Source organism: Populus euphratica, unplaced genomic scaffold (assembly GCF_000495115.2).
Source record: "Populus euphratica unplaced genomic scaffold, PopEup_1.0 scaffold3.1, whole genome shotgun sequence".
In the NCBI taxonomy this organism is placed as follows: Eukaryota; Viridiplantae; Streptophyta; class Magnoliopsida; order Malpighiales; family Salicaceae; genus Populus; species Populus euphratica.
Window position 1 is genome coordinate 4,846,799 of NW_011499847.1, and position 69,404 is coordinate 4,916,202.

At 33.3% G+C, this 69,404-nt stretch overlaps 9 protein-coding genes and 3 long non-coding RNA genes across 24 annotated transcripts in view; 5 read left to right on the top strand and 7 right to left on the bottom strand.

The window, feature by feature from the left end:
- Positions 1-838: 838 nt before the first annotated feature.
- LOC105109315 (phytosulfokines-like) lies at positions 839-1,387 on the bottom strand. The gene is made up of 2 exons (XM_011003972.1): positions 1,203-1,387; positions 839-1,122 (listed from the first exon to the last, which is right to left on the bottom strand). The coding sequence occupies exons 1-2, from the start codon at positions 1,323-1,325 to the stop codon at positions 994-996; spliced, it is 252 nt and encodes an 83-aa protein (XP_011002274.1). The 5' UTR covers positions 1,326-1,387; the 3' UTR covers positions 839-993.
- Positions 1,388-6,332: 4,945 nt separating this feature from the next.
- LOC105109350 (uncharacterized) lies at positions 6,333-7,877 on the top strand. The gene is made up of 2 exons (XR_839239.1): positions 6,333-7,273; positions 7,368-7,877. It is a non-coding gene; the product is annotated as an uncharacterized LOC105109350 (long non-coding RNA).
- LOC105109322 (pre-mRNA-processing protein 40A-like) lies at positions 7,287-21,798 on the bottom strand. 7 transcript variants are annotated; one of them, XM_011004001.1, is made up of 33 exons: positions 21,573-21,798; positions 20,144-20,291; positions 19,914-20,043; positions 19,207-19,268; positions 18,025-18,099; positions 17,583-17,930; positions 17,297-17,494; positions 17,095-17,171; positions 16,790-16,859; positions 14,802-14,854; positions 14,608-14,665; positions 14,148-14,500; positions 14,003-14,069; positions 13,818-13,916; positions 13,662-13,730; positions 13,509-13,586; positions 13,285-13,371; positions 13,138-13,172; positions 12,918-13,023; positions 12,672-12,752; positions 12,496-12,588; positions 12,373-12,426; positions 12,171-12,287; positions 11,895-11,993; positions 11,279-11,326; positions 11,115-11,207; positions 10,440-10,547; positions 10,297-10,361; positions 9,847-9,949; positions 9,357-9,656; positions 9,142-9,256; positions 7,479-7,561; positions 7,287-7,378 (listed from the first exon to the last, which is right to left on the bottom strand). In XM_011004001.1, exons 4-32 carry the CDS (start codon positions 19,237-19,239, stop codon positions 7,482-7,484), a joined length of 3,162 nt encoding a protein of 1,053 aa, XP_011002303.1. In that variant the 5' UTR covers positions 19,240-19,268; positions 19,914-20,043; positions 20,144-20,291; positions 21,573-21,798; the 3' UTR covers positions 7,287-7,378; positions 7,479-7,481. The 7 variants fall into 7 exon arrangements, 6 of the variants coding, with proteins under 6 accessions (XP_011002303.1, XP_011002294.1, XP_011002313.1 ...); XR_839231.1 differs by lacking the exon at positions 7,287-7,378 and adding an exon at positions 8,625-8,784 and having other exon boundaries at positions 7,483-7,561; XM_011003992.1 differs by having other exon boundaries at positions 7,292-7,561.
- LOC105109320 (uncharacterized) lies at positions 20,285-21,384 on the top strand. The gene is made up of 2 exons (XR_839224.1): positions 20,285-20,662; positions 20,693-21,384. It is a non-coding gene; the product is annotated as an uncharacterized LOC105109320 (long non-coding RNA).
- Positions 21,799-26,049: 4,251 nt separating the features above from the next.
- LOC105111391 (putative UPF0481 protein At3g02645) lies at positions 26,050-27,708 on the bottom strand. The gene has a single exon (XM_011006729.1). It carries the CDS (start codon positions 27,706-27,708, stop codon positions 26,050-26,052), a length of 1,659 nt encoding a protein of 552 aa, XP_011005031.1.
- A 3,241-nt stretch (positions 27,709-30,949) lies between these two features.
- On the top strand, positions 30,950-33,473 carry LOC105109358 (tubulin alpha chain-like). The gene is made up of 5 exons (XM_011004054.1): positions 30,950-31,038; positions 31,111-31,235; positions 31,763-31,997; positions 32,083-32,453; positions 32,598-33,473. Exons 2-5 carry the CDS (start codon positions 31,143-31,145, stop codon positions 33,252-33,254), a joined length of 1,356 nt encoding a protein of 451 aa, XP_011002356.1. The 5' UTR covers positions 30,950-31,038; positions 31,111-31,142; the 3' UTR covers positions 33,255-33,473.
- Positions 33,474-36,455: 2,982 nt separating this feature from the next.
- On the bottom strand, positions 36,456-42,977 carry LOC105109365 (amino acid permease 6-like). The gene is made up of 9 exons (XM_011004067.1): positions 42,877-42,977; positions 41,256-41,429; positions 40,883-41,116; positions 40,550-40,643; positions 40,105-40,319; positions 39,822-39,964; positions 39,424-39,651; positions 38,811-39,236; positions 36,456-36,485 (listed from the first exon to the last, which is right to left on the bottom strand). Exons 2-8 carry the CDS (start codon positions 41,335-41,337, stop codon positions 38,811-38,813), a joined length of 1,422 nt encoding a protein of 473 aa, XP_011002369.1. The 5' UTR covers positions 41,338-41,429; positions 42,877-42,977; the 3' UTR covers positions 36,456-36,485.
- Positions 42,978-44,645: 1,668 nt separating this feature from the next.
- On the bottom strand, positions 44,646-47,268 carry LOC105109375 (uncharacterized). Its single transcript, XM_011004079.1, has 4 exons — positions 46,808-47,268; positions 46,435-46,664; positions 45,902-46,009; positions 44,646-44,986 (listed from the first exon to the last, which is right to left on the bottom strand). The coding sequence occupies exons 1-4, from the start codon at positions 47,007-47,009 to the stop codon at positions 44,864-44,866; spliced, it is 663 nt and encodes a 220-aa protein (XP_011002381.1). The 5' UTR covers positions 47,010-47,268; the 3' UTR covers positions 44,646-44,863.
- Positions 47,269-49,547: 2,279 nt separating this feature from the next.
- Positions 49,548-54,309, bottom strand: LOC105109381 (pyruvate kinase isozyme A, chloroplastic-like). Its single transcript, XM_011004092.1, has 7 exons — positions 53,452-54,309; positions 53,068-53,155; positions 52,764-52,948; positions 52,170-52,288; positions 51,580-51,823; positions 50,786-51,020; positions 49,548-50,170 (listed from the first exon to the last, which is right to left on the bottom strand). Exons 1-7 carry the CDS (start codon positions 53,974-53,976, stop codon positions 49,842-49,844), a joined length of 1,725 nt encoding a protein of 574 aa, XP_011002394.1. The 5' UTR covers positions 53,977-54,309; the 3' UTR covers positions 49,548-49,841.
- A 2,950-nt stretch (positions 54,310-57,259) lies between these two features.
- LOC105109390 (uncharacterized) lies at positions 57,260-60,042 on the top strand. 6 transcript variants are annotated; one of them, XR_839246.1, is made up of 4 exons: positions 57,260-57,992; positions 58,110-58,176; positions 58,340-58,396; positions 59,865-59,947. XR_839246.1 is itself a non-coding variant. In XM_011004104.1 (3 exons), the coding sequence occupies exons 1-3, from the start codon at positions 57,314-57,316 to the stop codon at positions 59,904-59,906; spliced, it is 303 nt and encodes a 100-aa protein (XP_011002406.1). In that variant the 5' UTR covers positions 57,260-57,313; the 3' UTR covers positions 59,907-60,042. The 6 variants fall into 6 exon arrangements, 1 of the variants encoding a protein (XP_011002406.1); XR_839248.1 differs by having other exon boundaries at positions 58,114-58,176; XR_839250.1 differs by lacking the exon at positions 58,110-58,176 and having other exon boundaries at positions 59,865-60,042.
- A 7,000-nt stretch (positions 60,043-67,042) lies between these two features.
- The window catches only part of LOC105109413 (inositol-tetrakisphosphate 1-kinase 2-like), a 6,636-nt gene continuing 4,274 nt past the window's right edge, over positions 67,043-69,404 (top strand). For both annotated transcript variants that reach the window (XR_839251.1, XM_011004130.1), the window contains exons 1-2: positions 67,043-67,417; positions 67,559-67,737. Coding sequence is in view for 1 of the 2 variants with exons in the window: in XM_011004130.1 (XP_011002432.1) it covers positions 67,259-67,417; positions 67,559-67,737 (338 nt within the window). In the remaining variant the exon portion in view is untranslated. The remainder of the gene's footprint in view (positions 67,418-67,558; positions 67,738-69,404) is intronic.
- LOC105109427 (uncharacterized) lies at positions 67,266-67,633 on the bottom strand. The gene is made up of 2 exons (XR_839252.1): positions 67,556-67,633; positions 67,266-67,485 (listed from the first exon to the last, which is right to left on the bottom strand). It is a non-coding gene; the product is annotated as an uncharacterized LOC105109427 (long non-coding RNA).

Consider the following 69,404-nt stretch of genomic DNA (forward strand, 5'->3'; position numbering starts at 1 on the left):
AATTATTTTTGATACGAAAAAACAATCTAAAAATATAAAAAATTTATTTTAAATAAAATAATTTAAAATTTAAAACAACATGGTTTTTAACCCTTTTCCAAACCCACTTTAATTCTCCATGTTCAAGTTGTCAATTGAACAAAGATGTCATGCTTACCTTTAAAGGAGCATTCCAATACGTTCTTTATTTGTAGTATATTCTATCAAACTTGTATGGTAACAACTCTAATCGTGAATTAATATATGTTTAATCCAATGATACTCGCAGTTGACCTGTTGAAGTCTCGGGTTTTCATACTTTAATTACTTATAAATCTCAATTTTCTATTATTGATTACCAAGTCTTTGTTTGTAAATTGTACAATATGGTTTCATTAAACCGTGAGGCACATGAAATCCTCTTAATTAATCGTCGAAGTTCTAAATTTTAATATAGGTTTAATTACTCAAGCTTCCTGAGACCAGAGCGGCCCTCACCGGATGACTCACAAGGGAGAAAAGAGGATGGTTTCTCCTAGAAGATACAAGTTAAGCCACGATCAAGATCTTCACAATCGATCAACATGTACCTTCTGATTGCTAGATTACTTGTCTCTTAATCTCCATTGATGGATTCAACCCATGTTGTAAATTTGTAATCAAGCAGCAGTCGTGATTAACATAACAAAACTAGTTGATCACAAAATTCAGGCACCAGCCAGAAACAAAAATTCCAGAAATTAGACCAGTATTGACTGGTAATCAGCTCTGTTGTGTGCACAGAGCAATTGGTTTGGTCTTGCCCTGCAAGAAGTAGCAAGACTGAACAACGTTCAATGGAAACTCAAGAAGCCAGAAGTAAATTAACAACCCACTACAACATCTGCGTCCGTTTTTATTAATACAACATTCAAACCAAGTAAATATACAATATTGACTAGGAGAGATTTGGGGAAATGATACAGGGAAGCCTCCCATTTATAGATGCAATACTAACCAAGAAAACGTAAGATTTCATGGCTTGTGTTTCTGAGTGTATATATAATCAATTTGAGCTGCAAGTGTTCTTCTCGTCAAACACTCGTCTTCTCCAACTCCTTCACAACTCTTCTCCACCTCTACAGTCTCTGCTTCGGCATTATCCTTCAATAAATCAAGAACAAAAAGGATTAAGAAAAAGCGAACAAACCACAAGCAAGTTGATGAAAAACTAACATGTATACCCCGTATAGAGTCTCCATCGGAGTTACATCAGCGAAGGCTGGCTCCGGCCGGGCAGCAGAGGTCAAAGTGAAGGAAAAGAAAAGAATGGCCATGATGCAAACGGTGCTGATCCTGTAAGCCATTCCTCTGCTTCTCCTTTGATTTCTTGCTTTCTATAAAACTCAAAGGAGCATGAAATATGGAGAGGAGATATTTTAGGGATAATTTATAGACGTCATGGAAGGGCAAATATGGAATTATGTTTTTTGAAGATAAATTAGTTATTTCCCAACTGATTTCAAGGGGATAAAAAACCAATTAGAGAAGAATGTACGGATATGAGTTAGATGATTTGGTGATCAGCATCATCGTTGAAAAGTAAATGAGTTCTAGAACCATGGCCAGACTTGCACGTAGTTTCCTTGCAGAAAAAATAATTTTTTTTTTTGACAAGATTATAAATTCTGGAAATCAAGACTTTTTAAGTTCTAGAACCATGATAAATATTTGTTTGGAAAATATTTTTTAAGAAGAACGGCAGAGAATGAGAGGGTTTGCGAGGGAATTGGGGTGTGAAGGAGGCAACTGTTAAGTTTTATAATGGTTGGCCTCATTTTTTCTTTGTTGAATTATGATTTTTAATCTAATTTCAAATCTATCCTTTCTATTAGAAATATAAATAAAAAAATATGAGTTATATTTATAATTAAATACATTTAATCATTATAAAATTAAACCTTACTTTGACTAGATAAAAGAGGGGTTCGTAACCTTGTTAATGTAAAGAAAGCTGTGAGTTTGAGGTTAACACACATTTAAATCTTAAGATCAGATGTAAACAAAACTAAAATTGTAAGAATATGTAGTTTTATTTAGTTAAAATCTGATAAAACATGACAGGATCAGTTTAAATACCTTAAATATTCATATTGGTAAATAATTGAAAAACAACTAATTAGAAAAAAATTAATAAAGCTAAAATCTAAAATTTTAATAATATAATTCACTAAAATGCAGATTAGATAACAGATAATTTAGTCGTCAGATAAACCTCATTAAAACGTTTGACCCTTGAGGAAGCTACCTGGAATTTACGTTGGCTTTGTGAATGGTAACTAAACTGCTTTGTGACCAAACACCAGCCGTACTTATCAGTATTCAGGTGTAGAGAAAAACGGCAACGCTTTCGGTCAAACCAAGGTACTATCAAGATTTTAAGGCACGAAAACCCCCCAGGAAAAAAGAAGAAGAAGAAGCAAGAGCTGGCAATCCTTTTTTTATTATTTATATTGTGTTTAGAATTACAATGGATATTATTTTTTAAAATATTGTTATTTTAAAATATAATAAAAAATTATTTTTAATATTAATATATTAATCAAATAATTTAAAAATATTTTTTAACATGAAAAATTTATTCCAAGACAAAGTCGCTAAATTTACACCATAGATAAAAAAACTGCTTTAATTCCAACAGTTTTGACAAATTTAATATACCATGGTATTTATGAGATTGTATTAGCAAAGCAAGCAATACTGCCAATATTGATATGTACCCAAAAAACTTTATTACAAGAGACTCATGATGAGGTGCATCAAATTGAAGGAACAGACTCATAGTGCAAATGTTATGATGAATTTGGAATGCTCATTCGGCCGTCCAAATGTATTTGCGTTGGTGGGTCAGAAGCATGGTTGTGTTCTAGGCTTCTGAATGATGAAAATTCCCACTAATAATTCCATCACCATTATTAAGATTCAAGAGCAGCTGCAAGCAATGAAAGGGAACAGAGAGAGGACCATTCTGTTTTTCTCGAGTTAATAAATGTTTTCTTGTTGGGGTTGGGTTGCTGAAAGTTGGGAGGGAAAAACATGAATATGGTAATGAAAGAAGCTTCTTTAATTTGGTCAGCTCGACAGATACCATCTTATTCATTCACGAGATTTTTACACAGAGAACAACTGTCTGTGCTCATGTCAATTTGCAGTCGCAAATGCAGCTGGGGAGGGGAGGTGTTCACAAGACTGGTCGTTTAGCTTTTCGTTCCTTCCAAGGGTTCTTGGGGTTTGTATCGTGCACTCTCTTCTGATAAATATCCGTAAAGCAGAACCATACGATACAGGGATTTTATATGATCCAACTAAACTTGTATCCACAAAAGAAGAAGAGAATCTCACCATAGTTAAAATCCTCACGACACGCGCTAGAAAAGTAAGTCATATTTGTAAGGAATAAATCCTAGTTTTGATAGAGCACCAGTCATGATCTTGATCCTATAAAGTTTCAATGACATTCAAACCTAATTATAAAAATTCCAAGAAGGATTATAATTCATGTCACATCACAATATCACTAATTCCAAAATCTAAACATTTTAAAACGCAGGCCGGCCATGAATACCAAGTCATGAAAATCTTGATAAAAAAAAAAGACATGAGAGGGAAGGTTACTCCATGACAAAAATTGGACCTAATCTAGGACTATATATACGACTAACGAGCACTAAATTTTTGCTGGCAAGTTGTCATTTACAATAACTCAAAGTGGGATAGCCCCAGAGTTGATTCTAAGACTCAAATTCTGGTAGACCAGAAAAGATGAATAGGTTGGACCATAAGGCCGTCTCTTTCTTCTTTTCATTTAGGTCCTTCTCCATTTTGTGATCTGACGTTAGAAGCACTGTTAATTTTAGCTACAAATTAACCAACAGTTCTGACCAAGTGGAGGCCAAAAGTTCAGAATGACCAAATAAAAGACCATTACAATATCGAAGACAGCCTTCTCGTGTAAGGCCAGGCCATTGCTTGCTAGCTTTAACTTCAGGAGTGTTATTGGCTTTCTTTAGCGAATTACTGCAGAAGAAACTGCTGAAAATGCTTGAGGTAAAATTGACTTTTAAGGAACAAAACGCTAATTATGCATCAAATCCTGCTATGTTAAACCATTAAAGACAGACATAAGACACCTTTTTTTACTCACCCTTTATTTCACTGTCACCAAAGCTTGGTGTTACGATCAATAGACATATTTAATTCAGGCCCACTAGCAATAAGATTCAAAAGTGGTCTTATGGCAAGTTGCAAATTTGCAATTGCTGGAGCTGACGCCTTTTAAGTTTTGATTCGTGGCTAGAATCACCATCTAAAGTTTCAATATATTAAGGATGGTGCTTTTCTTTCTTCTTCTTTTTTCTTTTACTGAGGGACTCGAGGATAATTTCTTGGAGCCACGTTTTCTTCCCACTAGAGCCTTCAATGATGCTATGACAGGTTTGACAAAAAATCTTCCTTTATCATCCACCAACCACTGAAAGCTACAATCAAAGCATGTATGGCCTTCGGCGGCCACCAAGGAGAGCATTTTGACCTCTTTTATACATACGTTTGACTAATTTGCCACCTTTTTTCTTTTTCTTTCTTTTTTTTAAATCCTTAAAGCATTATTTTCGAGGATGTCAATTTAACCCGAAACTGATTGTTCTCAGCCTATCTGATACAAGTTGAATTTTTATTTTTTTATGACAAAATCAAATTCAGATTATTGAGTAACATTCAAATATAAAAGTTGAGTTTTGGACAGGGTAGTGCTAAGTCAGTGAAGTTTATTTATATAATTTATGATTATACCTTAAAGTCACCTTTCTTGTAGTTCGGATGAGTAGAACCCGACATTTCTCATTGGCATAGCAGCGCTGCAGAAGCATCTCCAACAGCGCAGCAGCTACAGTAGCTCCAACAGCAACAGCAGCAAATTAAGATTTTCGATTGAGTATAAATAATAATTTTAAATTCAGATTCAGGTATGGACGTGGATATAGCAAAACTCATGAATACCCATAGCCGTCGCTCTTTATCTCATCATTATTGCAGTTCTTCTGCTGACTTTCTACTGGGCTATTCATAGATGCATGGATGTTGTCTTGGACACAGGCTTAAGACGTCCAGTTGGATTGCCTAATGCATTGAACAAAATAGCAGATTTCAGGCCTGGCGAAAACCTTCTGTCCATCCGGGCATTTTTTGTTTTGAGTTGTTTTCTCTTCTTTTCTTCTCTCTCTCTCGTTTGTTTTTTCTTTAGGCTCAACTTTGTCCCCGAGTTAAATATGTGTGTTTTTTTCTTATAAGTTTAAATTTAACATGTATAAAAACTCTTGAGGACCATCTTCTCTTTAGCTCAACCAAAAAAATGACTCATCCTCCCTCAAATGACTTTCTTTCCATGGACAAGCTTCAGGGACGAATCCATCCTCCTTTGAACTTGGTCAAGAGAAGAACCCACCTTCCCTTAGTCTAGCCTGTAAGAAGAGTTTAGCCTCCATAACTCAATTACGTTTAACATCTTAGATTTTAATTGTTTTTTAACCTTTTAGATGTATAAATTTTTTTGTGAGGACCCACTATATTTCATCAAATATTAAAACAAATATTTATTCTTCATTAAATACAACTTATTTTTATGTAACACGAGAGTATAACTGAGATGTTGTATGAATGGAACAACAAATAATCTTATACAAGCGTGAAATGAGAAGTGAGTTTTGAATAAGATAGAACTTTTGCAGTTTTGCTTGACTTCCTTCTCAAAAAACGAAAAAAACTATGCATGACATGAGACAATCATTTCCCTGGTTGTCCAGACTCCAGACCTTCTTGCTTAGAGGTACTAAAATGCCCATTAAGGGCCCTACCCACATGATGAATTTATGGTCGACAAAAAACTTGAACATCAGGTGGTCAATTGTCTTTCGTACGAAGATGTGGAATATATACTGTTGTTTTTTTAAAAATTAATTTGAAGTAAAACACTTTGTTTTATCAAAAGCAACTTTTAAACAGTTTTTAGTCAGGAAAAGACGGGACATGTAAGAGTAATTTGGGGTTTAAATGAAGGCTGGTGTGATAATATTAAATTATCTAAAGAATTATTTGCATACATAGACAAATACAAAGAGAAGTTGAACTTTGCCTGAATGTAAGCCAAAATGCCACCATGCAACATGTACACCATCCAATTTGCCTCTGATTCATCAAGTGTTGTTATGGATGTTTCTCTATATAGGACAGAACTTGAGGAGACCATACAGAAGTTTAGATATCATCGTGCAGGCGTATCATATTATAGTCCCACGCAATCTAGCCACAGCTTGCGGACAGCTAAAAGTTAAAACTAGGCAGTCTTGTAATTGACTGATGACGCCAAAATTTCCAGACAATAGAACATGATAAAGAAGAAAGATGTCAAAATTCTGTGTTCCAAATATTTAAATCTACACCCTTTAATCGTTTTTTTTCATATTTTTTATCTTTCAATGTAACATACATGCTCAGTGTCAGTTCCAACTACAAATACGCCTGCTGCCCTTCATACCTCATCACCCCTTCTCTCTGATCACACTTGCAACATCAAAACACACAAGCTTGCAGGACTTGAATGGCTTCTTCTTCATCAAAACAGCTATGGGAGTATCTCCAAGAGCAACAGAAGCCTTTTGTGCTTGACGCTTACCTTTCAGAACGAAAGATCATGTTGAACAAGAAGCAAAAGAGACCACGCAGTTATGATTTGAACAAAATAAGGATTGAGCAGACTAGGAAGATCCTGAAATTGTTGTTGCTTAAGTTCACTCGCACTGGTCAAAACCAGCCAGTTTCAAGCTGCCATAAAGCTCAGATACATGAACGTGTTTCGAAAACAATTGAAAAGCCCCAGCAGTTTGGAGAAACAGAGTGGCCTCCTACAGGGAGCGGTGCAGTTGCAGTTCGTGAATCTTTCAGATGCAATGTTAAAGATTCGCATTTTCATGAAAATCATGCCTCTCTTCGTCCAAAAACTTCTCAACCCTTGACACATAGCAGTTTGAAACAAAAGGTGCATATAAAGATATTATCAAGAAAACATTATCTGAACTTTATTCCCTTCATATAATGTGGTCACGAGAGAATTTTACTTGATGTTTCTTGTTTCATAAAGATTTACTGACAAAAGTTAAGCAGGCTGCTGCAGATACAAATTTTCAGTGGGAAAGCAAGGAAGAGAATGAGCAACTCAGCCCAGTGTCAGTGCTAAATGAACTACCATCAACAGACAAAGGTACAAAGTATCATTTATTTCATTTATGAATAACATGGCAACTTTCTTGATTTATAATTTTAGATTAGTAGTGACCCATTCTTACAATGAACAGTGTGTCGCTTCCTGCTAAAACAAGAAGGAAAAGGTGCATCAGCTTCAAGCACCGTTTTGAGTAGAAATACAGAGGAAGACAACATCCTCTCAGCTTTCTTTTGCGACTTACTAATTAAATCATTGATTGAAAAGCATAGCCTTGCTGGTTTCGCAGAGTTACGGGAGGTTGTTGGGCCTGCTTTTTCTCAGCACCTGAAAAACAATAGGATCTTGCGGCAAAACATGCAGCTACTTCATGATCATGTAAACGAAGCCATGGAAGTACATGGAAGGATGCACAGAAGAAAGCAGCAAGCTCAAGAATTCATAGGTCTACAAGAGCTTGGGAAAATCATCTGCGAGCAAATTTGCTCATGGGGAAAACAAGAAGCAACCGAACAAATAAATATTAATGTATCTAGCACAGTAGAATATGGCTGTTATTTGCAGCAGAGGATAGGGACTGAGATAGGAGACGCGATATTGAATGAAATAATTCAGGAAGTGCTTGATTTATTTTTGCAGTAAACAATCGTGTTAATTACTTGGCAAAACAGAGACCAAAAAATAGCAACAGAACCTCCTGTAAAAAATTACGAGGAAATCAGTGTTGGCTTGCTCAACAGGCAGAGCCTCAGGAGGTCCTATGGCATCATAAACTTTAAATTAGGTTTCACAACATCAATAACAAATGGAAAACTTTTATATATTCTTCCTCATTTGTGTTAACGCGGACTTTTAAGAGTACGGTGACCATTAAGAAAATAAAGCAATACCGGCATGATTGACAAGCAATGTAGAGTGGAAAACAACGTGAAAGTACTTGAGCTACAAAAACAAGTAGTTTATATATCGAGCATGCAGAACCAGGCAGCCAGATAAAGCACAAAATATCATGATCCATGAACGATGAGCAAGCACTAATGATAGAAACAATACACAGATCATAAAGATTCATGGAAATTCATCACTTTCTATTGATGGGCGTGTTATTCAAAGGGTCAACTTTTTGGATTATCAGCCAGACTGCAACATCACAATTTCCATGTAAAAATATGCCCACTGTGGCACCATTAGAGCTGGTTTCATTGTTAGCTTCTTATGGATAATTCTCCAATTTCCATAAACTTCTTTTCTCCTTTCAATTCATCATTTATTTACCACAATCACCTCTATTTTACCTATGGCTGAAGGAGAACGAGTTTGAAAGCAGGAATCGTAGTTCTTACAGCATGATACAATACAGTATCTCATTCATATAAAAGCAGAAAAGTACCAGTTCACCGCAGCAACCACTGGCATCATAAAGTTATTGGTACAAGTTGGCCAATGTGTATTTGACGAGGCCGCACAAATAAACAGAGACTAGTAAACCAGCCTATCATCCAACCAAAGACAGGAACAGTAATCTCACAGGTCAAAAGTGATTGGACTACCTGCAATATCAAACAAATTCCACTTTGGCTATTAACTCTAGTTCATAATTTAATATTGAATTCTTAGGTATATTTTAGATTTTTCATTTTCTTGATTTTGTTTTGCAATGTTATAACAGTGCCCTTGCAATGTGACTTCTCTCAAAATATTATCCATGGATGTGTGGCTGATTAAACGAAAAACCAATGCACATACAGATTACAGAAAGATGTAAGAAATACTACTTAAACTCTATTCTATTAAGGCAATGCTTTAGAAAACAGTTCATGTTGTAATACAGATAAAATATTGAAGAAAATTTGGAAAAAATAAACAATTTGTAGGAAGAGATAACTACCGAGTTTCCCTATCCTCACCAAATTCCCCATCTTCGAGATCCTCATTATCACCAGCTCTACGAGAACCATTACGGTGGTCTTTCTTCAGTCTCTTGTGCCTGCTTTCACTGTCTGACTCAGGGGTGGAACCATGCTGCACCGATGGGCCAAAAACAAAGGAAAGCATGTTCCATTAATGCTGTATTTCACGTGAAGCCAAGTATTACATGCATGAGAATGAAAAAATTGCATACCCTTCTTGATTTTTTGTGGTCATTGCTGCCATGTCTATGGGAGCTCTTGGACCGATCCTTCTCACTTTCATCCAGATCATCCACAGCATTTTGATGCCTCTTCCTCTGTTTCCTGCTGCTATTGTCACTCCCAGATCTTTTCTTATCACTACAAACTTGAGTTTCTGTTGTATCAGAGATTTCAACATCAGCTTCTTCCTTCCTTGTGTGCTCCTTGTCTCTTTCATGTCCCCTCTCCTTTTCGCTTCTATGCTTAGCTTTCCTCCTATCTCTTTCATCTCTCTCTTTTTCCTTTTTTGCCTGCAGAATATCAAAACCAGAAATTTAAGTTTAACTATCCAAGTTTATTTGTTTTGCAAGTACCAGATGGGAAGTGACCACAGCTCACATATGTAATAGTCATGGTTCAAATATTATTTCAAAAATAACAGACAGCACCATGGTTTTGAGTTTTGAACGTTGTTTAAATTCACACGAAACCAGTTCATACCTTTTCCTCCTTTCGTTTCCGCTCATTCTCCTTCTGCTGTTCTTTCAGTTGGGATATATATTCCTCAAACATCTCCCTGCAGAAGGCTTCTTCACCAATGGAACTACAACAAAACATCAAGCAAAATGATATTACAAATGAAGTACAGCTCAGATAACGGATATGGTTATTAATGAAAGTTCCACAAATAAAACAATTACAGGACAAATGATAAAATATAGCATTTAGCATGGAAATCAATTTGTGACTCGTAAAACACAATTAATTTGAAGAGGAAAGAAAACTGCATGTCCTTCAAGCAAATACCAAAAAAAAAAAAGAAAAGAAAGAAAATTGCATTTTCATATAAAAAAGAGATCTTGACATGTTTGGAAGTGTCCAAAACTGTTTGCAGATGCATATATCATAGATCCATTAATAAACACAGTTTCAAATATTGGCAAGTAATACCTGTACTCTTGGCTTCCTTCAAAGATTTCCTTGAAGCTCTCCCACTTTGAAGATGCAGTTATATCCTGCAACAAAGCAGAGACTCAGATGGATGATTGGAAGAAAATGCCCTTAATTATCCATCCAATAAAAGGACATTATACCTTGATAGACTGTAGTAGATTGAGAAAATCATCCGCAAGACGTTTACGCTTCTTGGCTTCTTTCTCCTCCTTTTCCCTTGCTCTTTCCAGCAACTCATCAAATACCATCTGCAGAGAGGTAAAGCACCACATCAGATCACTGTGGCATATATGTTTCAAAAAAAAAAATGCAATCAAGGGAAATAAAATCCTTTGAAAATAAAACCATGTATACAATAGTATAGTTGCCTATTTCCAATTCTAGATACCATTTGCCTTCAAATTAGGGCAGTGCTAGCTTTCGGGCTATTTATGTGCAAGCTCAGGCTTCCAAGATTTGAATTAGGTTATCCACAATCAAGTTAACATTTTTTAGGAAAGGACACTTATTGTTGGTCCAAGAGATCATTTTCAAACAATTGCCAAGCAACGGTGAGTATATTCTAGTGCAATGTGATCATGCAACCCAGAGAAAATTCCAATTACAATCAATTTTTTTTTTTTTCTCTTTAATCTTTTCAATCAGATGCCAAGAATTCCAACTACACATAATAGAAAAAACTCAAAAGGAACATGTAACCCAATGAAATGTGGAGAAAATGACATTGTAAAGACAAGATCGCCAATTAACCTTAAGAATGAAGAACTTGACAATTTAAAGAAGGAAGAATCAACTAAAATTAGAGTTTACAACACCTTTAGGTTCACATCTGATATAGGTGGAGAGTTAACATCCTCGATAATAGCAACCTTCATATCCTGAAGTGTCCAGTTTGATGCCAAAGTAACCTGCAAGTTCAAGCATATTAGACATCTAAGAGAACAGGATACGTGAAAAGAAAACATTTTTCAGATTATACCTTTTTCAACTTTACAACATCCTTTATCCGAGTTTTGTCCTCATGATACTGTAAAAACAAGCAGACACATTGCAAATGTGTAAGTGCCAGAATATCAGGTCAAAGAAAGCACACTTTCAAACCAACAAATGTTAAGAAAATTAAATCAATCTGTAACATTCCCATAAACAAATTATTAATCATGAAGAACAGGTATCTAGACAATCTGGATTTTCACTGCAGAGAAGTTTCTGTTTGTGTCTTGCATTTAAGCCCAAATTCTTTGGGCCCAACTTCATCAAAGGAAAAATATTTCAATATACCATCTTTAATTAATATCAAAAAAATAATTGGCTATTTAAACTAATTAACTACTATTGCAATGACTAGAGTTTGCAGGCAAATGCTGCTCAGAATTTTGAAGGTGTAATTAAATGCCACAAGTTTGTCACAGCTTGTATAAAGGGTAAAAAACTGAAAAACTAATATAGCGGGTATAAAAAGAAAATGCTGAAACATCAAGAATAAAACATGTCCCTACAAACTCTAAAGTTCATAATAGCCTATTTTTCTCAACTCCACATGCTTTTCTTGATGAAAATGTCAATTATCATGAAACTAAACGCAGTATAATTACTTGTTTCTGTAGCTCCTCAGAGACATCTTCAAACAAATCTTTTGGAGTTGAACCTGAGGCATTTGAAGCGACAGCCACATATGCAGGCAAATCTTTAACCTGAATAACAAATTAAAGTAAGAATCTATGAGAAAATGCATTCCATAATATGAGACAACAGCTCTTCTTAACAGAAACCAATTAACAATGCTCAGTCACAAAATCAAAGTTGCTTGTGAGACGGACACACACGCACAAAGATGCTTATCAAAACAAAACCAAGATGGTTTTATTAACCTTTAGGTGATAATCTCGCCAGTTAGTTTTGGCTGTAAGAGTGCCTGAAGCAACATGTTCTTCAAGCAGCTTGCGGAACTCGTCACGATTTTTACGCTCTGCCTTTCTTTGTTCTTCCTATTTTCATCAACAATGGAATAAGAACATAGTTTAAAACAAAACAAAATACATTCGTTTCACAAAGGCTAACTAATAAGGTCACCTTCTGTATCTTCCTTTGCTCCTCTTCTTCCTTCACCAAATCATGTAAATAATCCTGAGACATCATTGTGAAATTAGATCCAAATACTTGTACAAATGTTACTAGCTAAATCAAGATGATTACCTGAAAAATTTCTAAGCGATAAATTTTTTCAAGGCGTGAACATCTTTCATCAGCTTCTAACCGATCCTGTACTTTTCGCCACTGGGTGCTTGCCTACAGAGGGAAAATGATAGGTAAGTGGTAAGTTGCACTGCTTAAGGAAACCTGAAAATGTATCAGCTTTGCCAAAAGATTGCCTTTATAAATTCACACGATTCCAAAAACTGCCTGTATTCCATGATGTTCCTCTTGCGCTCCTCATGTGCCTTTGCTCGTTCCTAGTAAAAATCCCAATTTAAGATTTCAAATAACAACTTCATATATTGCTACCATCAGTTATTAGACTTCATAAAATAAACAAAAATACATTAAAACACACAAGCTAAATTATCTGGATGCATGTTAAGAATAGATGATAAAGCAATGGAGCTAGCAAAGTATACCTTTTCTTCAATTTCCTGCAAGTAGGTTTCAATCAGATCTCTACGGTCTCTTTCCCGTTCAACAGCTTTAAACCGCTCATCATTTTCAAACAGAGTCGCTACTTTACTGAACAATATTTTGAGCATTCAAGTACAAAAAAGAAATTATTAAGAAAACAGCCATTTTACAAGGAACAAGAGGAAATGAATTGCAATGAAAAATTACATCAGAAATACAAACCTCCATCTCATGGATGCTGTCAGCTCTTTGGACCCCTGAAAGGATTTCATGTTAGAACCAAAAGGAAAACCAGACTCTTACAGAAAAATCACACGCGCACTCATATCTTCATACACAGAACAGAAGAATGAAACTCAATAAACTTACTTCTAGCATTTTCTTGAATTCTTCCCGTGCTTTTTTCTGTTTAACCCTCCTTTCCTCGGCTTCCTGTTTTCTCTTCTGACCCAAGAACTGAAACAAAAAGTTAGTGTCATGATAAATGACATTTTGAATACACAGGAAATTCTACAAAGTGCGATTTTTATTTTTTTTGGCAAGAGAGAACAGAGAGGTTAAAACTTAAGAAAACACCAACTGTGAATATTTACCTCATTAAATGCTTGCTTCCGCTCTCCAAGTGTTTTTAATGCACCATATCTTTTATCATTAATTATTACTCTCATGGCCTGATATAACCAGCAGCGAAGTCAGGAACTTCCAAATGCAGGAGACAGAATTACACATACAATGTGTTAAATTACCTGGTCCCAGGTCCACTCAGACCCAACATTTGCAGACTCCAAAAGTGCTTTAAATGCATTTTTTTCCTCCTAGAAAGGGGGAAGGAAAAATGTACAGTCAAAATGTCAATACCAGATAGGCATGCTATGAGAAACTTTAATCTGTAAAATACATACCAGCTTATCAGCATAAAGTAAGGGATCCTGATTAACTGATTTCTCTTCCAATGTAACATTGTTAACCTTTTCATCTATGACAACGTCTTTTTCAGCTTCCTGGAAGGGATAAACCACATCAAATTGCTAGCAAAGCAAGTCCAGTATGTTTCCAGACTGAAAGAAATCCTTATGTTGACAACTACCTGTTTATCTTGGGCAGGAGCATCATCTTTTGAACCAGGTTTATCATGAGCAGAAAAGCTGTCGCTCCTAAAAAATTAAAAAAATAAGTGAACCTAAGATACATGCTACTTTTGTTTCTTATGAAATAGGTAAAGAATACTATACATTGGTGCAGTTATTGTGTTAACTGCTGTAGCATTGATTTCAGCATTTTTTGGAACACCAGCAACAGGACTCTCGGTTGTCTGAACTTCATCTGCATTGGTCGTCATGGAAGAGGACATAACAGGTACGGCTGATGATTCAGAAGCGAACTGAGATTGCGAGTTACCAGCAACAGCAACAGGTTTAACAGGAACTGGACTTGATGGTGCCCCTTGAGCTGTAGAAGACAAAGCATCGGCACTAGATGGTGCCTTACCCATGGATGGAAGAACAGAAGTAGGGGCATGAGAATTAGCAGAGACATTCAACTGTGTTTCCATGATAGATGGCTTTTCTACTTGTGCACGGGCCAACTTGAAGCAAGCATTTTAAAACAATGGTGATATAAACAAGTTTGTCTTTTTAACAAAAAGTTGAAAATATGTTTAACAAAAAGGAAATATGTCAGTTCAGGAGAAACCTTCAATTCTTCTGGGATTTCCCATTTTGACTGCTTGGTAACTTTGTTGTAGTAATATCTAGAGGATTCATAGACAGAACAACACCCAAAACATCACAAATATATTCACTTTGCTAGAAAGAGGGAGAGAAAAGGAATCTTTGAATAAACAAAATGAACAAATAGCTCCAGGGAAAGTAGAATGAATTCCGCACTTTCGTCCATCAGGACTTGTGAATTCCTTCCAGTCAGTTGATGCATCTGCCCTCTATGTTGGCAAAATAAATGAATCAATGAATAAAGAGAAGCATTATCTGATAACAGCAACTTTGCAAAGATAAATAGATGAAGAACTTGAAGAAAACTTTTTTTAAAAAAAAAAACAGCTTAGTCCTAGAGAAAATTTAAATTTGCTTTAATTTAGTCAGAAAACATGAATGACAGAATTTGACAATTCTTATATATAACAACAAAAATTGACAACTTTCAACAAAAGCAAAAAAATAATTCTGAAAGTTAGTGGCTTCTTATGCATCAATTCCAAACAATTGAATAGTTTAACTGGACAAGGACATTGCAACAGATTACGAGATCAACTCCCATTTCCCAACAAAGGGAGAAACAGCATGGAGGATAAGTACTTTCAGTGGTACCCAAGCTTCAAGCTCGCTTTCAATTAGTCATTTTTCAACAAAATGCATTATTTTCACTAAGCTATTTCCAACTTCACCAACATGCTTTTTTTTTTATGAACAATGAACATAAACACAAAAACTAATAAGGAATTAAAAAAACTGGGAACCAACAGTAACATAACACTCCAGAAAGTGTAAAACTCATCGTATAAAGTAGCCATGTGCAAGTAATCCAACAAAAAACAATCAGGATTTCCTTCTTTAGCATTCAATTTCGTGAAATCAAAGTGATACTGAATTTGTTCTGGGGGCTCAGGATATCAGACAGACATTTAAGCCTAGTATGTAGCTCAGGGTATTGGTCAGACATTTAAGGCCTAGTAAGGATGTTTGTTTTGTGGATGGTCATACTAACCAAGTAAAACAACAATTTTACACATAAATCCATAACGAACAGTAAATAACACAAATGACAGGAATTACTAACATTCAAGCTATAAAGTAGGTGGTGCAAGCAGATAGGACCCACATCATATCCTACCCCTCATAGAGTAGCACAGCTTGTACCTGTCAGCAGCTTTAAAGCTACGGGAGTCATAACAAGGTATTTTTTTTAATATTACAAGAAATCAAAAGGGAGTTCATATAGCATTCAACCCTATTGAGAACAGATGTCAACAAGGGACAAATTTCACGATACCTTACTTATCACAAAAGTACCTTGAGAGTATGTAAGTGGTAATTTAATGAGAATTAAATAGTAAATAAGCATCTTAGAATAAATCATAAACACAAAACTTACAATTTTTGCAAAGGATATTTACTGAGCTATACAAAAATGAAAGGTTGAGATATTCATCACACTCTAGCATGTGCTAAACTGATAGCCTGAGTACCAGGCATAGCCAATCAGTACCAGGAAAAGCATTCAAAAAGTAGTCATTTTGCAAGCATAATCCAAACAATCAAAAAGAGAAACTGGGCAAGCAGGCAAGGTGCGAGAGAGAGACATTTACTTGAAAAAACATTTCCAGACAAAAGATTAAGGTAGTATCTTTCCTTTTACTTTCAAACGTTAGACATAATTAAGTTAAGCAAAAGAAGTTCAAAAGGCAAAGTTGAAGATGTAAGAAGAAAAGCAGCACGAGAAGAAAAGTTAATTACAAAGAAGAATTGGCTGGGTGATGGTAAGAATGGTTAAAACACCCCTAGCAATTTGTCAATTCATGGGGCCGTATCTTTCTAGGCCAGTTTACTGATTTTATACAACAAAACAACAGATACAAAAAGTCAAAAGTACATGGTTGCCTGCTTGAGAAAAAAATCCAACCTTAATGGCGAGCTAGCGTGGCAGGTTTCATTTACCAATCTTGTATAAAATGTACCAAGTGATCAGCTTGCAATTGGAGAAGATCCATATAACAAGAAACTGTCATATTAAATCCCAACAAAATTGTACTAAAACGTGGAGGTATGCATATACAAACAGTTCCACAAAATTTTTAAGCCATAAAGCTACATATTGTGAATAATTCAAGAGGCTAACAGCACCAGTAACATGAACTCACCTCAATTGGTGTCATTAACTCGAAAGGCTTCTCCCAACTAGATTGCTTTGTCCTCTTGTTGTAATAAAACCTGGACATCAGGCAAAGAGTAATACATCAAACAAAAATGTAAATACAACATCAATTGAAAATTAAGAAGAACTGATAACAGCAATGCATTATCACAAAAACTGATTCTTAATCAAATGAAGTTGGGGTAGAGTGCTCGCTGCCCACATATAAAAAATAAATAAACACAACCAAAACTAATCTGGCAGTGTTGTATTGTGCACCAACAATCACCTGCCCCACTACGAAATACATACCTCCTTCCATTAGCAGATGCATGTTCTTTCCACTCTGTCAAGGCTTCTTCAGTCGGCCTAGGCTGGATACCAGTTGCCTGAAAATTTATGCAATGCCGAAACCAGAAAAAAGACATATAAAGATATGTTCAGATTGAAAAGGAGAAAAGCTAATGAAGAGAAACAACATAAGAAGACAGGAATACGAGAGGGATCTTCCAACCAGAACACTGGCAGTGGTAATTGAAGACTGTTCACCATTGTGCTGTATAGGCGAAACAAGTGCAGTGTTCTGGTTCGTGGATGGTAATGCTGGCTGTCCTCCAGAGGGAATAGACGGTGCATGCATTTGAGGCATAGGCTGATATTGAGATACAGCATTAAATGTTATGGGTGGTTGACCATGTGAAGATGGTGCAAACTGCAAAAATCAGGTTCTATAAATTAAACAATTGAGATACCAATCAAACTCTTAAAAATCAACTATGGGGGAACTCCCAATATCTTACATTATACGATGAAGATAGAGGCACTCCCAAGCCACCTAAACTAGGCATATAGTTGTTTGGAGTTTGAACACTATGTGGAGGCAGTGGAGATCCAGACATGACATGCCTGTTTGGCTGAGCATTTGGCAATAGAATTGCCTGTGGTGGTGGTGGTGGTGGTGGTGGAGGACCATGGCTTGGCCGGTTAGGTATAGCTGGTAACTGCTGCATTGAATGAGGAAATTGAGGTTGTGGGGGTTGAGGAGGCAATCCCGCATTCATCACAGTGACACCCCGGCCAACAGGCTGAAAGTGTGGAGAACTCGCAGGAATGAATTGTTGTGGCTGCACTGGAACAATGGGTCGGAACTGCAGCAACAATTGATAGAAAAAGATTTCTCCAGATCTATTTGAAGTAATTTGGAATGGTGATCTATAAATTTTAACATGTGAGAAACATTACTTGAACAGGCATTGGTGGTGGTGGAAACAAATTTCGAGGAGGATCCATTGAACCAACCAGAGGAGGCTGAAGAGGCTTTTGAATCAAAAAAGAGCACAATAAGCAAAAGATAGAGAACCTTGAAGAAAAATGAATAATTGATGTAAGGAATAAGGAAATTATCATTTATCTAATATCCACCAACTCTCTTCTTCTGTTTTTTTCCTTTCAGAAAAGAAAATTTTCACTAGATGAGAACAAAATCGCTAACATTTAATTTTCTACCATAACATATAATTGTGTTACACTTCTTTTCATCATAACATAGATTTCTATGGTGTTTTAGCATGCTGATGATAAATGCAGCAAGGAATTTATTGCATGACAAATCGATGATTCTGATGCTAGGTAGGTGGCGGGTTGCTTTCAAGTTACTCGGTCCATTTTATGTGATGATATGTCAAATAAAAAAATTAAGTGCTGTGTCTAAAAACACAAAGTAGCACGGTGGCTCTTGAATACTATCTTCCAAACATAAATACATAAAAACACTTTGTATGGCAGCATTAATCATGACCAAAAAAATATCAAACATTCTCCATCACGAATTTTACAAGAACATATCAACAAAGTGAAGAAAGCCTCCATGCATACCATAAACAAACCCTTAAATTGGCATGACCATTAAACATATCAACCCTAAGATGCCTTCCAAAAAAAAAAAAAACTCCTCTTGTACACTTGCTGGATAATTACAAAGAAAAATTATGGGCATTTACTGCACCTTCTCAAACAAGAGAGTGGTTGCTGTTATGTATATTTTGAAACATGCAAATTTAACCATTACTGTCATTGCAATCATCTGTCTTCAATTTGTATTTTGTCCATCAGCAGGATACTTACATTTCTTTTATCTTTTTTATCTAGATGCAAGATGGATTGATATGCAATGAAAAGGTTGAATTATTGCACAGCATATGTTATTTTCCAAAATAACTTGTTAATTAAGAGCACAATTTTGGTGTCCAAATCATGGGATTGGAAAACCATGGCAACTATGCCACAAAAAAAAATTCAAATAAAAAAAGTCTTATTAAGAAATTCAAGGTCTGTTGCTGTATGAATAACCAGTAGCAAGTAGGCTAGATTTGAGTACACATAAGAAGTGAAATTGCATACAAAGATTTTTTTGTAGAAAATTACCTGTATTCCAGAGAATTGAGGATTATTGGCCATTTATGGATGCAGTGTGCGTCAGACAACAACTAAACCAGCAAAAATTACCAAAACGTTAGGATTTTCCAATATGGTAATAACAGAAACCACAGTATGTTTATTTATCAGAAGCACACATGAAACAATCAAATAAATTCAATTACATTGATGGAAAGACGATGATTTTAAGAAGGCAAAATAATTCTTTTCAAACAAATGAACTAATGCTACATATCAGCAAGCCAAAAAACATCTAGTCGCATAAAGGAAGACAGCAGACACTGAACTTATGATTGTGGCCAACAATGTAGGCAATCAAAAAAATACAAAATAATAGCCCACTCATATAAGTGCTGTCCATTTATGTCAACCATCGTCTGCTTCTGGAAACAATCTTTGGCATATTTTCAGGAAACTAAATATGATGAAATCAAGGGATTGCGGAAAAAAGCCGAGCCTTCCGCTAATATCTTAATAATAGAGTTTTTCCGGTTTCAATGAGCCAAGCACCACATTCCATGATGCCTATTGAAAAAATAAAACTACCAAGGTTCATTTGGATGAAAAAACATTCTCATTTAAACCTTTGAGATGAACTACATCATTAAACTTTGCATCCTTTGCCTTCTATTTCTTCCTAGAGCTTTATTGCTTAAGTTGATATATTAACGTGGAAAGGCTACAAGCAAACGTACATTCAGATCACGGAAGATAGCCTCTACATGCTCACGGAAGACAGCCCATCTAAGTAGGAAATTAAAGGCAGGGAAAGCATCTGTGTGATATCCATGGAATGGCAAGATAATTATCATCCAATGGTTTTGCCTGCAGGATACAGTAGATAAGTTGAGGAGCTCTGATGTGTCGTTTATGACGGACTCTTCTAACTATGTTGGTTCCCTATATGCCTCTGGAAATTATCTACATTGCTGTCTTTCTTTAGGGCACGTGTGGAATTGGCAGCGGTGCATCAGTCAATGACATTCTAAGCTTCACTTTACTGGTATTACATTATTGGGAAATTCATCTTATTTGCACAAAACAACTCACCTCTTGACGGGAGAACCAAAGATCTACACCATTAGATAAAAGGTAAAAAATGTAACATGGAGGCAACTGACATCATAATTAAGAGATTCTTTGAAAGGTAAACAAAAAGTACCACAAATGAAGTTACAACAATAGAAGTAATCAAATCATTGTTAGGAAAAAACATTGTTTCAACTCAAGTTTCCAGCCATCTCATGTGTTTTCAGAAACAAACACACTGTTACTTGACTGATACAAAAACAAATAAAGCAATGCACGAAACCATTATCTGTAACAGGACACACAAACATGTGTAATTAAAAATGAATACTGCTCAGAAGACAATAAAGGCATGAAATTCCAATCCTGAGATTCCTTGGAATTTAAAACAGATACCTAAATGTTGCAAACAGATATATACATACATACATACATACATACATACATATATATAAAACACACTCATGTGAGCATGTAAAATGCAGTAACCAACAGCTATATGCTGCATTCATTAATTGAAGCATTAACAAATTAAACTAATACAGCAACAGTACTTCCAAGAACATGAAAGCAGGCATGTGTAATTAAACCTAAAGAACAACCTCAATACCATCTTAATTTAATCCCGACATTTTTCGAATACGCAAACTTGGGAACTTAAATACCATCGATCAACTGACCAATACCATCTTAAATGACTGCCTCAAATAGCAATGCAATTATCATATTCTTAAAAAAAGGTCACAATTCAATATCTTTGCCCTTGAAATCTCAAACAAAAGCAGCAGATCTTAACATACAAACTCCATTGAGGTGCATCAAAAAGTCTTAACTCCTCAGAACATTCTTTTCTCTCTTTCTCGATTCAAAACTACCATCCCCTTGTTGCCCTTTTCTCGAGTTCTATTGCTGCTTATCAAAATTCATAACCAAAACAGATAAAACAAAAAAATCCACCCAAAAAAATTACTAAACCAGCGCCACAAAATCACAATTAAACAAACTGTGTTTCCATCAAATCTTCCAAAAGATAAATTTAAAACCTCCAAATTTTTTATAAAAAAAGGAAAAAAAAACTCCAAATATTCGATTCACCAACCCTCAACATTCATATACCTAAGAACCCCACAAAAACCCAAAAAAAAAAAAAGTTTCTACTAGAATCACATGAACCCACAACCTGTAACCCCAGTTCTAATTAAACACGTGGTAGTAATACAGCTCCAAAACAACAAAGAATCATAAAGAACCATAGTTTTATTGTTCTTTCAGGAATTCAAGAGTAGCAGTTAATTCGAGTTTAAGCAGTCAGGAGTGAACCATACCAACAAGATAAGGACTAGATTTTGGGGTCGTTAAAATCAAGAAAGGAGATTTTAAGTGCATGTAACGTAAAGGGAAATAAGTTTTGTACTTTCAATTTAAAGAGATGATTCTGTGTTTGTCTGAGTGCGAGAGAGAAGGGTCACGGTGGTTTTGTTTGGGAGGTGAAGAGGTAGAAAGCAGGAAACTAAGGCCCTGTCAGCATTTTTGAAAAAAAATTGAAATTTTTTTAATTTAATACAGGTTACTTTTCAAATAAAAACTCATAAGATAATATTTCTTTGTTTTTTAAAATTTATTTATAATATTGACATATTAAAATAATATAAAAATATTAATAAAGAAACAACCCCCTCCTGCTTAAATACCAAACGGGGGTTAAAACGCACATAAATTCGGGCACAGCCCGTTGTTTATTCACTGGCACAACTGAAACTGGAAAAAAAAAAAAAAAAGGGTGGGATGTCACGCCTGTTTCTAATTATCTTTTGTTTGTTTTGTTTTGGGATAACTTTAAAATTTTAAATTAATTTCCAGCCTCCAACCCTTTTCTCAACTGGATCACGTTCGGTTCCTGACAATCTCTACAGAGGCCCAATTCATCCTTGTGGCAATTTTTTTAAAAAAAATTAAAATTAATTTTTTTATTGTTAAATAGTTTTAATATATTAATACCAAAAATAATTTTTTAATATATTTTTAAGTAAAAAATAAACATTACTACCTATCAAATAATCACTAAACAGGGGTTAGTCACATCTATTCTCGGAATGATTCCTATGTGTCTATGTAATTAAATGCTTGGAGACTAGCTTATCAAAAACATATAGAGAGAATAATTGAGAACAAAGAAATATACGCCTTGTTATGTTTTTGTAGGTTATACCAGCGCGTACACTTGGTTTGGTTAAGGCAGTGAAAAAGAAAATTTGTTCTTCGTATTATAATCTTGGGCTTGTATTTAATCAAGGCAGTGGAAAATAAATTTTTTTTCGTTGATATAATTTGATTCGGACAAGCTACCTTCCTCTTTAACCATAGGCCGTTCTGACCAACACCACTTGAATTTATTTTTTTTTCTAGGTTAAAAACTATGTGGTGTTTTAATTGGCACTCCTTCCACTGTATTTTATATATTTTTTTACTTAACAATATAAAAATATCATCAGGGTTTGGTAAAAAACATTAAAAAAAAAAAAAAACAATCTTCACCGGTATTGTAGTAAAAACACCATTTACAGCCAGATAAGATTATTATATAAAAAAATAACCTTGGATATTTTTTTTAATGATTTTTTTTACCATTTCTTGGCATTCATAACATTTAAAAACTAAATTTGACTAAATATGACAGAAGTAATATCAATCAAACATCCTACCACTCGAGGGTTAAATTCACAAGAATATTAACTTAGAGATCTGAATCACGGTAACAATTTTTTTCCCAAGAAAAGATACAGGTGGTTTTTAAGAGTTTAATACAGGTTATTTTTTAAAATATTTTTTATTTAAAAATATATTAAAATAATAATTTTCATTTTATTTTTTTATATTATTTTAATATTATTACTTCAAAATGATAAAAAAAAACATAAGATATAATAATTTTAAATAAAAAAAAACCAGGTGGTCACCACCATAACTGCCAACTGTGCCATTACCATCATCCAGCTCTGTATCTGCCACTGGTGTTGCTGTCATTTCCTATTTCCTCTTCAATGGTTTTGCATGCAAAATCAACCTTGGCGGAAAAAATTCCCCGGCGAAGAGATCCAAGCTCTCGGTTATTTCTACAGGGCACCAGCTATGCTCCCTTTTGGGCTGTATAGCTGCCTAGTCTTTCCACGGGCCTTGTAGTCTTTCCATGGGCCTTGTGATTAAAAACCCATTGTACTGAGATTTTTGGCTCTTCTCTTCACCTGCCTCCAATAAAATAAATAAATAAAAGTGAACGGTCTTCTCGTGAGAGGGAAAAATATTAGTAACGATGTTCCTACTCAAATGCGCCGTGAATTATTATTTTTAAATTAATATAGATATTTGGACTATATATATTATAATTAATTTTATAAATTTTAAAATTAATGATAATATAAATTTTAAGTGATTATCTATAAATTCAAATTTAAAATTATAAAAAAAATAAATTTTTTAATCCTAAATTTTTCCGACTTAACTACCACCTAAATAATTAATATACTATGAACTGTTGATTAATATACTACGAATTATTAGATGGCTTCCTGCTGGTACAGAGAACAATTCTTTGAATATAGCAAGATGAAAAACTCGATACAAATCACATTTTACCAAATGAAAAGGAAAGAGATAAATAACATCTTGGACTTTAGAATATATATGGCTTTGTGGGAGGAAAATAAAAAAAATCCATTGTATTAAAATTTATATAAAAAAGACAGTTTTATTTTAGTTTTTTTTATTGATTGTTAAAAAAATTAAAAGATTAACATTTTTACAATGAAAAAGCTACAGTAAAAATTCCATTGTATTTTAGCTTCTTTATTAATATTAATTTTAATTAAGAAATGGATGCCCTTTTCCTTTTCCTTTTTTATTTTTTTTACAGAATGGGATATTGCAAGCCTGAAAACTCCCGAGGATATAATCACTAGGGATAGTCATGGACTCATTTTCAAACTTCATAAAACCAAGCGCAGTGAATACACCACTCTTTTTTATTTATATATTTGGAAGACAAACATCTTAAAATCTCATGTAAGAAAAAAGGGTTGAGACGAGCTCATATTTAATTATTATTATTATCATTATCTATCTTGAAATATTATCCTTCATCTCCTCCCATGAATATTCACAACCCTATTTCCCTCTTATTACCTGCAGCCTTCTCTCCGATTACGGAATGACAGTTCAGCAATCGCAAAGTATGTATTGGTGGGAGATTTCTGCAACATATTCATCAATAAAGAGGATAGAATATGTATTTTGATACATCCTTTTATCACACTTGAGAAGAAGCCTTTTGATGGGTGACTAATGTAATGTTTGTTTTTGTAATTAAATCACGTGTTCGAGATTTTTTGATTTTTTTTTTGTTTTTAATTTTTTGTGGTTTTTTTTATTTTAATATATTGTTATAGATTTTAAAAAAATAAAATATATTTTAATATGTTTTCATCAAACCTCCATCATCTTATTCTGCAGACCATGAATCATTTTCCATAATTAATAAAAAAAAATCCTTTTATTTTTACCAATTAAAAATGCCCATTCGAAATATTTTTAATGATTGGAGAGGTTCTGAACCTCCAAAATATTCAAGATGTGTGATATATATATATATATATATATATATATATATAATGCTTTGAAATTGAGGTTATAAAATAATTTTTTAAAATATATATTAATATTGATGATTTTTAATTTAAATATTGTAAATTTAATTATTGCTATTATATTATAAAATAAATAATATTTTATATAAAATATTTTTTATTATTTAATTAAACTATTTATAATTTCATCATATATGAAATACATTTGACGAGAACTATAGTTTTCTGGTTTTTTAAGCATGTAACAACATTAGATAAAACATAATTCGGAATAAAATTAGAATTACAATTAAATTCTGTAAATTTTATATAAGTAATAAAACACAATTAAAAATAAAAAATATAATTTAAGTAAAATATAATTAAAAATAAAATTGATATTACGATTAAATTATGTAAATATTATATCATTAATAAAATACAATTAAAAATAAAAAAGTTTTATTTAATTTTTTATATTAAATTAGACCCAATTCAATACTTTTAAATTAGACCAAATCTAATCAATATAAATTATATATCACTATTTATATGAAAAATGAAGTCATGCTTTGTTATTTACTATTCAAGCGAAAAAAAAAACATATCTTCACTATTCACTTTTAAGCGCGCACTAAAGCTCTTTACATTGAAAGCAGCACAATATCGTTTTTAGTGAGCTTGTGTTTCTAACGTATGAATTGTTGGGCCATGCATGTAAATCTACTTTTTATCTATTGCCAAACATCTATTTTATATGGTTGATTTCAAATACAGGTGCAACCATTGAAACAAACGGCCACTAAAGCATAAGATTACAGTGATCAACATGTCTAACAGTAATATATAGTAGATCCGATGGCAGATCAAAACAAGAAACACAAACCATCATCCCAATACATATTATTATTAATTATCTAATTTGAAGAAAAGAGCTGCATAGTGATTGAGCACCCACAATCCTTATCAGCGTATTAATTAAGAACTAACAATACAACTTGTTATCGATACACTCCCATATGCTCTCCTAAAGTGAAGATACACAAAATCCAACCTTCTCCTTTACAAGCACACAGGGTATGGCGGAAACCATCACCCGAAAGATCTCACACACTCTCAAGAAAAGAAAAACAAACATCATTCGGTAGAGTTGATTACACTTGAAGCAGACGGGCCAACCTCTCTAAGTGGTACTGTAAATGTGAAGCACGCGACTGCATCTGTAGATAGAACAAAAGGCTTGTAATGTCATCAAGAGCAAGAGAAAAACTGCAGCCAGCAATGTGAGAAATTGCCAAGAACCAAACACATATCGCTTCATAAATTTCCCAACTTTTACCGTCCATCGCTGGTTATAATACTTGTTAACATCTTCAATCACTTTATCTAAGAAAGGGACTTTAGTAAGCCTAATGGATTTACTCATCCCATTCCACAAGATGGCAACCTCTTCATCGCTCTTTAACCGGTTCAAAATGATACCTTTTTCTCGAAGAAACTTCACATCCTCCTCGGTATCAATTATCCCATTCATTAATTCAGTGTAACGTGTAAAAACCAATGGTCCCGATGCATTTGATGCCTCGAATGCTACTAAGTTTCTTAAGACCACCTCTGTGTTCACATCTAAACTGATGGTGGGAAGGTAAAGAGTAACTGCCTTGACATCAAAAGTAATGCTCAGGATATTACCAGTAGTGGGTTCGAAACAAACCCCGGATTTGGACAGCTCGGTGACGCAAGGAATTGTGATCTCCTCAACCAATGGAGGCCTGTTAACTTCATTATCCGAGTTCTCATTCTCTGGTTTGATTTCTTCTTGATCTTGCGAGAAGAACAAATGTTGAAGAGGTTGTTTTAAGATTGAAAAGCCAGGAAGATTAGAGAGGATTGTCCAAGGCAGTTTAAGTATGACCTTAAAAGGCCGGGAAAATAGCAGTCTTTTGAGAAGGCGTACCGGACCTTTGTTGAGCCTTGTGATTATCTTCCAAATCTCACTGAAAAGATCTCTTATGTAAGTTGGATTACCGGATGAATTATATCTGCCTTCCATTGCATCAGGCTGATCATCAGCCTCAGTTATGATCTCTGGCGGTGCTTCAACTTTTGGCACAATCATGCCATACAAATAGTCTAGCAAATGTGCACATTGAGATATATGAATCTTGGGAATGTCCTGCATCATCTTGAATGGAGAAAGCTCTTTACAAAATCCTAACAACATTGAGCATAGCATATCATCGGCCAACTCCAAAGATGATAACTGAACTTCAAGAATTTTTCTCAGCACAAACAATGGGATTTGATTCTCGAGCATCACCACATCTCTAAGAATCGCATTATGAGCTGATTTTCTCCCAGCATAATCAACCAAATGCGACATTGATATTGAAGAAACTCTTGTGATTGCGATCCCCTCTTTGATGGCATAGATTTCCAGGAACTCTAGCAAGAATGATGCATCGATTGCCATCATCCAAGTCAAAGTTTCATTACTAAAATCTAAGCACTTATGGTAACAGGCTCGAATCTTCAACTCGAGCTTGGACAAGCGATGAACAACATGTTGAAATTTAAGGCTCTGAAGTTTCTTTTGAGTTCTTTTTGCTGCAGCGAGCTTGTATCTCTCCATCTCATAGAGCTCCGGACGCCATTGATGGTAAGGACCAATTGCCACTTCCTGTGGAGTGTAGCTATCCGGATCACTAGTCATTAGAGCTTTCGGGACACTGAAAATGCAGACAGGAATCTCAGCATCATTTTCGAGCTCTTCCTCAAGTGTTCGACGGATGTTAATTATCCATCGATGTTCATTGAAGCTTAGATTTGAATTGGAGGACATGTTGGAATTGAGAGAAGAAATGTTTGTGCTCTCGGGATAAATTTTTTTGTCTTCGAAGTTTAATTAAGTGCATTTAGTGGCATGGGAATGGGGCTTTAATAGTCAGTCATAAAGCAATAAATTAAACGTTCTTTTATTTTTACTTTTTCTTACTTTCATTCAAAGCATTCACGGGAGGTTGATTTTGCTGAAATTTGAGAAAAACGTTTTTATTAATTGTTTCATCTGTCAGTGACAATGGATTCTTTATTTATTTTATTTAACACATGGTGAAATTAATGGGAAGGTTCTCAAAGGATCCTAGACCCAGCAAATTTGAAGTTTCAATAAAATATAATAGATATTTTATTTTTGTCTGGTTTTAATGGTTAAGGGCTTAAGACTTAAAGTAATTACCAACATTCCACGGAGATATCTGAAATCGTTTCTTTATAGTTTTTTATGTACGCTATCGCGCCGACAAGAATCGGCATCGCTTCCTCCGCCCATTTCTACATCATTGGCTAAGGACAACGGACAAAGACAGCAAATCAGAACAAACACATTTCTGCGAGGCGTAGGAAGCGTGGTGGAAGAGTCACAAATTAAGAATATCTGTCAACAACGGCAAAACTAGTCCATCCATCAATATCTTAAAACCTTGACGATTTCTTTTTCAGAGCGTGATCTGCATGCACTAGTAGCATTCTCAATATCTTGCTGCTCAGGATACATACAGAATCTTGGTCAAATGCACAGGCACAGCCATGTCAATCACTGAAAAATGCACCGTAAACCTCACATTTTCCCTCCTCGTCCTGAAACCTCATTCTCCATTTTCACTCTTCTAATCACCTAATTTTCTTCTCCTTCTTCTATCTTATAGAAGATTATCCGATAAAGATGATCCTCGAAATTGGAGTCGTTCGATCAACTCTGAATTCGATGACCATCACGGCGATGACGATTATGACGATCAACGGAAGGGGGGGTAGGAGTTAAGTTTGTTTCAAATGCGTTTATGAAGGTATCGAAACGTGCTAGAAAGGCCGTCCGATCGGTTTTTCCCGTTCCTTTTTCCACGAGCTGGTGATTATTGTGAATTGGTTCTCATTGAATTAATTTGATGAAAATGATGGCGAATTCTTTTTCTTTTCAGATTAATTTCATAGGTGGAGTTTACGGTGAATGAAGTTTTATTGCTGGCGTTTTAATTTGTGGGTTCTGAAAGCTTTTCTCGAGGTCATAATTGGTATATTATACTTGATTTTCTTTTTTACTTTACACATTTAATTCAAAGCTCTGAGTAGAATGATTCAATTGTTTGTTATGCTACTTCAGTATGCATGTCTTTTGCAGCTCTGTATGTTCTAGGTTTGTTCCCAAAATCACCTAAAATGTAGAAAAATATCCATTTATATTTTATACAGTGCAGTGTCTTTGCACTTGTATCTAGAGGAGGGGATTTCTCTCACTCTATGGCATTGGATGTTAGATGTTCTATGCCTTTCTGGCATGGTAGTTGCTCATGCTGGTGGAACTTCTTGAACCAATCTGAACCAAGCTTGAGGTTTCTACAGTTTGAAATGTGAAGAACCCAATAGTTTTAACCACTATTGTTGAACTATGCTTTAAAATTAGGTTAGTGTTAAGTATGGTCATTAATACTTAACAAGTCCGCCCTTGAGTTCATGCGCATGAAAATATTGTTGCAAGCCAGCTGCTTCATAATATACTTTACTAGATACAACCGTAGTGATTTGTGAGCCTTGCGGACATTTATTTCTATGTCCTAGTAGCGTATGATTGCTGCTCCCTTGCTTTCCTCACAAAACACTCGGTAGTCCCTGAAAACATGACCATACTTGTTGGAATCAACGGCTTGAGATTTGTAAAATTCGAGATGGATTATTGCCTAGATAGTTGTGATATTATGCCGCTCATCTCTCTGTGTCGTTGGTGTTTGAAATACAGGTGGTTTTGCACCCTTGAAAGCGTGGTGCTTGCAAGCATCTTACTTTTGCGGGATGTGGTCTGCAGAAACCTATTTACAAGAAAGGCGTAATCTCAGGAAGAATGAACTCGATGGCCCCGTGTATGGACTGGCATGCAGCCTGCAGCTTGATTTTTCATCCTTGTAGTTGTAAATGTACTTGTATTTATGACATTCTTCAAGAATAAAAGCATCCTAGTAACCAGACTTCCCAAATCAAGGATGATGAAAAGATTTCATTTAAAGGTTTCACACGTCAAAATTGCTGCAGTGGAAATAATTTGCTGATGTAAGAAAGGGTTCTTCACATAAAGATCCAGATAAACGAATCCTTGTAGAAACTGAAGGAGATTAAATTGAACGTACGGGGGCAATTTCTCCTCGTATATCTTCAATATATAGACATAGGCCATGTACTCAATAATATGAAAGATAAAAGATTATAGTTATAGAGCTTTTATCCTTCAACAATTTAGACGCAACTATTACGCTAGTTGGGTACTTAGGTGCTGTTCAGGGCTGTGGTGTAACTTGTTTTAGGATTTTTTTAAAAAAAAATTGTATGTATATTCCAATTGTTTTGATCTAATAATATTACAAATAATTTTTAAAAATAAAAAAAATAACTTTTAAAAAATATTTTTAAAAATAAAATTTTAATACATTTATAAATAAAAATATTTTTAAAAAACAGCTATCAATATACACTCACTCCGCAAACCCTCTACACAATGAAGTGAAAGCTCAATGTTTTTATTTCCAGGTACTACTTTTTTAGCATACAAATCCAATGGTTAGAACTTATAATGCCAGGATTCAATTGAACATTTAAGAAAATAGTTTCCCAAGATGATGCCAGTATAGGATTCGCTGCATCTGTTTGGCAATATTTTTTTTTCAGACAGCTAAGTTTGGGCATAAATGGTAACATGATTGTTTTTCCTTTATATATATATTTTTTTAAATGCACCTAAAATTAAAAAGACAGCCATTGGGAAAGGCCACAGCTAACTACCAAACAGGCCCAGGTAAGGTTCACGTGTCCAGGTCCACCCTATCCACCTTCCTTCCAATTGAATCAAAGGACTTATTAGCTGGCCACAAGCGGCAAAATTTTTAAAAACAATTGAAAAGACAGAAAAGCTAACTTTAGTTAATAAGACTCAATCACAACCGACCACGTCATCGCCGATTGCCGCTTGCTGCCCTATCTTAACCAACCCCGGTTAAAAATCCCCAAATATCTCTGATATAAATAACCACGCAAATCTCCCTGTCATGTCCATCTCTTACAGAGTGATCTCTAGAAGGCGTCTTCATAAACGTCTTCGTTCCTAATCTCCTTCCTCAACAATCAGATCTATCTTCGTTTTTTCTTTAAGGCGTCTTCATAAACGTCTTCGTTCCTATTCTTCTTCCTCAACAATTAGATCTATCTTCGTTGTTTCTTTAATTAGCGAGAATGAGAGAGTGCATTTCGATCCACATTGGTCAAGCCGGTATTCAAGTCGGAAATGCCTGCTGGGAACTCTACTGCCTCGAGCATGGCATCCAGGTACCTCCCTCCCCTCCTTTCTCACTAGATCTGTGGATTCGGTTTCATTTCATGCAGATCTGATGCTTTATGCTTGTATGAATTCCCGCTCGTGATTAAATCTTAAGATTTGTGTGTGTTTTGTTTGGATCTGTGGATTGTTTTTTGAGATTGTTAGTTTTTTAGTTAGATCTGTGCTTAACCGGTGTCGTTTTGATAATTTGAAATTGGATTTTCGATTTTTTTTGTTGAGTTTTCCTTTGCTTATATCAGATCTGTGAGTTTTTATTGTCGTTTTGATCTTATCTGTTAATCATTGTTTTCAAATGTGTTTATATCTTTAGATTCAGGTATGCTTCTTAATATTTATTGATTTTTTGGATTTTGCTTAGATCCATTAGTGATGTTCATTTCAAAATCTTAGTTGTTTTTTCTTATCAAGGGAAAAGAATATGCTTATTATTTTGTATATTCAAGTTTTATGGTTATTCTGTTTTTTAATTTTGTATATGAATTACTAATAAATGTTTGTGTTTTTTTTTCTATAGCCTGATGGTCAGATGCCAAATGACAAGACTGTTGGTGGAGGGGATGATGCCTTTAACACCTTTTTCAGTGAAACTGGTGCCGGGAAGCACGTCCCTCGTGCTGTCTTTGTAGATCTTGAGCCCACTGTCATTGATGAAGTCAGAACCGGAACTTACCGCCAACTTTTCCACCCTGAACAACTTATTAGCGGCAAGGAGGATGCTGCCAACAACTTCGCCCGTGGACACTATACCAGTAAGTGTGTCTCTGGTTTTTTCCTTTCCTAGCTTTTTATCTGATGCTGATTTAGTGATTCTAATGATTTTCTTTGTTGTTACAGTTGGCAAGGAAATTGTTGACCTGTGCCTGGACCGTATCCGAAAGCTAGCTGACAATTGTACTGGTCTGCAAGGCTTCCTTGTATTCAATGCTGTTGGTGGTGGTACTGGATCTGGTCTTGGGTCCCTTCTCTTGGAGCGCTTGTCTGTTGACTATGGAAAGAAATCCAAGTTGGGTTTCACTGTGTATCCATCTCCTCAGGTGTCCACATCTGTTGTTGAGCCCTACAACAGTGTTCTCTCAACTCACTCCCTTTTGGAACACACAGATGTGGCTGTGCTTCTTGACAATGAAGCTATCTATGATATCTGCAAGCGTTCTCTTGACATTGAGCGACCCACCTACACCAACCTCAACAGGCTTATCTCTCAGGTATGTTATCTGATCCTGTATTGGGATGCCTTTGTGGAATTATTGGCGCCCAGAATGTTCTTGTACGTGTCGATATTCTTCTGTAGCTTTCTCAAATTTAAAGATAGTACGGATCTGACATGACTTTTGTTATTGTAATTTCAGGTCATTTCCTCCTTGACCGCCTCTCTGAGGTTTGATGGTGCTTTGAATGTGGATGTTACTGAATTCCAGACTAACTTGGTCCCTTACCCAAGAATCCACTTTATGCTTTCCTCCTATGCACCAGTCATCTCTGCTGAGAAAGCCTACCATGAACAACTCTCTGTTGCTGAGATCACTAACAGTGCTTTTGAGCCTTCATCAATGATGGCCAAATGCGATCCTCGCCATGGAAAGTACATGGCCTGTTGTCTGATGTACCGTGGTGATGTTGTGCCCAAGGATGTTAATGCTGCTGTTGCCACAATCAAGACCAAGCGTACTATTCAGTTTGTTGACTGGTGCCCCACTGGATTCAAGTGTGGTATCAATTACCAGCCACCTACTGTTGTTCCTGGTGGTGATCTTGCCAAGGTGCAGAGGGCTGTTTGCATGATTTCCAACTCTACCAGTGTTGCTGAGGTGTTCTCTCGCATTGACACCAAATTTGACCTCATGTATGCCAAGCGTGCCTTTGTGCACTGGTATGTTGGTGAGGGCATGGAGGAAGGGGAGTTCTCTGAGGCTCGTGAGGATCTTGCTGCCCTTGAGAAGGATTATGAGGAGGTTGGTGCTGAATCAGCTGAGGGTGATGATGATGATGGTGACGAGTACATGTGAAGTGCTTCGTAGTGGGTGTAGCCTAGTATGTTGTGTATCTGTTTGGCATTGCCATATATCGTCTTTTTTATTATAATGAATATCTACATGTAATTGCACCATTTGAAGCTTTTATTGTTTCAAAGGTGTTTAAAACCTACCTTCGTATGCTAAAGCCATGTCTACTCTACATGGAATGTGATGGACGCCTATTATTGAAAGTTTTTATTTTATTATTTTCTATTGGTTTCATTGCCATTTGTTGATCTGAAACTCTGGATGGACTTATGAAAGAGTAACAACTTCGAGGAGAGATATGGTCTGTTCCAGATTTTGAAACGAACTTAAAATTTCTGAAGCTATTAACTAGATATTCTTGAACTAGATCATGTTTCCATGGGATGTTGCCGTTGCAAGCTTTCTTGAACAAGTGTCCTTCTACCTAGATGAAAACAATATAAGAAAACAAACACAGAAAAAGAAATAGAATGTTACCGAAAAGGGAACAACAAGAGCATCAATTCTTGGTCTTTTGCATAATATGTTTTTCAATCAAAATATTAGAGCTATTACGACAGTTTATATTACAAGGAAAAATGGCATAGAAAAACTGAAAAAATAATTAAAAAGTTATAAACTAATTAGAAAAAAATTCTAAATTAACTATTTTGAATTCTATAGAAAACAAAAGCTTTTAAAATTTTCTTACAATAGCTACATCAAAAGCACAAAAAAAAAGTTGTGCATGTGTTAACATTAGATTGCATGTTTATGAAAAATTTCTAGCATCAATCTTTTTGTATTGGAGATAATTCGGTCTTGAGTTTAATCTGCTCTAGTCCTGTTTTCGTTGATGTCCAGTAAAAGTTTTCCAACCCTTTACATACTTAGTCTTTTTATTAAAACCTTACGCCACATGCAGATCAATGTGTGTTCTCATTTACTAGCCCAAATCTTTTTTATTTTTCAATACACATGTCAGGATAAAAATGTATTAATCGAGGATTGAATTTAAAATTGAAGCTATTATCATTGAAATCAAACCATATATTATGTTTTGACAATACATATTTGTTGAGCACACCAAAACCATCTTGAAATTCTTCAAACATTAACTTTAAGTACTTAATTATTCATAATAAATAATAGGTCAGTTCACTACTTCTTTGTGGTTGAGAATTTCTATTACTTTGATATCTTCAAAGTTAACTCTAGATAATTATTTTGGGGTATAAAAAATTCCGTCATATTATAAAACAACCCTTCTAAATCTTATATGATAGAAAGTTTGAGATTTTTGTAATTCTTAATTTCAATGATATCTTAAGCTTTTTCTTAATGAAAAAGTTATTTTTTTATACTTTGTCTTCAAAAAAGTTCTCAAAGATGGTCATATATATGTGATCACTCTTCTTCTGATTTCTTAAATTCCTCACTTTTGTCAACTAACTCATATTTATCATCACGAGTTTCTAAATATTTTTTTGGGATAAAACCCCTCTTATCTCATCCTACACAATCTTTTATTCATGATGATTTAATAACATACAATAACTAATAATCATGAACCATTGAGTTCTGATAATAATTTATGCATACAAAAATAATACAAGAAAATAACAAGCACAAAGAAAGACAATGGTCTAAACAATAAGAACTTTAATTCATGTTTTATTAGGGAAAATTTCTCTTTAATTAGAACTCTACATTATATTTTTTAAAAATTGTTTATATACTACAAAAATATCTTAAATAAATTTTAAACAATAATTGAGTTCTAAATTAAATAAAAAAATAAACTAACCTAGAATCAAATTCAAAACAATAAATTCTAGACTTTATTTAAAGGCCTTAACATTCTTAAATGACTACCAAATTTTAAAATCACATAAAATATGATGTTTAAAATCTCCTAATTATTTTTAGTAAAATACAATAATAAATCAAAAGTTATTAGTACATTTGTTCGCATTCTATTATGTGTTAGATTATTATTTTTTTAAATAAAACAAAATATAAAGAGTATAGAAATTTTTTTAGAAGCATCATTAAATTTAATCACGCACTTTGATCTTGAAACCTGCTAACCCATCTCCTTACCTGACTTGAGTTGTAAATTAAATCATGTGAATGCCGATCCAAAATGAATCATTCAATTTAATGAGTTTAAAGACAACTTGGATAACTAGTAATAACATGACATGTTTTTAAAACAAAATTAAAACAATTATTTTTTCTAATATTGAGACAATGTCAAATTAGATCGATCTTGGTTTCCTGTGACTTAGGTTATGCTTGCAAAATCGAATGTTAACCTTAAAATAAATTTTATTTGATATTACGATAACTCTATAGAAAAAAAAATAAACCATTAATTTCAATTTCCAACTAATTCAATATTAAAAAAAAAGTGAAATAAAACAAAACAATTAGAAATATTAAAGGATAAAAAACTATATAAAAAACATATCAGGTTTGATTGGTAAACTTGCTAAACTAGTAAAGTGGATAACTCGAATCAACACGTCAAACCCACTGAAATTAATAATTTTTGTTCTGCACTATTGTTTGTTTAAGCATATGATAACAAAAAAAAAACTATTACAAAATTAAGTGTCAAATCAATATTGTAATAACCTCATATAAAAAAAAAAATTTATAAAACTTAATTTTCAATCAATCTATTATTGAAAAAAATAAATAAAAAATTTTAAAAAATTAAAAAAGAGAAGTTAAACTCACCAAACCTATCAATAAGATTATGGACATCTAAAATTTAATAGCTTGTTTTTTTAAAAAAAAAAACTATTTTTTAACTATATGATTAAATAAAAAATAAACAATCATATAACTAAGTTTAATTAGAAAAAAAATAAAAAACCAACCTCACTAAACCAAAGAAATGGGACAATCAAGGTTATCACGTCAAACTTGCAAACCGGTTCACTAACTCCACAAAGTTAGTTAACTTAGTTTAAATTTTTTTTTATTAAACTAAGCTTTTTTTAAAAATAAACCCATACTGTAATTTTGAGATATTTTTTTAATATGAATCAAATGCTAAGATAATTTTTAAATATCATAATAACTATATAAAAATAAATTATCAAACTCTTTAAATCTATGTTATCACATCAAATAAAAACTAAATTAAAAAAAATAATAATTCAACATCACAGTCAATTGCATAATTATTTCACATAAGATAATGTTTAAACTTATAGCTATAAAAGGATAGTAGAAAAAGGAAACCTAAGAAACAGATTTGAAAGGCTCGCAGTTGTGGAGTTCCATGATAAGGCCTTGAGCACATGTGACAGCAGCTGCAAGTGATACGAGCAGGCAGGACAGAGTCAAAATTTATTAACTCCAAATAATTCTTCTGGAGTATCGAAAAATCCTTCACTTTATGAAATAACCCTTGTAATTCTTATTTTATAGAAATTTAAGGTTTTTTTTTGCAATCCTTATTCTCAATGACATCTTAAGCTTCTTCTTAATCAAAAGGTTATTTTTTATACTCATACCTTTGAAAGAGTTCTCAAAGCTAATCATAGATATATGATTACTCTCCTCCTGATTTCTCAGGTTACTTGCTCCTATTAACTAACTTATTAATTTTGTATTTCGTCTCTATACCTAAATATTTTTTTCAAATAGAATCCCCCATGTCTCATCATACAAGAGCCTTTATCCATAATTATTCAATAACATATAATAACTAACAATAACCATGAATCATTGAGTTCTACAACAATTAACATATATAAAATCAATATAACAAAATAACAAGCACAAAGAAAGCCAATGACCTAAACAATAAGAACATTAATTCGTGTTTTATAAAGGAATATTTTTCTCTAATTAGAACTTAACATTATATTTTTCAAAGTTGTTTATATACAATAAAAATATCTTAAATAAATTTTAAACAGTAATTAAAGAGTCCTAAATTAAATAGTAAAAAATTTAAACTAATTAGGAAAAATATGGAAAATTCAAAATAATAAATTTTAAACTTTATTTGAAAGTCTTCAAAATCATTGAAAACATGATTTTTAAAATCTTCTAACTTTTATTAGTAAAATACAAAGGTAAATCAAAAGTTACCAGTATATTCGTCCGTGTTCAATTGTGGATCATGCTATTCTTTTTTTAAACTAAAAAAAAATGTTAAGAGTATGGACTTGTTTTGGAAGTATTATTAAATCTAATTAACTAATTTAATTTTGAAACCTGCCGACTAATTTGTTTACTTAACTCAAGTTTTGAATTAAATCATAAAGCTGATCCAAAATGAATCACTTAATTTAATAGATTTTAAGACAATTTGGATGACCAATAAAAACATGACATATCTTTTTAAAAAAAATTAAGACAATAATTTTTTTTAATATTAAAACGATGTCAAATTAGATCGACCTTAATTACCCTGTGACCTAGGTTATATTTGCAAAATCGAGTGCCAACCCTAAAAATAAAGTTTTTTTTGATATCATGATAACTCTATAAAAAATAAAAAAATAAAATATAAATTTTATTTTTTAATTAATTCAATATTGAAAAAGAGTGAAATAAAAAAAACAATTAGAAAATTAAAGGATAAATTTTTTTTTTTTTAAAAAAACAAATTAGGTTTGATGGTTAAATCCATGAATCGAGTAACCCGGGCCAACATGTTAAACCCACCAACTGGATAATGTACTCCATTGGAATCAATAATTTTTTATATAAACTATTGTTTATTTTAACTATATGACAATAATAATAAAAAAAAGGATAATAAAATTAGACATCAAACCAATATTATGACTTTTTTCTTTTAAACTGTTATAACCTTATAAAAAATAAAATGAAAAAAATTATAAAACTTGATTTTCAATAAACCTAATATGAAGTAATAAAAAAAAAAAAAGAAGTTAAACTCACCAAACCCATCAACAAGCCTATGAACTTTGTAAACTTTAATAGCATGTTTTTTTTCTTCTAAAATTATATTTTAACTATATGATAAATTAAAAAAATAGATAATCATATAATTAAGTTTAATTAAAAAATATTTTAAAAAATATCCTCGCTAAACCCTTGAATCGGGGTAATAAGAACTAAATTCATGAACTTAGACAACAAGAGTTACCTCATCAAACTTACAAACTGAGACATTAACTCCTCAAATTTTAATAGTCTAATGTTTTAAAAAATATATTTTTTTTATTAAACTAAACTTTTAGAAAAATAGACCATATCATAATATAAACCCATGTTAAGATTTTTTTTTTATATTAATAACCATATAAAAAATAAATTATAAACTTATAAATCTCTCTAAACACATTAAATAAAAACTAAATTAAAAAAAAACGAAAAAAAAAACAACGGGATTACTATTGTAATCCACTTATAAGCGGTATGGGAAGAAAAGCGTCCCCCTGGTGAGCTTTATACTTAAAAGAGAGATACCGGCGGAGGCCAATAATATAGGCCCTTAATTAAGCGTTATTGTGATGAATAGTCCAACATCACAGTCAATTACATAATTATTTCGCATAAGATAATGTTTAAACCTGCAGCTACAACCTAAGAAACAGATTTGAAAGGCTGGAAGCTGTGGAGTTCCACGATGAGGCCTTGAACGCATGCGGCAGCAGCAGCAAGTGATACAATCAGGCAGGACACAGTCAAAATCGTTAGCCATGTCCAGGTGAAGGTAAATCGTCTAATTCTCGCCTGTGATATGTACATCTGTACTGGGAAATACAAAGTCAATGGCCAAAATGATATCGCACCAATGAAACCCAGAACACTGTTGAAGAACGGAAATGTCATTGCCATCACAGATGATGCTATCACATAGGCTGTTCTCCACAATAACCTGAAGGAATTCACATGAAAAACACCATAAAATAGAATGTCAACAGGGTGTTCGTTTGTTATGAATCCACTCTCTGGCCATTTCTTGCGGCATGAATCTTCCACGAGCTTGAATATCGGTTGGCAATATACCTACACGCAACACAGCATTAGTACAATTTATTTGTTCCTGTAAAAACTAACGACTTTTCAGGTTTTTTTCCAGTGATCTGAGCTCATTTTCTGGATTTTTGGAGATGTTAAAATGTACAGGAATAACCAAATAGGGCTCAGAGATGAAAATGAAATAGGCATCCTGACTGTAACTTTAGACATTTACCTGGTAAGCACCAACAAGGTGAATAACAATGCATAAGTTAGCAAAGTCAACGAGCCAGTAGGGCTCATAAAAACCGAATCCTGTTAAGAAGTTGCCTGGTGCCACGTTGCCGAACGCTGCATAACCCAGCGTTCCGCACAGCATGTAGAATACAGTGGTTGTTGCGACTCCAACTAGGGAAGCCTTCTTCATCACCTGGTTCTCTGGCGAGCTTGATTTTAGTGTATCCTGTGATCCATGGAAATAATCATTTGAGTTCATTCTTTTGGATGGAGAATCTGTTTCATGCAAAGGGTTGCTCGTGGTAAAAGAAAACTAGTTAACTTCCTTGTCTCTTGAACTTCTCTTTCCTGAGTGCATGTGTGCTGAATCTGCTGATATCTAATAAATTGAGTTACCTGTATCTCAACAAGGATTGAGGAATAAGTGTAGGCAAATGCAATGTTTCCAATGGCTTGAAAGCAATTCCAAGCCTTTTCTGTGCTTGTCACGTCCACCCCTACCACAGTTCCTGTTAGGCTTGTTTTAACATCTTTCCCTCCTTTAAAAACAACGAAAACAATATCACATCAAACTTATCCATAGTTTTTTTTATCACTATCAATATTTTGTGCAAACACGAAAAATTTATAGCTAATCCTGTGAATTAGAATTGATGGTTTATTTTTGTCTATTACTGACCTGCAATTGCAGCTATGGAGAGACCGATACCGACCAGTGAGTATGCAAAAGACATGATAGCAGCGAGGGTGGAAAGCCCGACAAGCTCATGAAAATTAGGTATTTGGCTCATCATGACTTGTACAATCCCAAATATGATCATGAACATATTCGTTGATGCATGGCACTCTGCGTCATGGCCTTCCCTGTGAAAGCAGTTTGATCTTTTAATGGCCCTGTTTATTGAAGGGAGGGGAGAGGGGAAAAAACACTTCAGTATAGTAAAAATAAATTATTATTGTATATTCGTACTAGTTATTGCCCATCAGCCTTCCTCCATTGGAATCATAATGCTCGTGTTGCTTTAGAATCTTCAGATTTTTGGCGTTAACAACTTGTATTCTTGAATTTCTTTTTAATAGCTACGGATATGAATTCAAAAAATTGAAAATTTGTGGGAGCTTACGCCATGCTTATAGATGCGGTGATTGTGTATCCTATTGACGTTCCTACAAGATTAGTATATTGAGATATCCCACAGAGTGTGTACTTGATTCCTCCTACAGAGAGAAAGGGATTGAAAGATTAGTATCTGTAGCTTGGAGGTTCTAACAACCATAGAATGGCCAATAAGGAGCGAAATGGGAGCGCGCAAGACAGATTAATGAGTCGGAATTCCTGATTATGAACCAACAAATAAAGAAAAACAGATCAATAATGATGATGGGTTCAAGTGCTTTTTGAAGCAAGTATACTGACATTTTTCAAGGGTATTGAATATGTTGTGGATGTTGCCTACCTAAATGAGCTTTTACAGCACCCATGTAAGTGTAGGTTCTTGTCCCTTCAAGGGGACCTGGGAACCTATAACAGTCAGCTAGGAGACAGGAATTAAACCAAGTGATTAAAGAGAAGATTAGAAGAGAAATAGGTCCTGCAATCCAACCCAACTGAGCCATGGCCCATGCAAGAGATAGAACTCCAGACCCAATAACAGCTGTAATGATGTGTGCACTCGCAGACATCAAATTTCCTGCAAAGGGGGAAAAAACATGCAAAAAACTGAGAAGGATGCCACAATGAAGTGAAAGAAACCCTGACTCAACAAGGAGAAAGAAACAGAAAATGAGGAAATTGTTCATGGATCTAAAGAAAGAGAAAAAAACTGATACCGTCTCTCTTTAAGCGACCATCGTCATCAGTTTTTACAATGTCTAGAGCGAAGCTTTGCCCGTTTCCTGGCATTGTAGCCATGTCTGCCTTTCTGTATCTCGGAGGTGTATCTGAAAAGATAAATGGAGCCTTGGAGACTGCTCTCTTCACTCTTGAGAGTATAAATGGTCAAACTGAAAATAAGCACCAGCATTAATACAGCGAGAATCAAGAGGGGGGCATAAATCAGAATCAGCTGTAAATTGCTACGAGTGTTTCTTGTCCAAGTGGACAACAGATTACTTTGGCAGGCATATCAAGGATCATAATGTAAAATTGATAAATTAGCTCTCCACTACTCTCTCTCTCGCTTTATTTCCTTTCCTTTCTCCTCATATCACCCAACATACCGTGGGATATATATGGAAAACTATCAAGAACATATACAAGCAATGCCAGAACAGATTGCAAGAAACATGTTTCAAGGGGAAAGCCAACAAGATTTTCCTTTTTTTCTTCAAAAAATGGTTCCTGCACATTATGAGGAATGCATTGACGGTGCTCTCTTTTCATAGTTTTTCGGTGTCTGTTAGACTGCTTTTTCTAATTTCAGATTAAGTAATTACCACTACTAGTAGCGGGGGCATCTCAGACTGAAGTGCAGAAGCAAACATTAATTAGCACCCTTGTTTAGGCTAACATGTTTTTAAAAAGTTTTAGATTTTTTCGTTTTAAATTAATTTTATTAATTTTTTAATAATAATGATGATGATAATATGCATCAATTGAGATAAGATTTCTTTTCAACAGTTTTAAAGATATACCTCTCGGATAATGGTCGTTAGATTTGAACCTAAAAAGTCGGTTAAAAAAAAAAAAACAAAGAGATCAAATCTCCTTAGTCATTATATCTCTTGAAGTTTTTTTAATTATTATTATTATAAATTTTGACTTTATCAAAACCATGTTGATTTTTTATTTTTTTAAGAAAGTAAAAATTGATTAAAAACTCAAAAAATAATATTTTTTTTGTATTTATTTATTTAATCAATTTATTTTTTCTAATTATTTCATTTATATTAAAATGGTAAAACCTTTTTTCAAATTCTTATTTATTTATGTCGGCTATTTTTTAGCTCATTCTTGATTTTATTTTGAAAACCAAAACAGATATTAGGAAGGAAATAAATTTCATGTTAAAAAAAGAAAAAATAGAACATGAAAAATAAAGGAATTAATAAGAATATAAATCTTTTAACTCGGGATAATTGAAAACTGCTGTAATCCTAATACTTGTCATGACTTGTGTAATACTTGGATATCGAGGTGTTCATTAAAAAAATTTATTGATGAAAATAAATATGTATTACCCTTGGTAAAATACTAAGCAGATTGAAATGGATGGGACTGGAACCAAAATCTGGTTCTTTTTTTTTTTTTAATTAGGTTGGATCTAACTTACCTATATGGGCTGAGATAGACTCCTCAGCCCGGCCCGGTTACCAGTGCGGACCAGTAACCGGCCAGGCATCGGGCACGCGCGATCTAATCACGCTGCACTGCACAGTGCGAAGGTAATTATAATTACCTTCGCACTGTTCTGAGAAGTTTAAAAATGCGGGGAGGAAAACGAAGGCTTACCTTGGCGAAGACGAAGACGAAGTTAATGGTCCTAGCACTGGCCGGAGAATGTCCTTCTCTTCCTCCTCCTTTCAGTCTCTCTTCCCTCTGTCTCTTGTTTTGTTTTTATTCTCTGGGTTCTCTCCTGTTCCCTCTGTCTCTCTTCTGGTCTTCTCCCCTTTGTTTTCTCCTCCCCCTTATACCTCTTTTTTTTTCTTCCTGTACTTGCCTTTTATAGGCATTCCCTCTCGCTGCTTATCTTCCCCTGATAATGATAGGAACTAGGACTTCGTATTTTGGCCGGATTGGGACACCAACAGTCCCGCCATTGCTGGACTGTTGGTGGTGGTTTCTTCCACGCCTTAATGACTTGTTAACGGTGGCGAAGGAAACGGGAACGATCTGAGAAACCGGAGATGGAAGTCGTGGGAATTGCCGTGTGCCTGTGGCTTGTCTGGTGGCGGTCGGTGTTCCCTTTGCATGGGGTCTCCTCTGTTTCCAGCATAGTTGTCAGAACCAACCGGGCTTTACCCAGCTGAGGAGCTGAGTCATGGGTTATACACTGTTATCCATGTTGGACTGGAAATTTTTTTAAAAAAAAAATTAAAATTTTAATAATTTATATAAAAAAAATTAAAAAAGTTTTTTATATCATATTAAAAAAATATTACATTAACGTATTAATTTTTTAAGTTGAACTATTTAAATAAAAAATTTATTAAATATTAAAAAAATATAATTTTTTTATGTAAATATAGATAATGTATACTAAAATGTTTTAAATCTTATATTAAAAAAATAAAATATTCTTCTTCCATAAAATTTGAAAATAGCTAATGATCAATGAAAAAATAAAAAAGAGAGTCCTTAACTAAGGAAAAAAATGCTTTGAAAAAAAAATATCAAGTTTCAACAAGATTTTGCTAGGTCATTAGTCAACTTGACAAGTTAATAGGGTTTTTGTTGAATTTTTATTCATCCCAATCTTTTAACTTACTCGGGTTGGTCCAACCACCTGGTTGATCAAATTCTAAGTTAATTCATCTGTGCTAGTCCGGATTTAATAATTATAATTTTCAAAGGAAGAAGATAATAAATGAAAATGAAAAACAACATCATTTTTGAATTAGAACAGTTGTTTTTCAATTTGAGTTTTGAAATGTTAACATGTTTTTGAACATATGAAAGAAAAATTATAATTATCATTGACTTTTAATTTAATTAATTAAATCTTTATTTAACTCTAAACTTTGATATTTCTTCAATTAAACTCGATCAATTTTTTAATTAAAATTCTTTAATTAAACTCTCAGCATCATTTATTAAAGTTTAATTAAATCTCACTCGATGAATTCTTTAATTAAACTCAATATTATTTATTAAAATTTAATTAAATTTCTATATATATCAATTCTTTTAATTTATGACCAAAATGAGCTCTTAAATTTATTAATCCACCTGAGTAACCCTTAAAACTTTTTATTTGTGTTAACTTAAATCTTAATTTTTCTTCGTTCATTCCACTTCATTCATCCTTTCATTTTCTTTTTATTTACATAAAATTAAAAATTAAAAATTAGATTATGATAACTGCGGTAAACAAAACCTTTTCAACTGAAGAATTTCAGTATACCCTGGAAGATTCATAAAAAGGAGATGTGTTATGGATAAATTTTAACTCGGCAAGAATTAGAATAATTGAAGCTCGGCGGCACATGGATTGATTACTCTGTGGAGCAATTGCATGCTGCATGCACAAGGAAATGGATTCTAAATTAGCACATAAACAATGAGACCACAAACACCTTTCTTGGCGTTCCAGCAAGAACTGGAAATTCAAAATATTGGGAAAGATGCTGAACATAGAACTGTTGAGAGTACATGGTAATTGGTATGATAGTATTTACAAAGAAAAAGAATCAACTAGGCCAGACAAAATATGCTACAGAGATATCAAATCTAGAATTGAAGTTTAAAGATGCTGGTTTACGTAGAATTGTTTTGTGCTTCATTTTAAACTAGGAGCTATTTGAGATATTCTTTCGTCTTCCAGCAGTTCATATGGATCAATATATTGTGGTGGTGAGAATGATGCATTGCTTCCGTCATGGACGAAGCTTGGCCCAAAGTACTGCCCAAAGAAAAGAGGAAACATGTCAGTAACTAGTTTCTTTTTTCCTCTTTTTTTTTTATTTGAATCATCAGTAGCTAGTTTCCATGGGACAAATAAGTTATGCGCAACCAATATGATGACAAAGACTATTTGACTTCCCTAGAGCAATGACAACCAACAGCAGATTCACCAAGCATACGCAGACACGAAACAAAGAGTTTAAGTATGTGACATCATAAGTAACATGTAGACTCACAACTCAATAGAGAGAAAACATCCACTCAAAGACAATGCCTTCACCACAATTTCTGTTTTTTTTCCACCTAGAAGTAGAATGTCCCAAGATTGAAGGAAGTAGAGGGCTTAGCTAGCATGCAACCAACTCAAAAAATACGGTCAAATTACTGTGGTATAAGATGCATCATAGTTAACCAAAGATCTCCTTAAGCTTGCCAATCCCGTTCTTGGCGGTAGAACAAACTACAAGATCGTTTAAAATTTGATCTTATGCCCCTTGTTTGATGGATCCTCATCAACAAACTATCATGATCATAATTTGAAGAAATGCTTTATGTTATCCTACCTTTCTCGTTTGTGTATATGAACTAAGTCTGATCTCATTGCCAAACCATTCCAATTTATAATCATGGTAACTTGAACACTTACACAGAGCCCCAACAGAAACATACTATATATGACAGTAGCCACTTTCAGATCTCAAATTTCAATACACCACATCATTGATCACCTTCCAACAAAAAACATATTTCAAAAAGCTGAATTGTCAGAGTAGAACTAATGATAGCAATTAAAAAATTAAAAAACCTTGACCTAACGCAGCACAAGGTTTGGACAAAGAAACACCAAACAAAACTGGCAAGGATCCATGGTAACATGTTAAATAGACATGAGTGTAACAGGAAAATAACTTACAAAGTAGAGACTGGAAAAAAATGCGACAGTTATGAGAATCAATGGCCAAAATCCCAGGAAGAAAGTTCCTCCAAGAGTAAGCAAAAGCTTAGCCCTAGGAATTAACCCCTGAAACAGAGAAAAAAATGTAAGCCCGTCATAGCATACCTGCACTTAGATTTGCAAAAGAAAAAAAAAAATCCATCTCCAATATAAACAATCACATCTGAATTGGTGGAAAGAAACAAATGTAACAGCCAAGTGTCGATAGCCATTTAGGAAGACCATTAAAAAATAACCTCATTAGATTACAAACAGCACCAGGAGCTTCAACATGAATGAGATAATAATGATTCATTTAGGATTAGTGCCAGTAGAAATCACCTTTAGATATAGGCAAGAAAGTACACACAACAAAAGATTCTCCCATGATTAGAGCTCAAGTTTTGGCACGGCTTAATTAATAGAAAATTCAAGCAATACTTTGACAAATAAACAAAGAGCAAAACAAACTTTGAGAAATAGTAAACAAAGAGTAAAGAAACAAAATTAACCTCAAGTCCTTCACTATTAAGAGCCATTGACTTCTCCCTTTGATTAGACAAACTTTTATCAACTTCAGTTGATACTGGATTTCTTTTGGAGAAACCCCTATCTTCCTCTCCTATTTTCATTTCATCTTCCACTCCATAATTGCCTCTATTAGTCTCTTCAAGCAATGAAGTTGGAGTCATACCCCTCCTCTTCAGTTCCTTCATAAACAAGGACTCTGTTGGCTCTTCCCCTGTATATAAGAAGAAAAAAACACAAAACCCTCTTCACTAAGCAAACCCACGCGCGCATAACATAAATATTAACAAAAAGCTACTATCTTTCTAATATAGGATCACAAAAAACCAATAAAGTTCGAAACTTTAGAAAACTTGCCATTTCTTTGATTATTATCTTCTTCTTGGACAGAACAAAAAACCTTAACCTTTTGCTGTCTCTCAGAATATCTTCTTGAGCTGCCATAAAAAGTTTTCAACTTGGGAATTGTTTTCCTGTAATTTGATTTCCCGATGAAGTCTTTTGACGGTGAAGTGGAGAGGGGGCAGAGAGTTGATTTCAGTATGTGTAGAGAAGCCATGTTGATGTTGTGTTTGGCATGAAGTGAAGTGAACGAGTATGAGTAATTAAGAATATTTCAAATCGTTTTTTTAAGAAGAGAAAATAAAATATTATTTGACGGAGTGGAGTTGTGCGTTTGTTTCTAGAGAAAGGAAGGAAGTGGTGAAGACAAGAGGTGGGTTTTGGTTGCCTGTAGCCCTGAATCGCCAAATGGGCGTATTTTAGTAAGAAGAGGTTATATGGAACTAACTTGCGCATAAATGATGTGACTGATGGATGGCTTCTGTGGCTACGAAGTCGGGTGATGTCCGTTTTTGTGGGGATAGGAATCGCCAGACAATTTACTCTCCATAAAATCTATGAAGCAAGCCCAAAAACAGAAAAGGAAAAAAGATAATATAAAGGTGACCTTTGATTTTAGAAAACATAAAGTATTAAAATAAGGAACATAACACCATTTAATGAAAAATAATTTTTTTAAAAAATAAATTTTAAAAAAGTAAATTATTTTTTTATATTTGATAATGTAATAAAAAATAAATTGAAAAATATTTTTCACTATTTGATTAAATCATAAAAAATAAATTAAAAAATAATTTATTAATATTTTATTTTTCTCAAGTTTATTAAAATAATAAGGAATAAATTTTACAAATTAAAAAGTTGAATGAGAATGAAATTAAAAAAAATATAATTTCATAAATTATCTCAAATAAAATAAATAATAATCAAAATAATAGAAATCAAATTTACAAAAAAAAGATGAAAAAATTAAAATAATAATAATTAATATTTCATAAATTATTTCAAATAAAATAAGTAACAATCAAAAGAATGAGGACCAAATTTGATAGATAAAAAATTTCAATAAAAAATAATAAAAAAAAAGAAAATAACAATTATAAAAATGAGGATCAAAATTAATATAAAAATTAAATTTTAAGAGATGAAATTAAAAAATAAATATTTAAAATAAAATATATATATATATAATAATTAAAAATTCGATGATCAAATTTGATATAATCAGTAAATAATATGACATTTCTAAATTTTTCATAACTTTAAAAAATTGTTTTCTGTCTATATTTTTTAAAGAAATACTTTTTTAAAAATTAAGCTAAATTTTTTTAACTAAAAATTATTTTTTATTAGCTAATTTTTCTAATAATAAATTAACATAAAAAAATTTAAAATATAATTTTTTAAAAAATAAATTTTAAAAAACAAACATAACTTAGAAAACAAAAGGTAGGCGTTAGCTATGAAAATAGTACCGATTTGTGTCCTTGTAAGAAAATCATCAAGTCAATTGTAAGTACGAAAGAAAGAAAGAAAGAAAGATGGGAAAGATTCACTGAACTCTTTCCACTTAGCTTTGTGAAAGTAGTCAAAGCTAGTGGTTTCATGGTTGTTGAGAAAGTACACCATCCAAGAATTGTTTTATATGTATATATATATATGACTTTTCTATTGCCACCCCTGCATTTCCCTGCAAAAATAAACTCAAGGGTGCAGGTGGGCGTAGCATTTGACATATGGTTGTTTTATTTTTATTCTCATTTGAGGAGGTGAAAGACGGTAAACATTCAAGAAATCAGCATTATCTAAATCTAAACAAAGTTTGAGTCATATTGAAGCTCAATTGCTTATGTGATTGGTTCTTGACAGGGAAAGAGAGGAAGTCATGTTACTTTCACGGCACCTTCAAAATTGATAGAAAGACAAATTCTCAATTCACGTCTCTTAAGCATATGATTACACACAATCTTTGTTTTGTAGCATAATTATTGGGGAATATGATTCATGGATACGCTGAGGAGGAGCTGGTTACCACCCCAACGAGGAGTTTCTTGTAGGACAGTAGTCTGAAACCTAAATAAAACTTGCAAGTTTCAGTTGCTGCCCATTGAAAAAGCAATTCCAAAAACTATAGCCAACCCGAATAGATGGATATTGCAAACATTGTGTCATAATAGCCTATTACGACCCGGCAGCATCGTCTTAAATTGCAGATAGCCTGCAAATTAGCAGTGAATGGTGGGGCTAAACATGAAATGCATCCAGTTCTGACCTCTATTATAATCACATGTACACAAAAATAGATTCCGGGTAGAGTTTCGATCATATGGACAGTACATATATTGTTCAAGCCGTGCTCGTACTCTTTGTATCATTTTGAGGTTTGAACATTTCAAGGGCTAGGTGACACAGGGAGAATTTATTAAAAGAGGCATGTCCCGTCACTAGAAGCCCTTTCTAGGTTTGTGGCAAGCAATGCCATACTTTAAAGCCAGTACAAACAGATTTTACCTAGATTAGTTAAAAAAACCTGTTTCAGGAAGGAAACTAAAACCCCACTAGACAGCGCTGTTAAGGGCAGGAATGATGAGCTTCATTCTGTTACAAGTTTCCCTGACATTTTTATGCACGCAACATGTTGCAATGTGGCCAACCTTATTTCTGATTGCAAAAATTCCTAAATAGCAGAACCATGTGTGTGCCTCCATATGGAAGCTCTGGAATTTGGTTATCTGATCAGATAACAATCACGCACAATTTACTAAACCAAATTCATTTGATTGAATGGACCATTACGTATCTTCTATTGTAGAAGGCATTCTCTTCAAGAATAGATGGATCCAACATCCAAGTTTTAATCACAAACTTTCCTTCAAATATTGAGGATTAGTCCACTCACAATCATCATATAATGGAATAAGAACAAAACCACGCAAATAAAAAGGGTATGTGCACCCTTCTGCCTCGGATTCCAAGTTTCCTCTTTTACTTTACCTGTCACTGATACCTAACGTAGTAAGTGAACTGTATTCAGAAGGGAGAAATTCACCTAAACAATGGTCTTCACCTGGATTGATTGGAATGTGGTTGATGTAGCATGTGTTGCTGTTAAATCTGAGACCACCAGGACAGCCTCTCCCTCTTTTACCATTCCATTTGTTCTCATCAGATCAATGGTTTTTGAGATGTTGGCTTCCATATCATCTGATAAATCAACAAGAAGTGGGATAACTCCCCACTGCAAATTCAAAGCCATCCGAGCATCACTGTCACTTGTGAAAGCAAATATGGGAGGGTAAGGCCGATTGCGAGATAGAAGTGACGCCATTTCACCATGCTTTGTGTACACAAAGATAGCATCTACACCAAGGTTGTTGGCTGCAGAACAAGAAAACCGGCATAAATTTCAAGTCATTGGCCTAGATATTTTGGGTGATACTCCAAAAGTTAATATCACGTGTGTGCTTATAAGTTCAAAAGAGAAGGGAAGACCATGCATTGATGATATATCAAGTACATTATTAGCATATTTCACTGGACTTCTACTAAAACTCAATGGGATTTAATGGTTATTTGGTATCGTTAGGGATGGCAGTATGTCAAGGACAACTAAAATCACACATCTGTTCATCAATGAAATTATAACTACAAATCCCATTTCATTTCCCCTTCAACGTCTTATGCATGGAGAATATGCAGTTCAAAATCTTCAAGACATTGTTCCAAATTACAATTTAACTGAAGGCAGGATGATGAACTAAGCCAGTTAAGGTACTACACTAAAGCCTGCTCAATACAAGCATCATCAATTGACTTTTGGCTCATCAATTGTTTTTGTCAATAAATTTCCTCAGTTTATAGAGAATGTTGAGAAGACATTTTTTGTTTAAAAAAACTGATAAGATACGATTAACATCTGTCATACCACCTATCCACTTAATACTTCACAACAAAAGTGTGAAAATGTATAGGGATGTTAAAAGAGAACTATACCCATTTGAACAGCACAACTGCATATTTCTTCGGCGATGCAATCAGACAATGAACCTCCCAGCTGACAGTTATGAAGAGCACTCTGTTGGTTTTCCTCACGACTCCATAGTTCCATTCGACTGCTGGCCATCTGCAAGACAGAAAGTGCCTTCTGCCCATGTAACCCAATAGCCGATTCACCAGACAACATCAGTGCATCTGCATACTGTCGAACAGCTTCAGAAACATCTGCCACCTTATCAAATAAAAGAAAGTAGTCAGTTGAACAAAATCTCAACAACACTATGCATGGGCCCTCTAGAACAAAACAGCTCCTTGGACAAGACTTAATAATCTCATGAATTTAAGTCTCAATCTGAAAAGCTCTATTGTTTCTCTCAATCCCTTTCTTCCATGTTAGGAATAAAGGGACACTGATCCATATTCTTGCCGTGTCTAAAAAAGCAGCTGCCATCATTCCATTAGATGTGATACTTGAAAGTGACACCTGTTTAATTCCAAAATTAGTTGAATGGTTTTTCAAAGATCTCTCACGACCAAGCAATGGAATAAGGTGTTCCTTTTCCACTTATTTATCTGATTTTGTAGATTCATATATAAATTTTCAATCTGTCATTTAATGTGGAGCTTTTAAACTGCCTGTGTAAGTTTTGATTCTTTTCGTTTTCTACTCTCAAGAACACATCCTGTCCAAAAAAAAAATGTTTAGGTGTTTCTCTCCCTTCAGAAAAATAGTGGCTCCCAACCAAAATATTAAATTGCAATTACAATAGATGTTGTCATGTAATAAATACCTCAGCACGTGTTGGAGTTGGATATTCAACCATGGATTCAAGAAGTTGAGAAGCAATAATTACTGGCTTGTTCATCTGCCTACATAAGCGAGTTATGTCCTCCTGGACTGTTGGAATCTTTTCAAATGGAACTTCAACTCCTAGGTCACCACGAGCCACCATGATTCCATCAGATGCCTCTACAATTTCTTCCAGCTTCTGAAGAGACTCCAAGGTCTCAATTTTTGCCAGTACTCTTATTGATCTGTAAATGACATCAATCTTTAAGTTTTTTCTCTTTGTTTTCTAGAAGATACTAAGTAGCAGGAAGGGAAAAAAACAATTATATCTATGTGGTTAGCTAACTCAATAACATTTAGGACATAGATTAACACTCTTTCAAAAATATAGCAAAGTAATATTAGCTACATATCTGCCAAGACAAGGTTGTTCAGGTATGGTTTCAGCATCTACTTGTTGGTCTGTAAAAGAGAATCTAAATAACTAGCCAAGTAAAATACATTACATTATGGTAGACAAATCGAAAGAGGAAGGGAAATTATTATGTGGGTAAATTACGTGATATCTCAACTTGATGAATGTGTTCTTACTTGGACGTTTTGGCAAAGAGATAATTCTTCAGATCCTTGACAGAATCAGCATCATTTACAAATGACATGGCAATAAAATCAACACCTTCAGAAATTCCAAAATCAACATCTGCCCAATCCTGTAGATCATTTAATGAGTATAACTGATAAATTTGAGAGAGTAACTTCCTCGCATGCAAAATTCTGTCAAAGAGAAAGTATGCAATGTTGGACAACAATGATTATGGCATGGAGAGCCCATCCTTCTATGTTCCTGCCAGTGAATCCGTGAACTTCAAGACATTATGACATAGATCCCTGGAAATTGACAGAAGTGCTGCTAGGATGTCTGCGGTACCAAGCATGCAAGTTGCGGAGACTCAATTTTAATCTAGTGTTTCGGACTCAAACAACCTAAAAATGACTGGGTTTTCTCAATCATATTTTGAGAAAAGCTAGCGAAACAGATAGCAAACTGCAAAGGCTGTGATATCTGATGCAGTTACAACTAGCTTAGGACCAAAATTACAGTGTAATTAATGTAACCCGACTAAGATGAATTGACCACCACAGAATGTGATAACCGTTGAGAGAAGAGATTAATCATAACTAAACCTTTGGGGATAGAGTTGGAAGACCGTGATAGGAAAGCTTCCCGTCTCTCCAGAAGCTTAATTTGGCTCGAGGTAGGAAAAGACCAGGATCTGTGCACTTGCAATGCAAATCATTCCCCATCCTTTCGACAACTTCAAACCTTGCCATTCCACCATCAATAACCAGTTCATCACCCACCATGATGCCTGCCGATGATTCAATTTTATTAAGATAAATTAAAATAAAGCATTTTTTTTATTATTTCTTCTAAGATTTAAAAACTAAAGGATAAGTGACGTAACGAGCAATAAAACAAATTCATTACCTTCAGAGAAGCCTTGATAATTGGCTTGCACAGTAAATGGACGAGAACCTTCAAACTTTTGAGATGTAAATACCCAAACTGAACCTTCCTGGTGCCCAGTGAAAACAAAAATCCACCGATCACAACAAATTATTATTAGAATCCAAAATTAAGAAATAGTCTATAGACATATTTTCCCCTAATTAAAGGGAAACTAAATGCTGAGTTCCATTGACTCTGCATTCTGCTCGTAATTCTCCTAAATTAACAGCTACTAAAAAGAAGATCTTACTACTCCAATAGAAGAGAGAGAGAGAGAGAGAGAGAGAGAGAGAGAGAGAGAGAGAGAAGTATCTTAAGGCACTGATTTAAGCCCAACAATACAATGGGATTCTAGTAAGATACCTCTGCTTTGACAGAGGAAGGAACTCCATGATCCACGACATGAATCAGACTACCTTCAGTGTCAATCATAACCGAAACAGAAAACCCTTTCGCTTCATTCAACTTCTTGATTTTCCTGATGGCATCACGGTGCCACTCTCTTGTATTGTGACACATATTAAGCCTAGCCACATTCATCCCTCTGATTGCCAATCTCTCCAAATCCTCCAGAGAACAACAAGCAGGCCCTATAGTGCACACTAGCTTTGTCTTCCTCATCCCCAAGAACCCTTTCTCTCTCAACTCTCTCTCAGCCACCACGTCAAACCCCAGATCCAGATTCACCTCATGATTCTTCAAACCCATAACATCTGCCTCTGCTGCTGCTTTTACAGCAATCTTGCCTTTACTCTTCAGATTCCTTTCATTGCAAGAAATTGCCCCACCAGAAATACTCCCTGGTTTTCCAAAAATCCTTTTGTTTGAATCAAAAGCCGGGCTCTTTGCAAAGATCTTTTGAAGCATCGAATCACAGGAAACTGCCATGGCTTAATTCGAGTAAAGACAGTGGAGGCCTTTTCTTCTTCTTCTTCTTTTTAACAAGATTCAGTTGTGAAAACTAAAAGGTTAAAACTTCAGGACAGGTACACTAACAGAATCGATAATTTTGATGATAGATTTTCGTGTCTTGTTTGAGACCGAAATCCCCGTCGCATGTTTGGAGCTTTGTACGGTGCGAGCGGAGATTACAAAGGGTTTAGTGATTGGTATTTTATAATTAACTAATAGTCTAATGCTATTTTAATATTATGTTTAGGAGACAATAAATTATTTGAAACTGGAGGGCAATTTATTGGCGGTAGTGGCACTGATTTAACGGTCAACAACCCTTTGCAAGGAAAAGTAATGACAAGGGGTTGGACCGCGGGACTTATGGGCCAAGATTGGAAAGAAAGGCAACTCAGCGAGCCAGAAGACGCAGGCTGTTCAGTGCTTACGGTGACACAAACATGTACGGGCCGCAGTTTGCGGACAGTAGTTGTCAGGGTGAGTATAATATGGTCCCGGTGGACCCAAGACTACGTGTCGTTGCAAAGTTTATTTCAATGAGATCTTGAATTTTGGCATAGATTTTTTTTTTTGTGGCCGTTTTCTAAACGGACCTTTTTTAGAAGGTTTCTTTCTGACCAAAATTTACTCGAGCAATTGTAATGGGAATGGTTTTGGAATGATTCGATCCTGTTTAGTTTTTAGGGACACGCTACGCTAAGGGTCGAATATATTGAGTGGAACTCGTAAATTACGAAACTCTATTTGTTGCAAAAAAATCAATAAAAACGCCTTCAAACAGTAAAATCAATTCCTTCTCCTAGAATGAATGATTCACTCAGTTAGGATTTTTTTTTTATACTGTAATAAATTTAAATCTAGTTAATTTGATAAATCTAATAACAACCTAGATAATCAATAAAAATATAAATTGATAAGATAAATGTAAGATAACATGTTTTTTAAAAAATATATAAAACAATAATATATTAAATGATATCCTTAAAAAATATTAAATTGTAACATGTTATATCAACTCTAATTAATCTAAACATGTGAATCGAATAATCATATTTAGAGAACTTAATGAAATACAAACTAAAAAAAATGAAAAAAATAACTTAGAATAATCTAAATTAACTCATAAATCATTTTATTATACAAAGTTAATCTCATATAAAACAAAGATTTTAAACCAAGAAGTTTAATTAATGACAAAAATAGTAATAGATAATTAAACACTCAGTTAGGATAATTTAAAAAATAATTAAAAAATATTTTAAGTTGATATAATAATAATTGATAAACTCCCAACTTAAATAAATTTAAAAAATAATTAAAAAATATTTTAAGTTGATATAATAATAATTGATAAACTCCCAACTTAAATAATAAAAATAAAATAATTTAATAAAAACATATATAAATCTTAATTTTTAATAATCCCAGCATTTAACTATGACACCAAAGAAAAATTAAGTAAAAAAAAAAAGAGCAAGGCATAACATTGTTGCATGTGATCTAAGAATCATGAAAATTTTATAAAAAATAAATTAAATAAAATTATAAAATTCAATCTCACAAAAAAATAAGATTTATACAGTAAAATAAAATAAACACAACATTGTTACGGTGAAAAGTGCTGCGAGGAGGTCAACCTAAATAACAGTATTCAAAGAAAATCACTTCACATATGCTTATATTTTTAAAGGTGTTTCTATTCAACTTTTTACATATTTAATTACATTTAATCTATTCCTGAAAAATTATTATATCCTGAATTTATCTTTCCTCAAAATCTTTATTATTAAAATAAAAGCTAAAAAACATGGGAGTTTCATTGTAGTTCTACATGCAATTTTGCCCCGAATTGCTATAAGGAAATTATTCTTTCACTCCTGGGCGAGAAAAAATTAAGTCTTGAGGCGGGGAGGTTTGTTGGTCTTTTCCATCAGCCTATTAGTCATTAAAAACATATTTTACCTCATCAATCAACAAAATTTATATTTTTTAATAATATAATTATTTATTTTTCCTCCGGATAAAAATAATAACTGAGCTGTTGAGTAAGAGTGTTTATGATTTTTTTATGATTCATGTATATGTATACTGAAAGCATGTTTTTAACAATTAAAACAAAAAAACAAAAAACAATAGGTTTATGAGAATGTTTTAGTATTTTTTTCATGTTTTTTTTTTAATTTTTTATTTAAAAATATGCTGGCAGATATTTTAAATAAGCCTGCGAGAGGGTGGAATTGCACTATTTAGATGATGCATATAACATCGTTTGATAATTAAATCTGGTTATTTTTTGTATCACTGCATGCAAAGCCGACTTTTTTTTTCCATATAACGTGATGCATGTAGGTGTCTAGTGGTTATATTTTACCAATAATCATTTGTTTTTTGTTTTCTTTTTCTAACAGTTAAGTATATCATTGTCCTATTTTTATCCTATTTGTTGTTTAATTTTCAATTTTACTCTTTATTTTTTATTTGTTTTTATTTATTTTTTTAAATTTCATAATTCAATTATAATTTCTTATTTATTTTATTTTTCATGTTATTCTTTTAATTTCTTATTTTTATTTTTATTTTTATTTTTTATAAAAAATTTAACCATTTAATTCTGATTTACACAAATAATGTTTTTTTTTATTTAGTCCTTGTAATTTTAATTTATTATTATTATTTTTGGTTATTTTGTAGAAAGTTTTATATTTTTTAATTTTATCCTTTATATCAAATTTATAATTTTTTTCAATAATAATAATATTTTTTTCAAATTTATTTTTTTTCCTTTGCTTTTTTATCAAGAGTTTTTATGGTTTTTAGTTTTATTATTCAATTTTTTAAAATTTTTTTTTGTTATAATAATAATAATAATGTAATGATAATGATAGTGGTTATAATAATAATAACAATAATAATAATATTAATAATACTATCACTAATAATAATTATTATTATTATTTATTATGATAATAATAATAATAATAATAGTGATAATTATAATAATAATATTTGTAATAATAATAATGATGATGATAAAATGATAATAATGATGATAATGGTAGTCATTGTGGTAAAATTAGTGATAATAATAATAATATTAATAATTTATTATAATAGTTATGATATTAATAATAATAATAATAACTATTATTATTATTATAGTTACGATGTTAGGGGTACCAACATTAGTTTTAATGTTAGCAACAATAATATTTATAATAACATAATCAATAATTATTGTTATTACAAGAAATCAAAATCGCGTGGGAAAAGCATCGCGTTGGCACAGTGGATCCAAACTCTCTGCACCGTGGACATGCTTGATTTGCCTTTGCGCCTATTCGTCTCCCAGGTTAGGGGTGATTTGGTCTTGGATGCAACATGGTTTGGAGCTCTCGGATGGGGTGCCGTTGCCTTCTTTTGGCTTCGGTTTGTTCTCCCAGCTCTCGCAGTGCCTGGGTCCAGCTGGATCGCGGGAGGCGTTGGCGGCTCTTTCTCTTGCTTTTCATTTGGGAGCTGGGTGAGCTGCGTTTTCTTTTCCTCTGGTTTCTTTTTGCTTGCAGAAGCTCCAGTTGCAGGCTTGGGAATCCAGGAGGCCAATTTTTTTTATCCGTCTGTCTTTGTTTTGGCTATAGCTGGGTTTAATTTTGGGTGGTTGTGAGTCTTGGCTCAGACTAGCGGCGGCGTTGGCGGCTTTTTTTAGTCTGCAGAGGCTCCTGTTGCAGGCTTGGAATTCCAGAGGAGCTTTTTTTTTTTTTTTTGGTTCTGGCTGTGGCTGGGTTTGATTTTGCTTGGTTGTGAGTCCTGGTTCAGAAAAAGATGGCGTGCGACGATGACTTTGCATTTATTGTACACCAGGCTGGGTACTTGGTCCTTAGGGGTGTTACTGCTTATTGGATCGGATTGGACGTTTTCTAGAGGTGTAGAAATTTAGTTAGGGGATTTTAGTTCATCAAGCCTCTCTTTGGGTCTCTAATGTTGTTGAATTGTAAAAGGTTTGTTCTTTCCCTACTGTTTTGGTTGTTTAACTTGCTTCAGTTGCCGTTTTCGTTGAACTCTGCTTGCTGTGTTGCCACTTCATGTAGTACTTATTTGATTTTATTTTGTGTCAGGCAGGATTTTCATGCCTTCAATTGCATTTCGTCTTGGCTTTTCTTCCCCAGTGTGCTTCTCTCTAAGGTGTAGTAGTGGCTTTGGTTTTTATCAACTCAGTTTCTGACATTGTTTGTGCTCGGCTGGTGTCTTTTTTTCCACCTTTTATTCCTTTAATCGGTGCTCATTTCATTTTTTCATCTTCCTGGTTGTTTTGGATCCTTTTATTTGTTTTGTTGTCTTTTATCAGGAATATTTGGGTTTGTTGGGGCTGTTTGGCTGCTCTGTTGATAAGCTACTTTTCCAGGTACTTTTGTTCTTCATTTCCCTCTGAAATTAACCTTCGATTTAATGATTAACATGATTCCGTTGTTAGGCCTTGAGTTGTCTGTTGCCTTTAGAGTGTTGACATAGGCTTTTGTTTGTGGATTGCTTGCTGCATTAGGAGTGATGGATTGATGAACAAAATTTTACAGGGTCCTTCTGCTAAAAAAAAAAAAAAAAGGTTCTAGGCTTCTAAGGGCTGTTTCGTTGCTGTTCTTATCGTGGGGTTATGCATGCTTGTCGTGGCCCTGTGGTGAGAGCAGGCGCCAATTTTGGGCAGGTTCTTTGGTGGAAAAAGAAAAGGGCCCATTGTTGCCTCCTTGTTTGTTTGTGTTCTCAGCAAAGCCATACTCTACTGCAAATACTCAATATAACTGATTCCTTCTTTAATTTGCTGATTGATTCAGACTGGCCTCCTCTTTTGTTGATTTTATATTGTTCACACATTTCTTCTTGCCCTCAAGTACACTTGCATTTTGATCATAGTTTTAAGATTGGGTTGGTGGCCGGCCCGGTCCAAGGCCCGGGTTTCAGGTTTTAACCGGTTCACCAAGTTTTGACTGGGTCGGCCAAGTTAAATTTTATTTTAAAAAAAAAAAATCAAGACGACATTATTTTAATAAAAAAACCAAAAGTCAACCAGGTTTTAATCGGGTCTTGCCAGATCAACCTACTGGGTTAGCCGGGTTACACTGAGTTTTTTCTTTTTTTATTTTTCTTTCAACCCGGCTTTGGTCCTAGGTCAACCCACCGGGGCAGGGTGCTGCTTCCGACTAATTCACGAGCCTTACTGACTGCTCTCTGGATGCCTCGTTTCCCCCTTCTCACCCTCACAACAATGTTAGTTTGCAATCACCGCATTCCAATATACATTGTGCTGAACCCATTGATGTTCAGCTTCCAAAGCCAATAGCTTTTGCAGTGTATCACTTGACAGATCACTTCACAATTTCTGAGCTTCACAACTGCTTGGAAAAAATAGATTTAGCTTGCAGTATCTAGCAATTCACTTGCAACGCTTTTACTTTTCAAATGACTTCCTGCATCCGCCACATTTTCAATTTAACAGTGATCGACTTACTCTTTCTTTCCTCTTAATAATTTACGTTGTTGGGATTGGAATGGACCCTTTGAAATTCTATAAGGTGCATGCAGCCATTTTCTGTTTGCACGTTCTTTTGTTTATTACTGACCATCTCATCTATTTTGTTGTTTTGACCCTTCATCTATATCGTCAATCATATGATACCTACCAGATTGTCTTCTTCTTTAACTATGTGCTGAACACAATTTTCAATAATCTCTTGAATCAGCCTCGACAAGTTAAGCCACCACTGCCCTTTTTTGGAAGGGATGTTTTGCCCGTTTTCAAGCTCTTCTTCACTCAAAACTGTTCGTAAATATATTACCACTTTCATTCGTGTACATAAATGGCTCTATTTTTGTTGCAGAAGCAGTGGAAGTCCAAGAAAACAACGTCATACACAATATGATCATTTTTGCTAAATGCCATGTTAGCGCTGTAGCTTTTTGCCTGCTATTGGACTACAACTGTGAAGAAAACTCCATGCAACCTTTTTGCTGCACCATGATCTGGTTGATTTGATTATTCTCCACGCAACCTTTTGTCTTGGTTAATTCTCAAATTAAACGATGTTTATAATTTTGTATCAAGCTGCTATGATTACATGTACTAGCTACTTTATATGAAAAATATTTAAATATATATTTAGTTTTTTATGCTTTATATATCAGCTGAAACTAATTCTCCATGCCCAGCAGAGGGCGAGCAACAAAGTTAGTAGCAATATTGTGGTAATAATAATAATAATTATAACAATAACAACAACAACAACAATAATAATGATAGTTTTAATAATATTAGTATGTTGTGAAGAGTAATAGTAATAATAATAATAGTAATAATTATTATTATTATTCAATGTTAGTTTTGTTAAAAATTAGATTTTATTGTTTTTTCATGTTATATTACTTATTTTTTATTTAATATTCTAGATTACCGAGTGGTTTTTTTGTCTTATTAATTTTTTATAATTTTATTATTCAATATTAATTTTAAAAAAATAAAAATAATTATTCAAGTTTTTCTTATATATTTTATTAGAAATTTGCATAAGCTAAAACTTCAAGATACAAAAAAAAAATTATATCTTTACTCGAGTATATAACATTGCAATATATATATATATATATACACACACATACATGGAGGCAAATGAATTAGCCAAAGCTAGTTGAAGTATATCACGTGACTTAGCAAGTAAAATATTCTTCATTGGTTTTTTTAAAATAAATTTTATGAGTTTATTTTTTTTTCAAAACTGATGTGGGGTGGTTTAGAAATTGAACTTATCAAAATGGAATATTAAATCTCAGCTTATCAAATTCTAATTAGAATCTCGAATCTTCTTCTGTTATTCTCCAATCTTTAATGAGAAGTATCCTCTTGGTAAAAACCTGATGGTTTGATGAATCAGAGATACAACAATTCTTATAGGATACTGCAACCAAACATGTTAAACCCATCTCTTAAAGTATATAATGAACCATGGAGTTATTTCTCCTGATCTCTCTAGTTACGTTGCCTGCATAAAAATAAATAAATAAATAAAATTCAAATCACACTCATGATATGTATTTGATGTTATTCCATCACAAAAAATGTTAAAATTTGTTCATGGAATAAATAGCGTAATGATGAAATTTATACAATAAATTTTGAATTAAAATTAAAATATATATTTTTTATAAAAATCTGGAATAATTGGAATTTTATTTATTTATCTAGATTCATAAATTATATTTTATAAAAAGTAGGGTTTCGCAAATAAAAAAATTGTTAAAATCACCATGTGATGTCATTTTCTCTCACTTTTTTTTTTCTTTTTCTATACTGAATATGTTTGCTTTTTCCATCAAATCAACATCAAACATGCATTTTCGTATACAACAGAACTATACCCTAGTTTTTAATTTTTAAAATCAATTTACGAGGACTTTAAATAAAATATAAGGTATAAAAATTAGGGTCCGTTTGATTCAATTTCCTATATTTATTTATTTTTATATAATAATAGCTGTATCAATACTAAATCGACGTTAGCTGCTAATTTTTTTTTTTTATTATTAACATGGATGTTCGACCAGCTTGCGCGCACCATGATTAATTTTTTTTTTTCTTTTTCTATACTGAATATGTTTGCTTTTTCCATCAAATCAACATCAAACATGCATTTTCGTATACAACAGAACTATACCCTAGTTTTTAATTTTTAAAATCAATTTACGAGGACTTTAAATAAAATATAAGGTATAAAAATTAGGGTCCGTTTGATTCAATTTCCTATATTTATTTATTTTTATATAATAATAGCTGTATCAATAATAAATCGACGTTAGCTGCTAATTTTTTTTTTTTATTATTAACATGGATGTTCGACCAGCTTGCGCGCACCATGATTAATTCCACGGTCCACTGAACATTCTGCAAGCCCAATAAACAGGTAAGTACCGCGGGGGTGACAGGCATACCGTACAAAGAAGACCTAGTAGAAACATGAAAGGAATAACTTGTCAACCCCACTTCTAGGAACTCGAACCTAAACTTGAAAAAAAATAAGCAGACTCAACAGCCACCAAACCACGACCCTACTGGTGTTAGCTGCTATTTTATAATAATAGCTTGTAGTGGTTTTGCGCGCACCACGACTAATCCCACGGTTCATTGAACATCCTGCAAGCCCAATGAACAGGTAAGGCACCGCAGGGATGATAGATATACCATATAAAAAGGACCCAACAAAAACATGAAGGGAACAACTTGTCAACCCTATTTCTAGAAACTCAAACCTACACTTAAAAGAAAGCAAACAGACCCAATAACCGCTGAGCCACGACCCTGTTGATGTTAGCTGCTATTTTATAATAATAGCTTGTAGTGGTTTTGATGGTGGCATGATAGATACCATTACCATAGTATAGTTATGATCCTGTGGTGGCAGTCATCACATTGATTGTGATATGACGACAATGGTGGTAGGTGGGATGATGACATGTGGGGTGATATAGGAGTAATTATTTTTTTAATTTTTTTAGTTTAAAAAATATTAAATTGATGTTTTTTAGCATTTTTTAATTATTTTGTATATTAATATAAAAAATAAAAAAATTAACTTAATGCATTTTTAAATGATCGGGGGTGAGGTTCGAACCCAGGTGCAGAGAAAGAGGACAAACTCCTTCCACCGCTAGGCCAGAACCTCACTTGCGAGAAAACTTTTAAAATTGCTTTTAAAGAAAACTTTGTCTTTGAAGATATTTCTTGTTGCTTTTAAAATTATTGTTGGCTGTGGTCGGGTTTTTTTAAATTACTGTCAGATTGGTTTTTTCATGTAAAAAAAATAAAAAATATATTATTTTAATTTCTATATAATTAAAGTTCAAAACATTATTTATCGGATATAATGTAAAAAACAAAAACTAATTGGTTAACTAATTTTTTTTTCGGGTCGTTTTAAAACAAAAGCCACAGAAAGATATTTAATATATGAGTATGAATTTAAAATAGAGTGCGGTGAATTTCTTTGTATATAAAAGAAATTTGATTACTTTACTTTATTATAATAATAACGTGGCACTCGTGCTTTAAAAATTAGAAATTAATTTCTTGCAGTAATTATAATTTAGAAGTAATTAGGAAAAGTTTACATTTTAAATTTGAAATTTGTGGCAAAAGTCGGTGGAAGGGTTGCCAGTTGACTAGAGGTAAATTTGAATTTGAAGATGGTCGTGGTAGTAGCAGACCAACAGGCCGGCCGTTACTTCGCCCTTAAAAGGCCACATCAGCCAAATGGCCCAATTCTAACTCGTTCCCCTCCTCTCCCTGAGCAAAATCTAGGATTTGCTTGGTAGCGTGGCCAGTAGTATTTTAAAGTATTTTTTATTTTAAACTTTATTGAGATAATATATATTTTTTAATTTTTTAAAATTTATTTTTGGTATTAACATATAAAAATAATTTTAAAAAATCATCAAAAGTAATAATTTTAAGAAAAGAAATAATCAAAATTTGAAACCCTGTGATACAAACCTCTCCTTCCTTATTTTACCGTCCAGTTCTGGACACCAGCAAATTTAATGAACGAAAACTCCAAAGGTAAATGTGTTTCCTGTCTCCCTATTATCCCCACCACAATGAAGTGGGAACAAGGGCTTTAATGGAGGGATGCTCATACGGAATCAGAAGTCCATGGCTTTTATTAAAGTAAAATCTCCCAAATTGTCTCTGCACTACAGTTCGAACACGTTCAAAAAAAGATAGTGCTTCCATGACTTTGAGCTATCAAATGATTACCATGCACAAGAGTCAATGCATCTCCCCCCAAACACTTGTCGTGTTTCATGTGCATCGCATTATTCTTTTGTTGTGGCCGTGATTTAATTGTCTCCGACCAATACACGCGAAGTCATGTTCTTTGGAATCATGTAGGAGGTGGTAAGTGATGACAGCTTGGAATTATAAAGTTTAATTTTGTTTTGTAATTTCATATTTCATTACTCTAGTTGTTTATATAATAATTATTAAAAATTTATATAATTTTTAATTTAAAAATTTAAAAAATTAATTAAAATACATATAAATTAACCTGAATATCTATATTAATAATAAAAAAAATATGTTTTTAGAAACATGATTTGCCATGTAAGAAATTAAAACATGTATATAAAAAAAAATAGTCCGAAACATGTATTAATATAGTTGACCCGAGAATCTATTTTTTTTTAAAAAAACAACAACATTATTTTGAGTTGGCTCATGTTAAGCTGATTAATCCAAGTAACCTCATAACTTTTCATTGCTTGTAATTCACACAACCAATGTCCAAAATGGAGGTGTGAGCCAGTAAATACTCCGGCAATTCCAGATCGACATGATCTCTTAGGAAACCAACTCCAGCACTTAATTAAATCATTTCAGGAAACGCGCGACGCCTAATTTGTTGGTACATTTCGTTTGCATCAACTGCGATTCAAACCTTTTAAATTTTTTCCATTAGGTTTGGTGTTCTGTACTAACCATTTCATATCTTTTGTTGAGCTAGTCCAATTTCGGATAACTGGAGACATCTGCGCAGGTTAGGCATGTGACCAAACATTGCAAGCTCTTTCTTTTCAATCTGCTGTAGCTATTACAACTCACGTGTAAGTGAAGACACATCCTGGCCCTGCAGGCATTGCAACCCTATAGCTAGCTAGCATGGGAGGATCATGCAATTTACAACTTACAAGTATTTTTCATAGGAAACATTTGCATGCAGCTACAACAAGAGATCCAAGAGGATATTTCAGTTCCAAATTAACGCGTATACTTCCGAGAAAAACACAACTCACAGGATCCGCTGTTGCTCATACCAAACCATCAAATCATGAATCAGCCAACCAAACCCGTTTCGTATGAACTCGTTTTAGCGTTCGGGGCTTGATCTTGTTACTGTACAAATAGATTGACTGATAATCTCCACCACATATATTATAAAATATTTTCGGACCAAAACATGCTATATCTTGAACTGGTTATTGTTTTTGAGTCGATAAGGTGCTCCTGCACCTAACCAGTTGTTAATTAGCACAAGTGTATGGTGTGATCAAAGATGAGAAGCTCCTTTTAGCCGAAGTGGATAATGTTCCCTTCTTCTTGTATCCAATTCTTAATTAATTCCCTGTATAGTATGAAACCGAGACCCACTAAACCTAATTAAATTAGTAGATCAATATCCAGGGGACATCTACAGCTTCAACTTCCATGTGCTGTTAAAATATTATCCAATTCTTAATTCGCAATATCATTATGATCTCAAATACCTTTTTGTTGTTTTAGATGATTAGGAATCCAATACTCTCTTGCATGGATATGGTTCTTAGTGGACACTACCGAAAAGGTTAAGATCGAATCTCATTACAACATATATAAATACAAATTAATATAACGCATAAGCATCATGCTATTACACACACACACACATTTTTTTTAGGGTTTGAAGTCCATTAATATTTTTGTGAAGGTACAGTAGACGGAGCAATTATAACAAAAAAAAATAAAATCCAGTCAAGTGAAAAAGAGGAGGGATGGCATGCGGTTGGAACTATTTTAGTAAGAATGGTTCACGAGGCTCAATAACCAGACCTCGTAAATATTTTCAAAATTCTGCAGGCGTCAAGAATTTATCTTTTTCTAAAATAAATAATGGAAATACCATTTTAAGTGTATTGTTTTGTTTTTTTCTAGCATACTAGCGTGAGTAAATATTGACTTGTAAATAGAATATTGACTTGTAAATCAACGACTCAAACTTGCATAACGAGGACAACAGAACAAATTTATTTAAATAAAAAGGAAGGAAGGAAGGAAGAACGAACTATGGAGTAGTTGATTAGAGACACTTTGGTCGATGATTTTAAGATTAAGGAAATTATTTATCTATAAATTAAATTTCATTAAATAGCATCCCTCCATCCCCCCCTCTGTTGGTCAAGCGATGACACATTTGAGACCTAGTTTGGCCTGCCAAGCATATTCTCTGCATGTTTCTGCAAGTATATTCCTAGCACGGAAAAGCATTTTTTTTTTTTTGGATATCAAGAGACTCGAATAATCTATTCTCTAAGCCAGAAATAAAAAATAAAAAAATAGGGGAGAATAAAATTTGTAGGCCCCATTTAAATAATTAATTGCTGATGTTTAACTTTAATGGATTCTTAATTAAGAAAATCCGTCAAGAAGTGAATAATCCTAACTAGGTAATCTTCTAATATATTATACTGCCAAATTGGCTATTCTGTTTATATGGGATACAAAGCATATTATTATTATTATTATTATTATTATTATGTGCAGGCTATAAAGAATAAGAATCAGTAGTATATTGCAAAATTTTTATTAATCTTCTACATTTGCCTGTTAGCATATTGCACTGAAGATCCAATTCAGAGAGCAAGCAAATCAATGGAGCTAGCTGCCATGGCAACTAAAATGATGTCAGGTTAAAGATATTTTTTTTTTAAGAAAAAACCCCTTGATTTAATGTGAACAAGCTTTTTTTTTATGTTGAATTTAATAATTAAAGAAAGTTTAATCTATTTTTTTAAAGATAAAAAACTATATTTATTTAATTTAGAAATTAAATCTGAATTTTAGATCAAATAACAACAAATAAAGTAGATTTACATATAAAACAATATATAAAAAATTAAACTAACATCACACTTCGATTACATGGTGATTTTTTTGAGTCGTACCATTTGTCCCTAAAACAAATTTTGCCTCCACAGGAGTGTAAGAAGACAACGAAGAAACAATATTTTTTCTTATATACACTATTTTAGGAGATCAAACATGTTTTTGTTTTCTTATATTTGTTTCTTATGTTGTCATACGCTACTTTTTATCAATCTTTTTATTGTTCTATAATACAGAAATTTCTTTAAAAATAATCCCATGATATCGAACTGAAAATCTGAAGAAACCATACCACCAAATCACAAATAAACTTTCCACCATTTATTGTTTTTGAGCTCGTTCTGGAGTTTGGTGGAGTAACAGCCAGTAGGGGTAAAACGAGAATATAAGAAAAGGCAACCTTCCGAGTCCAAGTCTTTCTTATATATAACAAGAAGCGGGCTTGGGCAATCCACGCTCCAAAATAAAGCAAAATCACCTCTCTCCAACTTCACTCTCTCCCTCTGCAAATTGAATTTAATATTCCTACAAAAATCCATAATCTCTGCAACTTTTAATTCAAAAAGACAGACCGAGGCACGCCTACACATGTGTGTAGCAACGACCAATCTATACCCTGCAAGAAACACGCACTGTACCGACACCCAGCGCCACCCCTCTCTCTGTATCCTGACAGTGATAAACAGAGAGAAACGCAAAACAAAAAACACACGAAGATACTCGAAAAGAAATATTGAAATCATTCAGGTTCTTATCTTTTCTTGTTTTCTAGGGATTACTAATCAACTTACACAATCTTTCTGCAACCAAAAAAGGTTCCATCTTTTAAGAAAACAAGAGTAAATAGAGAGAACCCATAAAGCAAAAATTTGATCTTGTTGTGATTAGAGGGTTTTGCGGGCTATGAGGATACACGGAGAAATGCCACCTGAAAAGGAAGAGGAGGAGAAAGTGAGGTCGTTGTCTTTATCTATACAGCAGCCACAGAAACTGGTGGTGGTTGGGTATGCTTTAACATCAAAGAAAAAGAAGAGTTTTTTGCAGCCAAAGCTTGAAGTTTTAGCCAGGTAAAATCTCACTGTACATTATTCACTGTTTACATTTCGCTGTTTGTACATCTTGATATCAAGTTTTAGTTTTATTTACATATATGTGTTTCTTTGTAACTTTTTTTTTTTTTTTGATTTATGTGGGTGTGAAGGTTTTTGTAACTCTTGATTGCGGGTGTGAAGGCTTGCTTGTTCTTTTTTGGGGTGTCTGCTTGGTTTTTCTATACCTGAAATGGGTTGTCGGGGAATTCTTGAAATTTTGTAAATTTTACTGTTTTTTTTTTGCCTTTTAGTTTTTGGGCTGTGAACCCTTTTTTGGTGACCTTGTTTTTTAGCTGGAATTTGGTTTTTATTGCATCTTGCGGGGTTTTGATGTGGCGGAGGGATATGTTGTCTCTGTTAAAAATAATGACGAACTAAGCATTTAGGCCGGTTGGATTGGAAAAGGTGTTTTTTATAAATTAAATTTTTTTTTATAAAAAATAAAATGGTGGAGGTAAATGTTGTTTACATTAAAAAAAATCAATTTCATAAATTATATTTTATATTTATTTATAATTAAAAAAATTAATCATTAGAAAATATTTTTTAATTAAATAAAAATTTAATTTAACTTTTTTTATTTTAAACATAAAATATTTTCTAAAAATTATTAAAAAAATCTTATTATTTATTAATTATATCAAATTTATTTATTAATATTTAATTATTATATATTTTATTTAATTTTTTTCTTTAATTTTATCCCTTAACATTATATTTTTATATTAATTTTTATTTTTTAATTAAAACTCTTTATTTACAAGATTTAATTTCTATTTTTATTGCTATTTTTATTTAAAATAATTTCTAAATTTATTTTTTTATTTTTATTTGCATTTAATTTTTTTTATCTATGAGATTTGGCCTCTATTTTTTTATTACTTTATGAAATTAATTTTTTTTATTTATAAGATTGATTTTTATTTTTTTAAAATAAAATATTTTCTAATTAATTTTTCATAATACAGTAAAAAATTAAAAATAATTTTTAATTTTTTTAAGATATTATTAAATATTAAAAAATAATTTATTTTTTAAAAAATTACTTTTTATAAAAATCAATTTTTTAAAAAAAAACTTTCGGGCAAATAAAAGTGGTTAAGCATCCAGGGGTTACTTTTCGAGGACAGACGCTGGACGTGTGTTTTGCTTGACTTATCATTTATGCTTTCACTCCTGGGTATCTGGATTCTTTAGAAAAATTAAAGAAAAAAATTGTTGGGAATATTCCACAATATATACTCTTTGGACTTTTCTTCAATGAACATAAAGTCAATGTTTGGTACTTTATTATTTAGTTTAGAAATGTTAAGACTGTACACAATTTCTGTCAATTATATATTCCTGTGCATTTTGTGTGAATAAACTAGTTTTAAGAAATAGCTACGTGATGTCATCTCTTGTTGCCAACTTTACAGCTTTATTCCTGTTATCTATCCATTTCTATTTTTTTCCCTGTGTTTGTGCCTATCATAATATTCTGATAAGCTGCATTTCTATAATTTCATGATATTCCTAACACGTGGCTGCAACTTCATACTTTACTTGGTTTTATTTTGTCTGTAGTTATTTGTGCTGAAAAAACTACTGTGAATTCAGCTCGTTTAGAATAGTTTCAGGCCACTGCGCCCCTCCAAAAAAAA

Coding starts and splice junctions, on each gene's coding strand:
- LOC105109322 (XM_011004001.1), bottom strand. CDS start 19,239: ATGGCCAATAATCCTCAATTCTCTGGAATACAG. Junction 14,855..16,789: donor AGTTAATGACACCAATTGAG/GTGAGTTCATGT, acceptor TTGCCAACATAG/AGGGCAGATGCATCAACTGA. Junction 12,753..12,917: donor TGCAGGAAATTGAAGAAAAG/GTATACTTTGCT, acceptor GATTTTTACTAG/GAACGAGCAAAGGCACATGA.
- LOC105109315 (XM_011003972.1), bottom strand. CDS start 1,325: ATGGCTTACAGGATCAGCACCGTTTGCATCATGGCCATTCTTTTCTTT. Junction 1,123..1,202: donor CGATGGAGACTCTATACGGG/GTATACATGTTA, acceptor GATTTATTGAAG/GATAATGCCGAAGCAGAGAC.
- LOC105109358 (XM_011004054.1), top strand. CDS start 31,143: ATGAGAGAGTGCATTTCGATCCACATTGGTCAAGCCGGTATTCAAGTC. Junction 31,236..31,762: donor GCCTCGAGCATGGCATCCAG/GTACCTCCCTCC, acceptor TTTTTTCTATAG/CCTGATGGTCAGATGCCAAA. Junction 32,454..32,597: donor TCAACAGGCTTATCTCTCAG/GTATGTTATCTG, acceptor TTGTAATTTCAG/GTCATTTCCTCCTTGACCGC.
- LOC105109381 (XM_011004092.1), bottom strand. CDS start 53,976: ATGGCAGTTTCCTGTGATTCGATGCTTCAAAAGATCTTTGCAAAGAGC. Junction 53,156..53,451: donor CTTCCTCTGTCAAAGCAGAG/GTATCTTACTAG, acceptor ACTGGGCACCAG/GAAGGTTCAGTTTGGGTATT. Junction 52,949..53,067: donor TTATCAAGGCTTCTCTGAAG/GTAATGAATTTG, acceptor AATCATCGGCAG/GCATCATGGTGGGTGATGAA.
- LOC105109390 (XM_011004104.1), top strand. CDS start 57,314: ATGCTTGATTTGCCTTTGCGCCTATTCGTCTCCCAGGTTAGGGGTGAT. Junction 57,518..58,339: donor GCTTTTCATTTGGGAGCTGG/GTGAGCTGCGTT, acceptor GTCTTTTATCAG/GAATATTTGGGTTTGTTGGG. Junction 58,397..59,864: donor TTGATAAGCTACTTTTCCAG/GTACTTTTGTTC, acceptor TTTTTGTTGCAG/AAGCAGTGGAAGTCCAAGAA.
- LOC105109375 (XM_011004079.1), bottom strand. CDS start 47,009: ATGGCTTCTCTACACATACTGAAATCAACTCTCTGCCCCCTCTCCACT. Junction 46,665..46,807: donor AGATAATAATCAAAGAAATG/GCAAGTTTTCTA, acceptor TCTTATATACAG/GGGAAGAGCCAACAGAGTCC. Junction 44,987..45,901: donor TTTTTTCCAGTCTCTACTTT/GTAAGTTATTTT, acceptor TTCTTTGGGCAG/TACTTTGGGCCAAGCTTCGT.
- LOC105109365 (XM_011004067.1), bottom strand. CDS start 41,337: ATGGCTACAATGCCAGGAAACGGGCAAAGCTTCGCTCTAGACATTGTA. Junction 41,117..41,255: donor TGGTCGCTTAAAGAGAGACG/GTATCAGTTTTT, acceptor CCCCCTTTGCAG/GAAATTTGATGTCTGCGAGT. Junction 40,644..40,882: donor TGCTGTAAAAGCTCATTTAG/GTAGGCAACATC, acceptor TTCTCTCTGTAG/GAGGAATCAAGTACACACTC.
- LOC105111391 (XM_011006729.1), bottom strand. CDS start 27,708: ATGTCCTCCAATTCAAATCTAAGCTTCAATGAACATCGATGGATAATT.